This window comes from Panthera pardus, unplaced genomic scaffold, assembly GCF_024362965.1.
Source record: "Panthera pardus isolate Hobbes unplaced genomic scaffold, ASM2436296v1 HiC_scaffold_25, whole genome shotgun sequence".
NCBI classification, from domain to species: Eukaryota; Metazoa; Chordata; class Mammalia; order Carnivora; family Felidae; genus Panthera; species Panthera pardus.
This window is the reverse complement of record NW_026526821.1, coordinates 74,945,040-75,017,128: the sequence shown is the minus strand read 5'-3', so window position 1 is coordinate 75,017,128 and position 72,089 is coordinate 74,945,040. Positions and strand designations below refer to the sequence as shown.

Genomic DNA, 72,089 nt, shown 5'->3' with positions numbered 1-72,089 from the left:
GGAGGGAAGGTGTCCCTTGCCTTTCATAGATTCTAGAGGCTGGCTGCCTGCATTTCTTGGCATATAGTTGCATCATTCTCACTTCTGACTTTGTAGTCACATCTCTTTTTGTCCGTTTCAGTACAAACAGGTGGCATTTCTGTGGTAACACTTCAAGAATCTTGGTGGTTTCTACCATATGTCATGGGAGTTCACTTTATTAGACAAGAGACTTGTCCACAGATTTTTCTAGACAATCTTGTCACTACCCCTGATTTCTGATGGGATGACTGAGGAAATCCATGATTAACATGCCTAATCAATTCAAAAATCTCTCTGGGTGATTAAATACATGCTCTTTTAATCTCTTGCGGGCACTCACAAAGGTTGGCTAGTTATACCAGTGGCTTTCTCTCCAGAGCATGATTTCCTGACAGTGAATGTCTTAATAGTAGCATCTTTTGAAATCTAGATAATGTGAGAATTTTCCTAATCATCCAGCTTGGTTCCTTTTTGCTTAATAGTTTGTCCTTCAATTTATATCTTTTCTCTCACAACTTAGTACAAGTAACAAGGAGAAACCAAGCCACATCTTTAATACTTTACTTGGAAAGCTCCTCAGCTAAACACTCAAGTTCATCACTTACACCTTCTGCTTTCCATACAGCTGACACAATTCAGCTAAATTTCCTGCCATTTAATAGCAAGGATAGCCTTTTCCTTCCCTTTCCGGTAACATTTTCTTTATTCCTTCTGAACTTTTACCAGCGGTGGCTTTAATATCCCATATTTCTGCCAATAGTCTATTTATAATGCTTTAAATATCCTCCAAGACAATATAGGTTTTCTCCACTGTGCATTCTTACTTGCTCTGAGTCTCCATTACCTGCTCCTTTAATGCCCTAATTCTTCCTACGGTCTGTTCAAGGAAATCTAGGCTTTTCGCTATAATGCTCCTCAACCTTCTCCCAGCTTCTACCCATTACTGTTTTAAAGCCACTTCCACATTTTTTTTTTTTTTTGGTATTTGTTATAGCAGCATCACACTTCCAGGTACCAACATCTTATTAGTTTCCTATTGCTAATGTAACAGACTACCACAGAAAAAATGCTCATAGGGAAGCCCTGGGAGAGGGGTGGAGGAAGGTGCTGAGAGAGAGAAAATAAGATTGCCTGATATTTAACCATAAGGCAGATCTCAGTGCTACTGCAGAACCTTAGGAGTAATGACACTTAAACACAGACTGTACAATGAGTCACATGCATAATTTAAAAATGTATACCTAGAGGCATGTGAGATTGTGTATTACAAAGGAATCCCTCAGCCAGTCTCTTATATACCTTAATCAGTCTCATATCAACACTAGGGAAGCTTTAACACCCCAACTGAATGTGATTCCATAAACTAAAAGTTTCTTTTACATTTATTTCTTATATTTTATAAGCTCTTAAAATATCAAATGCATAATGAATCACTGGGAAATATTAACTTGTGAAACATTCAGTCATGATACATAATAAGAGAATTACTTTTGATTCAATGCAGGGAAAGTCGGTAGAATTTCACAGTGAACATTAAAGCAAATTAATTAAAACATAGTAATGAAATTCTGACTTTAAAATTTAAATAAAGGGGCTAATTGGAAAAGACAGCAAACAAAGAGGAATGTAACTGCATACTTATATATCTAGGTTAATTCTCTTACAAAGGACGAAGGCATGCAATTCAATATAGATAAAAATCTGGAACTATAACTCAGGGCTAAAGTGAAAAATTCATGCTAAAAGAAGATCTAGGGAAATGAGGAGATTAAGAGGTCATTACTGAAAAATCTCAATTCGCACTGAACTGTTGAAGAGTAGAGTGAGAGATATATTTAGCAGTTATCAATGCTAATTGACAATAAGTCATAGATTTTAGAGGTTAGAAGGCTACATTGTCCTGAAGTTAACTATAACTTATCACTTCCAAAGAATTTTTATTGTTTTATTTTTATCTTCAAAAAATTTTTTTTTAAATCTTTATTTATTTTTGAGAGAGAGAGAGACAGAGTGAGAGTGGGGGAGGAAAAGAGAGAGAAGGAGGCATAGAATCTGAAGCAGGGTCCAGGCTCTGAGCTGTCAGCACGAAGCCCGAAGTTGGGCTCAAACGCACCAACTATGAGATCATGACCCGAGCTGAAGTTGGAGGCTTAACTGACTGAGCCACCCAGGCGCCCCTCTTCCAAATAACTTTTAAATGATAGTACAAGCATTTGTCTAAAGTTGACTACCTCATTTATAATATCAAAAATTTACATAGCAACTAGAAGACATTTTTAAAAAGTCATTTTAAATTCAACCTTCAACAAATCCTATTTTGCAGACATGAGTGAGCAAAATACCTTATTTTCCTCTACCTTACCTCCCTGGGTCCTTTTCCACCTTGAGCATCCCTGGGTAGGAGCACCCAGCTCCTACCACTGAAGCCTAAAATCTTTTGCTGATGTTTTTACTGTTACTGAGCTGAAGGTGGGTTGGAATGTGGAAATGGAGGCTGGGCAAACCTTATATTATCACGGTATCAGATCCTGTCATGAAATGCTTTGTAGAAAGAAAGACGGTGCTTGATGCTTACTGAATGACAAATTTACCTTCTTTGGCTACAGTTTTTGAGTCCTCATTTACTACCTATGGTTTAAATAGGCATTCTGTGTTTTACATGAAATGAAAGAGGTCTCTCCATTTATATCTCATGCTCTGCATTCTCACACCTATTCCAACATTGCAGACCACCGTCTTCTCTTGACTGACCATAGCAATAACCTCCTAATAATTTACCCTGACACCAGCCACTAATGTCCTCAATATATCCTCTACATGTCAAAACAGCTACATTTCAAAAAAACATATAGCTGATAAAAATAGCTTCCTTACTATAAATATATGATGCACATAGAACCATGTTGAAATTCCTAATGATAACCTGACAAGGTCCTACAGCTAGCCCCAACCCATTTTTTTTTTCAGCCACACATTTATGTGTGTATATGTGTGTGCATATGTGTGTGTATGTGTATATGTATGTATGTATGTATGTATGTATGTATATGTGTATATATGTATGTATATGTGTATATATGTGTATATATATTTTTTTCTGTTTTTCTGGAGAATCCTGATACAATCGTTGAGAAAAATTTAAAAGAGGTGTTGTGAGTTGAACTGTGTCCCCCAAAAAGATATGTTCAAGCGCTAACCCCTGGTACCTGTGAATGTGACCTGATTTAAAAATGGGGTCTTTGCAGATGTAAATCAAGTTAAGATTAAGTCATATTGGATAGGGAGGTCCCTAAATCCAATGACTGGAGTCCTTATAATAAAAGGGAAAATTAGACACAGGCGCATACAGAAAGAAAGCCATTTGATGACAGAAGCAGAGATTGGAGACACTTAGAAGCCAGGAAACACCAAGATTTGATGGCAACCACTAGCAGCTAGGTGTGAGGCACAGAACAGACTTCCTCAGAGCCCTCAAGAAAGAACCAACCTTTCTGATACCTTGATTTCAGATTTCTAGCCACCAGAATTCTGTAAGAACAAATTTAAGTTTTTGTTTGTTTGTTTAAAGTCACTCAGTTTGTGACAGTTTGTTACGGCAGCCTAGGAAACTAAACTAAGGGTAATGACTTTAAGAAAACATTTAATGTTAACACTTCTTGAGTTTTCTTGAAAACAGTAATCTTATTTTTTTAGCTTTTGTGAGCTTAGTCTACTACACATTTAATCACAATTTTCATCAGAGTTAGGGTCAACAAAGAGTCTAAAAGTCAACAGAAATCTTTTAAACACATACATTTATGTATTAAAGGGAGTGTTTATTCTAAAGATGTATCACCCTTTGTATTTGTTACCAAAAAAGTAAAAGGGTAAAATATACAATAGAGCATAACTGTATCTTTTGCTTTCTATTTTTGATGGAGTTAGTCATTTGGATTCATCATTGGAAAAACTCAGTTTTAAAAATATTAGCAAATAGTATCTATATTTTATATTTATATTATATTATATTTATTATATTATATTTATTATATTTATTATAAATATAGGGGTGCCTGGGTGGCTGGGTCGGTTGGGCATTCAACTTCGGTTTGGGTCATGATCTCATGGCTTGTGGGTTCGAGACCCGTGTCGGGCTCTGTGCTGACAGCTCAGAGCCTGGAGCCTCTTCAGATTCTGTCTTTCTCTCTCTCTCTCTGCCCCTCCCTGCTCATACTCTGTCTCTCTCCATCTCTCAAAAATAAATAAACATTTAAAAACATTTTATATTATAAATGTAAATACTTTATATTTTGCTAGTTGCCAAGATAACGGAGCTATTCAAGACTGCACTGGTACAAATGTGATTCATACACAGAACTTATAGGGTGTAACTCAGAGGAAGTACTAAAATATTACTCCTACATCTACTATAGTGCCTGAAAGAAATTACCATTAAACATTTATTTTCACTGAGGCACTGCAAGTCTCTGTTAAAACATAACCAATTCTTCCTCCCTGGCTATCAGACGGTTTTGGTATTGTGTTCTTTCCATAATTAATTATTTCTAAGATGTTTTTCTTTTCCCTATAAGTTTTCTCAAATTTCTCTCTCTTTGTGCCTCTCACTTCTCATCCAGAAGTGTGCATGTCACTTTTGATATTTTAAATTCTTACATGATCTATATTCTCTCTTTGCTCCGGAACCACCCATAGAAAAAGCTGCTGCTTCTAGCCTTTAGAGCTTCCCATCATTTAATAGCTATAAAGCTAACTTCTCCTTCCAGGAATTTTTCAGGACACTATGATTCTTCAAATCCAAATTATTAATCCATATTCATGTGAAGATTCAGACAAAATGTGGACTCTGGGAAATCCTTCTCTGGGCCCCAGTTCTTCCTACACTAAGCTTCTCACATATCTTACCTATCTGCAGGCAACCGGTACTCTAAACCAGCCTACATTTCGTCCCTTTGAACATGTAAGGAATTTTCATCCAGCAAATTTTACTGATTGTATCAGTTGTCTACTGCTGCATTACAAATTATAGTAAACTTAGCAGCTTAAAACAACACCTATTTATTATCTCTAGCTTCAGTAGGTCAGAATTCCAGGGGGGTGTATGACTGGGTTCTTTGCTCAGGGTATCACAAATTGACATCCAGGTGTCAGCCAGTCTGAGTTCTCATCTTGAGGCCCTGGGAAATGTTTGCTTGCTGGTTCATTCTTCAGGTTGTTAGCTGGATTCATTACTTTATGGCTACAGGACTGAGGTCTTCATTTTCTTGTTGGTTGTCAGAGAGGAATTGTCCTTGCCTCTGAGGCTGCTTCAGGTCTTTGCTCTGTGTCTGCCTCCACCACAGCAATAGAGAACCTTCCTTGAATCTCTTGCATCCTTTGAATCTGTCTTGCTTCTATAAACAGCCAAAGACAACCTGCTTTTAAAGGGCTCAGGTGATTAAGTTAGGCTTGCCTGGATAATCTCCCTTTTGATTAACTCAAAGTCAACTGATTAAAAACCTTAATTACATCTGCAAGATCCCTTTGTCAGGTAATATAACATAATCAGTGGCTTAACTTGAGGGAACTAAAACAGAGGATCTTAGTATTCTGCCTATCACACTAATTAACTTAATTATTGTAGCTTTAATTAAATGGAAATCATAGAAATTTTTTTGTTGATGTAAATATGCACAGAAAATAAACTTCACTAAACAACAACCAAAGGGTCTAAAAGAAGAAATCAAGTTAAAGCATAATGTTCACAGACCGTGAATTATGAATTTTAAAAATTTCCACAGCACTAATAAATGTGTAATAGATATTTATACTTTATAACCTTACAGATTTTAGAAAACATTACTATTCATATATTCTTTTTTTTTTTTTCAACGTTTTTTTATTTATTTTTGGGACAGAGAGAGACAGAGCATGAACGGGGGAGGGGCAGAGAGAGAGGGAGACACAGAATCGGAAACAGGCTCCAGGCTCCGAGCTGTCAGCACAGAGCCTGACGCGGGGCTTGAACTCACGGACCGCGAGATCGTGACCTGGCTGAAGTCGGACGCTTAACCGACTGCGCCACCCAGGCGCCCCACTATTCATATATTCTTAATTATTTACATAGCATAATCAGGCCTCAACTTAAGTCAGTTTGAAATATAAGTTTATTATCCAAAATCCTATGGTAGCTGCTTTTTTAAAGCATAGTTAATTACTTCTAATTCAATAACATGCTTGGTGACTTTAATACTATCTGCTTGTCCATTTCAATTTTCTCTATAAATTTCACCAATTGTTGTAAAATGTAGAACCATATGTTATTTTAACATGAAGGGAGTTATTTTAATATATTTGTTCTGTGGAGCTAAAGATACTGCATTAAATTCTTGATTATGTAAAAAATTTTACCTGAGCTTATTTCATGCCAGAATAAGTCACTACTACCTTAACAGAATGCATGGTCATTTTATGAATGCATAGTTACTTTATAAAAGATGATATATTCTATACCTAGACTTGTAAGGAAAAACACAACTGATGTTACGCTTGCTTTTAAGAAGTTAATTATTCTGTTTGTACTTACATGTAATCTCAAACTTAAAATTACAACTCAAATTTGAATTAAACATATTTAATACAATTGTCCATCGCTGGGGGGCCTGGGTGGCTGAGTCAGTTAAGTATCCCACTCTTAATTTCAGCTCAGGTCACGATTTCTTGGTTTGTGGGATACAGCCCGTTTCGGGCTCTGTATTGACATGGTGGAACCTGCTTGGGATTCTCTCTCCCCCTCTCTCTGCCCCTTCCCACTCACTCTCTCTCTCAAATAAATAAACATTTTTTGTTTTCAATTTCCACTCTGGGGGCATCTGGGCGGCTTAGTCAGTTAGGTGCCTGACTTTGGCTTAGGTCATGATCTCATGGTTTGTGAGTTTGAGCCCCATATCTGGCTCTGTGCTGACAGCTGAGAGCCTGGAGCCTGCTTCAGATTCCGTGTCTCCCTCTCTCTGCCATCCCTCCATTGCTCACAGTCTGTCTCTCTCTCTCTCAAAAATAAATAAACGTTAAAATTTTTAAAAATAAAATAAAATTGCCCACTATGGAAACAAGTGTTTATTTGAGTGATTATAAAAAAAAAAAAATGAACTCTGAAGCCAATGAAATTTAATACAGGGAAAATGAAATTTAATTTTAAGTGTCATGATATTACAGTAAAAAATGAAAGAAGGAATAAAAGAGCAATGTATAGATATAGTGCTGATTTCTATAGTCTCAGAACAATGCATTTTATTTAATACATCTTTACCTCAGTTGCATATTCTAATTTCTTTCATTTGATATTTACTCTCTCTTTATATACTATACATTACATCTGTGGAGTAGAACTAACATAAATGAACCTTTCATCCTGTTTCTGTCCATAGCTAGAGTAGAATCTTGGACTCATCACTTAAGATCATCTTTGTACTACACTTGAGTATCTTCAGCTACAACATGATAGAAATTTACTAAATGATTTCAACCCCAAGCTTTTATGGAGGGAGATAATATTATCCCAAGTCTTAGGTTGTCTATACAACTTTTCATACACAATAGTTAGCTTAAAACAAACAAAACAGATGGTCATTGTTATTGAGTCTGTACCCATTAGCAATGGTTTCTTTTGTGGAGTGATGAAATTGTTCTAAAATTATATATGTGATGGTTGTACAGCTCTGTGAATATGATAAAAACCAGTGAATTATATGCTTTAAGTGGATGAATTGTATGGTATATAAATTATATCTCAATAACTCCAAAAAAAATCAGTCATACATAAAGACAAAAGTTTATTGAAAAGAAGAGACAAAAGAAACCATAGGAGATCCAGATCTTGATTGATGTTATTAGCACAATCTATAATGACAGGATGGAAAATTAAGTGGAAAACTGAAAGCTATAACAAGAATTAAATGGAAATTCTATAAATTATTTAGATTGGTTTAGGTCTAGATTGGACACAGAGTAAGCGAGAATAAATAAACTGAAATGTGTGTAAAACAAAAAAAAATGTTGATATTAAAATTTCAGGGAGAAAAGAATGAGAAATGCAAAAAACTAGGTAAAAGACAAGAGATACCTGAAAAGTTGTCTCAGGAGAGGAAGTAGAAAAAAGGACCAAAAGGCTTATTCAAACAGATAATGGCTGACAGTTTTTCAAATCCAATAAAAAATAACAAGCATATATTCAAGAAGTACCATGAACACAAAGTCAGATAAAAAGCAAATAAATCATACCAAATCATGGCATAGAAATTACAAAAAAATAAAGACAAAAAATCGAAAGTCACTAGGGAAATAAAGAGAAGTTACCTTTAAGATAGCAACAATAAGTCTAAGTATTGACATATTAACAGAAAACAATGGAAGACAAAAAAAAAATGAAAGAACATCATGAAGTGCAAGAAGAAATTAACAACAAAAATGTTGTATGTTTGGAAAATATTATTAAAGAAAGAAAAATAAAACACTTCCAGAACAACAAAAAATGAGCAAAATAATGACTATCAGACTCTCACTAAGAAATGTGAAATGAAATAGTTCAGAAAAAGAAAAATGATACCAGAAGGAAAAAAAAAAACAAACAAACAGAGATGCAAAGAGATATGAACAGTAATACAAAGCTCAAATATGTGGGTTTATTTAAATGAATAGTGACTGTATAAAATAATAATAACTTTTTATGCTACTTAAAATATAGAGGAAATGAAAAGACGATACTAACACAAAAGTTAGGGTAATAAAAGGTGTTCCCATTTTAAACATCTTTATATTGTCTAGAATCTGATAAAATTCTAATTTATATTGTACTTGAATAAAGCAAAGATAAATACTGTAGTCTCTAGGACAATCTCTAAAAGAATATTGGTAGAATGTCTAACTAACAAATTAACTGGGATGGAAATGTAATAATAAACAGTCATGTATATTTCAAAAGAGAGAAAACAGTGGGAGAAAGATAAAAGAAATAAAACAAGATGAAAGCCTATATCAAAAAATATAGATTTAGGTAAAAATGTACTGATATAAATACATGAACTAATTTTAAGTCAATTAAAAATAAAGATTGTCAAACAAGACATCCAGTAGAAACCCAGCTATGCTGCATAAGAATGATACACCTTGAATAAATGGATATAGAAAGTTGACAGTAAGAACATGAAACACTTATCAAAAGAAGGATAGCTCCACTAACAGGAGATAAGCACATAAAAGAGTGACATGTCCTAATGATAAATGTCAATACACCAGGATGTTATAATATACTAACTTGACAAAAAAGCAATAAAGGAATATAATATTTGGAAAACATAAGAAACAAACTTTACCCATTTAACATATATGTAACTCTGCAACTACAAATACAAAATACACATTCTTTGCAACTATAAGAAAAAGATTCATGAAAATTGATTATATCCTGAAATATACCACAAATTTAAATAATTTTTTAAGGATTAGATTCTACATGTTCTCACACCACAGCTGAACTATGTTAGAAATCCATAATACAGAGGTAACTTACTTTCTTTTCAAAATTAAAAAATGCATTTTAAAATAACTCATGCTTTAAAAAATAATTATAATAAAAATTTTTAAGTATTTTAACTGAGTAATAATAACATAAAAGGTATATATGTGCATCATTCAGCCACAAATGGGCTTAGAGGGAAATTGCTAGCATTAAGCACACATATTGGAAAAGAAGAAAATCTGAAAATCAGATTTTAATATCCATCTGAAGAAGTTAGTAAAAAAAAAAAAAAAAAAAAAGCAATTAAAGCCAGAGGAAGTGGAAGTAAATAGTACAGATAACCAAGTGTACATGAAAGAACCAACAAAATCAGAATGGTTCTATAAAAAGACTAATGAAATTGAGAAACGTCAGGCAAAATGGATTAAGGATAGAACTGAGAAGGTACATATTACTAAGATCTTATAATCATTACTAATCCTCCAGAGACTGAAAATAAAATGAAAGGATATTTTGCATCACTTTATGAAAATAAAGTTAAATATTTAAATAAAATGGACAAATTCTTATAAAAACACAATCAACCTAATGCAAAAAATATAGAAAAATTCAGAATATATTCAGGGGCACCTGGGTGGCCAGTCAGATAAGCATTCGACTCTTGATTTCGGCTCAGGTCATGATCTCATGGTTTGTGAGATTGAGCCCCGCATTCGGCTCTGTGCTGACAGTGTGAAGCCTACATGGGATTCTCTCTCTCCCTCTCTCTCTGCCCCTCCCCCACGTACACTCTCTCTCTCTCAAAATAAATAAACATTTAAAAGCATATATGCACACGTGTAAATGTGAAATAAAATTTTATGAAAATTTTATGAAATAAAATTCATAATTAAAAACCTGTCTACACACATGCAAACACACACATCTTTAGACCAGGATAGCTTTGCAAATGTGTCCTCTGCATTTAAAGAAGAAATAATAATAATCTTTCCAGTGAACACAGAATGGCATTATACTTCCTGTCTTATTTTATGAGAACTGTATAAACTTAAGTAACAAAATATGACAATAGTTGCATATATTTCTGGAATGTAATTCACCATATGAACTGAATAAAATAAAAATACTAACCTAAATATCTCAATTGGAAAGGAAAAATAATTTGATAAAATAATATTCATTAAATGCTCTTACTAAAACGGACATAAAAGATACCTTTTTTTAGTCTAACAAAATGTAAATACATTTACAAAAACTAAGATATATGGGCAACATCATAATTAAGAGTGAAAGATCTAAGCTATAGAACTTCTAAATCAATGTATACACATTTACATGGACTGGAAGATGTAACAGCATAAGGCTCTAAGGATAAAGTAAATATTTTCATTCTTTAGAATGTCTCTTTTTCCCAGGACCCATTTGCTCCTCACCTTCCCAATGTGTTAGATAGGTGGTCTCCTTTATGATGGAGACGTCTGTTTTCATTCAAAGAACAGGGGAACTTATTTTTCTTGGAGTCAAATCCTTGTATCCTAGCACAAGCCTCTCCACCTTTCTCTGACTATATAGAATTTATTTACACTAAAAATATAAGGTTTCTCTCCCTTTCTCAGGAAGTGAAGTAAATTGTGTTACTGTCAAGTTTTTATAGAAGATTCCAGATTCATAATTTTGGGATTCCTCTTCGGTGGTACACAGCATGGTATACACAGCTGACATCTGCTCTTGACACATCTCTTGAGCAGAATTAGAGAAAGGAAAAATTGCTGTTATTGCTGTAAATAATAAGTTGGATCTCTCATTCAGAAATCCTGTCTTTGCTTTCCCAGCAAAAATAAATACCTGTCTTTCTGAGAAGTTGGTAATTTTTTTTAAATGGCATACTTTTTTTGGGGGGGGGTATTAAGATGCCCTGATTTTTATTTATTTTTAAAATGTTTAGTTTTTTTTTTTTTTTCAACGTTTTTTATTTTTTTTGGGACAGAGAGAGACAGAGCATGAACGGGGGAGGGGCAGAGAGAGAGAGGGAGACACAGAATCGGAAACAGGCTCCAGGCTCCGAGCCATCAGCCCAGAGCCCGACGCGGGGCTCGAACTCACGGACCGCGAGATCGTGACCTGGCTGAAGTCGGACGCTTAACCGACTGCGCCACCCAGGCGCCCCTAAAATGTTTAGTTTTGAGAGAGAGAGAGAGAGAGAGAGAGAGAGAGAGAGAGAGCGCACACATAGGGGAGGGGCAAAGAGAAGGAGAGACAGACAATCCAAAGCAGTCTCTGGCTTGGCATTACAGAGCCTGACATGGGGCTTAAACCCATGAACCATGAGATCAAGACCTGAGCCAAAGTCTGACGCTTAAGCGACTGAGCCACCCCTGAGATGCCCTCATTTTAAACTATGTCTTATGTGGTACTTTCTATTTAATTTATTTTTTATTATTTTTAAATATTTTAATTCCAGAATACTTAACATAAAGTGCTATCTTAGTTTCAGGTGTATATATAGTGATTCAGTAATTCTGTACATTTCTCAGTATTTATCTTGGTAAGTGTACTCTCAATCCCCTTCACCTATTTCACCCATCCCCGCAACTACCTCCCCTCTGACTACCGCCAGTTTGTTCTCTATAATCGTGTCTGTTTTTTGTTTTGTTTCTTTTTTTCTTTTATTTTGTTTCTTAAATTACACATATGAGTGAAATCATATGGTATTTGTCTTTCTCTGACTTATTTCACTTAGCATAATATTCTCTAGATCCATCCATGTTGTTGCAAATGGCAAGATTTCATTCCTTTTCAAAATGGCATAATTTTTAACATACATAGTACTGGTCATAAGATTTAACGTACCCTTAAGGGTTTTTCATTCAAAGCCTTCTATTTTTAAAGAGAACATAGATTTCATAGTTCTCTAAGTTTTATACTTTAAGTAGCACTGTCAGGATACTATCAAAAACATTTCTTTTGCATTGTTGGTGGCAATGCAAGCTGGTGCAGCCACTCTGGAAAACAGTATGGAGGTTCCTCAAAAAACTAACAATTGAACTACCCTACGACCCAGCAAGTGCACTACTAGACATTTATCCAGGGGATACAGGTGTGCTGTTTCAAAGGGACACATGCACCCCCATGTTTATAGCAGTACTATCAGCAATAGCCAAAGTATGGAAAGAGCCCAAATGTCAATCGATGGATGAATGGGTAAAGAAAAGTGGTATATATATATACAGTGGAGTATTACTCGGCAATCAAAGAGAATGAAATCTTGCCATTTGCAACTATGTGGATGGAACTGGAGGGTATTATGCTAAGTGAAATTTGTCAGTCAGAGAAAGACAAAAATCATATGACTTCACTCACAGGAGGACTTTAAGAGACAAAGCAGATGAACATAAGGGAAGGGAAACAAAAATAATATAGAAACAGGGAGGGGGACAAAACAGAAGAGACTCATAAATATGGAGAACAAACTGAGGGTTGCTGGAGGGGTTGTGGGATGGGGGATGGGCTAAATGGGTAAGGGACATTAAGGAATCTACTCCTGAATTCATTGTTTCACTATATGCTAACTAATTTGGATGTAAATTTAAAAAATAAAAAATAAAATTTAAAAAAATATAAAAGAAGAAACTTAACAATATCCATAAGAATTAATCATTTTTCATTTTGCAGATGAATACAATAATCTGAGAAATTAATTTTCATTTCCAAATAAACTGCATGACTATTGGTATTCACAGCTATAACATTTGATACACTTTATTAAAAGTATGCATCTTTAAAAGTAAAAAAAAAAACATTTTTAAAATGCTTTAAATTTTAATATTACAGAAACTCTGAGACATTGTTTTAAAAAAAAATTCGGCATTTGGCCTCAGTTTTCCACTGAGAATGTTAGAGACTATGTTGCAATGTGCCTTAATACTACAAGTAGTATTGGAGAATTCATTTCTATTTTTTATTTTTTTTAATGTTTGTTCATTTTTTGAGAGAGAAAGAGCATGACTAGGGGAGGTGCAGAGAGAGAGGGAGACACAGAATCCGAAGCAGCTTCAGGCTCTGAGCTGTCAGCACAGAGCCCGATGCAAGGCTTGAACCCATGAACCACGGGATCATGACCTGGCCGAAGTTGGACAGTTAACCGACTGAGCCACCCTGTCACCTCTCATTTCTATTTTTTTTTTTAAGCTTCCAAATCATGGAAACTTAAGTTTGGAAAATACTTTAGAGTTTTTATAAATATCTGTGACTTACCCTTAATAATAAAACCAAAAACCAAAACAAATAAAAAACAAATAACAAAGCAAAACAAAAGTAAATGAAGGCAACATGAACTCACTGCTATTTGTTTTATTTTAGCACTCAGTATTGAAAAGCAAATTAAAATTTCATGGTCTTGCGTATTTTCAATACAGTTATGTATAGAGAAATAGAGTGGACCAGATTCTTTTTCACTCCTAAAGCCAAAAGGTAGTTTTAAACTTTCTCTTTAAGGACAGGAGAAATACATCCACTATACATCCATTTACTCATTCTATATTCACTTTTTTTTCAGACCTCTGAAGACATGATTATATATTTTTCAAAATACATGTATGGATGATGCATATAGAACCTGAGTAGACATCTCTCCAAAGAAGACACATCAATGGTCACCTGGTATATGAAAAGTTGCTCAACATCACTAATTAGCAGGAAATGCAAATCAAAATCACAATGAGATACCACTTCACACCTGTTAGGATGGCTGTTACCAAAAAGGTAAGAGGTAAGAAGTGTTGGCAAGGGATATAAGGACAGGGAACACTTGTATGTTGTTGATGGGAATGTAAACTAGTGTAGCCACTGTAGAAAGCAACACGGACATTCCTCAAAAAATTATAAATTGAACTAATATATGATCCAACAATTCTACCCTGGGTATTTATCCAAGGAGAATGAAAGTAAAACGAATTTAAAAAGATACATGCATCCCTATGTCCACTACAGCATTATATACAATAGCCAAGATGTGGAAATTAAGTGTCCATCAATGAATGAATGAATAAAGAAGATGTGGTATACACACACAAACACACACACAATGAAATGCCACTCAGCCATAAAAAAGAATGAAATCCTGCCATTCTCAATATCATGGATAAACTTAGAGGGTATGATGCTAAGTGAAATAAGCCAGAAAAAGACAAATAGTATGATCTCTCTTATATTCAGGATAAAAAAAATAAACAGAGCAAAACAAAACTCATGGATAGGGAGAACAGAGTGGTGGCTGCTGGGTGGCGAGGAGTTGGAGAGTGGGCAAAATGGGTAAAAGGGGTTCAGAAGTATAGACACCTAGCACGAAATGAATAGGTCATGGGATGTGGTGTACCGCATGGTGACTAGAGTCAGTGGTATTGTAGTGCATATTTATTTGAAGGTTGCCAGGAGAGTAGATCTCGAAGATTCTCATCATAAGACAAAAAACCTTTTTTGGAACTTTTTATGGTAATGGATGGTCACTAGACATATTGTGGCAATCATTTATTTCATAGTATGTACAAGTGTTGAATCACTATTTTGTACACCTGAAACTAATATAATGTTGTATGTGAATTATACTTTAATTTTTTTTTTAATCTGTAACCAAAGGGCTGAGAAAGGGGCAACCAAGTAAGACAGAAAACTTTTAAATGGTAACTACTTTACCCCAAATAGCAGAGAAAAAATTGTGGGCCCATTCCACCCACACCAACAATAGCTGAATGGGAAATTTGGACTTCACCCTTCCTACACTATGACATAGTGCCCAAGCTTCCCAGTCCCTACTCACCTCAAGATAGTGTCAGAGAAGGCTGAATACGTCTACAGTGGCCAAGGAGGAAAACTAGACCTCTGCTCCTATCTGGCAGTAATAAGATAGCATCCTACCCTTTCCCTGTTATGGCAGTGTCAGAGAAAATAAAGTAAAAGGAAAGCTAGTAGGATCCAGAGTCTCAAACAATACTCAAAATGTCCAGGTTTCAATAAAAGATCACTGATTATACCAAGATCCAGGAATATTGCACTGATTGAAAAAGGATAATCAACATATGCCAACATTGAGATGTTACAAATAGCCAACAAAATTTTAAAGCAGTGACCATAAAAATGTGTTAATGAGCATTTAAAAAACACATGTGAAACAAAATTAGAGATTGCCAGCAAAGAATAGAAAATATAAAGAAAAGCTAAACTGAAAATTTATAAATAAAAATGTAATGACCCAGATATAATTCAATATATAGGCTAAACAGCATATTGAAAAGAACAATGGAATTGAAAACTGGGCAAAGTACCTAAACAGACATTTTTTTTTTCCCCAAAGACATACAAATGGACAACAGGTACATGAAAAAGTGCTAAACATCACTAATCATCAGGGAAATCCAAACCAAAACCATAATGAGATATCACCTCATATCTGTCAGTGTGGCTGGTATCAAAAAGACAAAAGATAACAAATGTTGGCAAGGATTAGAGAAAAGAGAGTCCTTGGGCACTGCTAATGGGAATGTAAATTGGTACAGCCACCATGGAAAAGAGTATGGACTTTTCTCAAGAAATTAAATACAGAACTACCATATGATCTAGCAATCCCACTGATGGGTATATACCCGAAAGAAAAAAAAAAAAAACATCATCTCAAAGAGGTATCTGTACTCCCATGTTCACTGCACCATAATTCACAACAGCCAAGGTATGGAAACAACTTAAATGTATGTGTAAGAATGAGCGGATAATGAAAATGTGATATAAAATGTGACACTAAAACTAGGTTCTGTGGAAGAAAGCAAAGCTAAAGGTGAAGTGACTAACAGTGTCTACTCCACTAGGCTCCAATCTCCTTATTGAAGAAATGACACAATCTCTGATGATTTAGAGATGTTCTAGCCAAAATACCTAAATAGATGCAAACAATCATTCTTTCATCCCTTCTTTCCTTCCTTCCTTTTTGGGTAGGTACCAGATTACACACAGATAAGTGCTTCTTCATTAGCTTTTGACAAGGTGTTCAAGTCACAGCCTGAACCAGGCTTGCATGTGGTTGTCCAGTACTCCCCTTCCAGTACCCTGCTTACCTCTCAGCTCCGTTTCTTGCCAGGTGCTACAACAGTGACATTTGACTTCAGAATTCACTCACACTAGGATGAAGTACATAGATATTTCCACTTCATTCACCAGTAGAGCTGTATTTAAATTATGTTAGCAACAGATACAAGAGATCACACATACAGGAATAGTTCGATTTCTGGTTATAATATTGGCTAAGAGGAGCCTAAGGTAACTCTAATCTCAGATGGGTCGTTTTTAAAGTGCTTTTGGACCTTACACCTTTTACTGTAATGTGAGATACAAGAAAAACTGAGTAATTAGAGTTTCATATCTCACTTTATTCTTTCTTACCTGCAATAGTAGTGCTAATGACGTAGAGGAAAGAGTTAAAAACCTAGAGCTTCTCTATTTTCCAAATATACAACCTATCCTCTGAACTTTCGAGCTTACATTACATCAAAGTAAGCACTTATTTTTTACTTTTCTTGAGTATGCTGACACATAAAAATTAATTCCATTATTTACCTGTGCAGGCAATACATGAATACTAATTGAATACTTATTTTGTATTTTCTGAAAACAAAAACAAAAAAAAGTTTTAATCTTCCAAATGGCCTGATATGGGAATACCAATGTTTCCTCAAAGCTACAGTTATCTACCTACTTGCAAAGCAGTAATTTTTTCCACTTTGAATATTTTCTGTTGTTGCAACATATTCTATGCAATTCACAAGAGATAAATCTGAAATAATACAAGAACACTGCAGATGTGCAAATAATGTTCACAGGACATTTTTTTGTTGTTAAGAAAAATGTAGGAAATGATCAGATGTGTACAGATGGCTTGTTTATTATATAAAGAAATCATGCCAGAAACAATACAAAATCTTGGATTCAAAAGACTTCCCTTATTTATAAAACATTTTACTCCCTTTACTATCACAAACATACTCTGTAATAAAATCTTCTTTGTTCACTTTAGTTACACAAAAAACACAGCCTGAGGAAAATACAGGAGAGTTTACATCCAATGAATTCATGTTGTGCAGAAAATTTAATATTACTTAATTACTCTGGTTTTTCATTGCATGGTTTACTTGTTCTAGGATCATCACAGTTGCTGATATACACATGTATGTGTTTGTATTGCATATGTATGTATGTATATATATTTACAGATTTAGTAAACACATTCCTCCAAAGAAAGTATTTTCTGATTGGTCAGCAAAATCATATTCCTGGATTTAATTAAATCTACAGAATTCTGTGAAGTGGAAAGTTAAATATTTATCTGGAATATCCAATCAGCCCACATCTATAAGGTTCCTAAATCTCTGCCCAATATCCAGGTAGCCTTATTTCTGGCTACATTAATTTAGCTAATAATCTACTTGGTCAGGTTCCCTATTTCACCTTTGGGCCATAGATTTGCCATACTCCAGACGATTCTCTGATCCACCAGAAAGAGAAGGAACAGTGTTGAGACCACATAAAGTTACCCAGTCTTTCTGTTTGCTGAGCTATGACTCACTGGTTTGCCTAATCTTTTGCTTCTTCACAATGCTCTCCAACTTTTACTTGACTTCTGACTTCTATGTATGTCCAAACTCTTCCTAAGAACCGATTTTCTGCTAAGCCTGACACCAGACTCCGTTGTACCCCTCTTTTTATGCTCTGGGCAGCAAGTCTACCATTACAGTCCCTGTGACCCATAGTTTGCCAATGACTTGTTTTACTCATTGGGAGTCTGACTTATTTGTCACAATACATTTGACTCAAAACTTCTACTTCCGGCTGCTTCTGCCTATTTGATCTCCATACTTGAATATCCAATGGCCATTAAATACCTTTGGTTGGATTTCTAACAGGAATTACAGTTTGACACTGGCAAAACAAAATTCCATTCCCGATTTCATCTTCTTCACATAATGCTCTTCCCTTTAGTCTTCTGTATCTTCTTGCCTACCCTGTTGCTAAAGCCAAAAACCTAGAAGTGATTCTTTATTCTTTTCTTTCCCTGCATGAAATTCTTCAGCAATTCTTATCAGCACAAACTCCAAAATATTCTGTGTCATCTACTTCTTTTTCTCACTAATGCTTTCATCCGAACACAAGTCAAAACCCCCTATCATGTGAGCACATAAATACTGGTCTCCTTGCCTTCTCTCTGATTCCTCTTCAATTTAGTCTTCATATTATACCCAGGATGGCCCCATTTTTTAAAACAAACTTTTATTTCCCTGGGTTACAAGCTCCGAATGAAATCTAATCATGCTGGCTTCAACTTCAAGGCCTGCTATGAGGTGACTTCTACCTACCATTATGCCATCTTTCCTTGCTACAATCCCATCACAATCTTCTCCTTCCCATTCCTTAAACATAAGTTCTTAATTGCCAGAAAGGACTGCCCTGATATTCCATCTATAGTATCCACCCCCTTACCCAAAAAACACTTACCAGCTCTGAACTTTCTTGTTTCTTTGTGGCTCCTCTTTTGCCACAACCCAAAAGCATACTCCGTAAGACCAGGGAGTTAGACTACTTGTTTACTAATTTATTCCTCATGTCTTGAATAGGCTCAGGTAATAGTAGGTGTTAAGTTATTGTTAAGTAACCTATTAATGAGGGGCACCTGGGTGGCTCAGTCAGTTAAGCGTCCAACTTCGACTCAAGTCATGATCTTGAGGTTTGTGAGTTTGAGCCCTGTGTCGGGCTCTGTGCTGACAGCTCAGAGCCTGGAGCCTGCTTCGGATTATGTGTCTCCCTCTCTCTCTGCTCCTCCCCTGCTCATACTTTGTCTCTCTCTCGAAAATAAACAAACATTAAAAAAAAACATTTAAAAAATAAAAAAGTAACGGTATTAATGAAACATAATAATTGTATTTCAATCCCATATTTTACTTTGAATTTGTCATAGTCAAGTAATATAAATATGGTACTTCAAACCTATGCACTTTTTCTGACAGCAATTGTTTATCAGTCCAAGTTCTTAGACTTGGCTTTGTCTTATTATCACTTGGAGCTTGTACAAAAACGGATGGCAGACCTCAACTCCAAGCTCCTCATTTACTTGATTTGGACCGTGTGTCAATATTTTTTAAAAACACTCACAGGTGACTCTAATGTTCAACTATGGATGAGAACATATGATCCAAACACAGTTACCATTTATAAAGAGTTACGTTAAATGCCTAAAGCATAGGGGTTGTAAAAAATCATGTAACCTAACTCCAACTTATCTCTATATGGCTGCCTTCCTTCTATATTGTTATTTTAGGCCTTCTTTTTGCTTACACGTATCTTTAAATACTACACAGTCCTGACTTAAGATAATAATTCCTAGTTGGCACTGAGAATAGTGTCTCACAATTTAATTGGTCATAGTTGCTAGTTGGAACTCTTATTCACAATAAAATATTTTCTTGATGTAAGATCAATTTAATTAATTTCATTATTAATTTTTTTAAATCAGTCCAATGGAAGTACACTTTAAAAATTCAACAAAAGTGGGAAACTTAAATTATCTTATAACAATTAAGGAAATCAAATCTTTAATCCAAACAAAGAAACCAATCAATCAGACAAACAATACTATCCACAAAGAAAACTCCAGAGGAGGTGGTTTTACAGGAATATTTTATCCAACATTTATGAAGAAATTAATAGCAATCATATACAAAATCTTCCAGAGAAGAGAAAGGGAAAAGTCATCAACTTGTCTTACAATTTATCTTGCTTACAAAATTGGATAAGGAGATCATAGAAAAGGACAATAACAGATCATTTTTACTCAAAATCATAGAGGAAAAATCCCATGTAAAATACTAATCAAGGTTGGCAAAAGCCTAGGGCTCTACTTTTGCACCAAAAACTTGAGATATCAACGTGAATATTTTTCTTCTCTCAACATATTAGCTTTACATGGGTAGACCTAGATATGGGTCTAGTGAGAAGGTTCAGAAGTCTGTTTGGATCAGGTACTGTACTGATATGTGTTAACATTAAATCTGTGGAGCCAAAGGGAGTGGAGGTGGGGGGGAATAATGAAAAGGGAGAAATAAAGTGAGGAGATGCTTCAGTGACTGAAAGTTCTGGAGCAGAGATTGTATTTAGTGCCTCAAGGTAATGATCTAGTAGCAGAGGCTGTCCAAGTCAAATTAAATTCAGTACAAGCCATGTGTCAGACCAGGTAACAGAAAACTGTATGTAGGGGGATGGTACAGGAAGTGTAAGAAAAGCAGTGTCAGCCAAAGTATTATGTAATATATAATTATATATAGTGTTGTCTGGTGAATGATTCTACTGAAATTGGTACTGAATTACATGGCTTGAGTAACATTAAACATTAAATTGAATTTAAATTATCTTCACGAAAAAAACCCTGAAAATGTATGTAAATGTGCATTTTGCATTTCTTAGGTTTTTCACCAACCTTATGCGTTCGAAGTTATTTTAACAGGAAAATTATTATCTACCTGATACACTGACAAAGGCTACACAGGGAACTGCTAATCCTAAAAGTCAGTAAATAAATAAATGCCTACAAGGAGAAACTAGGAGTTATTTTTCATCTAAGTGTGTCCCACTGTTTCTTGCCTATTCAACAAATTTTAATCTCTCTCCCTTAAACAATAACATCATATCAGCAACTAACAATCTGGAAAAAAAAACCCTGTATTTTAGAAATTAATTTCCTAGTTACAGAAATGCAGAAACAGACATGCTGTATTCTCACATTTATTTTGTTTTTACAACACTCCTGTCACTTAGAAACAGGTGAACCAATTTAAACTAAATGTGAATGAAAAAATAAAGCACTCCTGAGCTGAATCCCCGTGTGTTGAGTTTCTGTCTCAGAGTCTGTTTTACAGCTGAGTTACAAACACTGAAGGAAATGTATAACGGAACCTGGGACAACCTCATTTTGTAATGGGATGTAGTGGTCACCAGAAATGAGGGAATATATTATGCTTAGATGTCAACCTCTTTACCTTTCTAAAATGGTGAGTTTGGAGTTTAAAAATCAATATCCATATATTTTGTTTCACACACCACTTTGTCATAACACAATATCTTTCCCTGCTGAAGTGGAAGAGGGTCTAGTTTAGTAATAAAAAAGATGTGGGCAGGAGCTGTTAGACAATTTATAACTCTTCCTAAAAATAAATTGAATGCTATTACCTATAAAGTATATAGAAATAAGAGGAAAGAGAAAAGAGACTAAGATATTTGAGTATTTGCAAACTCAAAAGGTAAGAAATGAAAAAATCCAAAGTTTTGAATCTTTATATAGGCCAAGTATATCCCAGGCAAAGTATAATTTAAGTATCTTTAAATCATCAGGATATCCCAGGTACAAGTATTTTGGTCAGATGATAAATGATATGTTATCACAAATTATATTGACACTTATATCTGTAAGAAATTATTTTTCTTTATAAAACACAAGAATGCTATGACATAGACTAGGCAGGATTAATATAGTTTTAACATTAAAAGATACGATTATTACAACATCTGTAATGTTCATTTAACTCATCTGTTATTAAATACCTGCTATAACACAGGCATCATCTTAAATCTATTAAACCAAGTTGTATATCTGAATCTAGATGCTTTCTCTCACATTATACTATCACCAAATAACTCTTCATATTTGGTATAACATTCAACTTCATGTTCATTTTATATCTTTTTAGGTTTAATTTATTGGCATAGTTGTGCCTTGGTTTTTAAATTTTCTATAATCCAGTAAATTACCATACTTTTCTCCTCTTCCTAATGCTAATTATGGGAAATAAATGAAAAACTCTTTCCAATATTCCACAAAACAATATTTCATAAAAATTAATTTCTAAGCCCCCAAGCAATCAAAACTAATGTTGTTTGATGTTGGTGATTGAATTTACGTCTAATATAATAATAGTTGTTGCATGTTCTCATTAAGATTTGCCATCTCATGTAATCAGGTTTAAAACATGTCTTTAACTTGACCAGGTCATTGATTTGCATTGGACAAAATCTCTGACATTAAGTTTTACCTCAGAATCCATTCAAGCATTTGGTTATGTGGTGAAATAGGGTTCAACTGTATTGTGAAAGGAATCCTGCTTCACATAAAACAGAAACAAAGGGAAAAACATGCTATTTGTCAAAATCTCTTGACTTCAGTGATCATAAAACTGAAGTTGTCTAGATGGATTAGCTTTTCATAGCCTTACATATATTTACTTAGTTTTTTACTCTTTGGAAGAAAGATAAATAATGTTCAAATCTGTCCTTTATAAAAAGCACAGTTTTTTCTTCACCCTGATGTGTAAACTAGGCTGTTTATAGGGAGTAGTATGTGTCCCTCTAACATGAATGCATGCATCTTTTAAAACAATTTTTCTTAGAATATTTTAAAATGTGAAGATAGATCCTGACTGGTGTTCTCTATCAATTTACTTGAAATGACAGAAATGTCTTTACTTGCTTCAGTCTTTGGTGAAATTGTGAAATGGAGACTTATTGGTATCACATACATTTTGAAAAGAGTGAATTTTGTTTAATTCTTACAATGTATTTCACTTCATTCCAGACATGGAAATAGTTAAGATTAACTCTACAGATTAAAATTGATATGAGGGCACAATTATTTATTTGCACATTCTGATAGTTCCAATTTTTTTCTTATATTCTAATAAATTTTGTTTTTTTAATTTCATTATATCTGACACACAGTGTTACATTCATTACAAATATATCACATAGTGATTCAATGTCTCTCTACATTATGCTCTGCTCACTATTAAGTTTTTTTTTTAAAAAAATATTTAACAAAGGCATTTATTTTTCTGGACTCTAAATGCCTGTACCCAATACCTGAGTGGAGATTATATTTTTGCATTTGATATTATGTTTAAATATTTATAGGATCCAGTTATTTTTTTGTACTCTTGTTTAAATTAATTGACCCATTTAGCAAATATTCATCGAACACTACCTCTTGTAACAAATATTCATTGTGCAAGCCACTACACCTACAATATATGCAGTCTGTGGATTCATTAAACTTACATTCGAATGGTAGAGATGGGCATCAATTCAATAATCACATGTATAAACATAGCACTAAATTATTTACAGAAGAGTACAGTAGAAGAGTACACATGTAATATGGAAATATGACCTCATCTTGGATGGGGAAATGACATAAAAGCTGAGACCGGAAGATAACGCGAACTAGATGCAGGCAGAGGGAAAAATATATCAAGCAAAGTATAATGGCATTTGCAAAGGCTTGAGGCTAAAAGAAGCATGAAACTGTTTAGAAACTTAAAAAGGCCAGAGGCATTATATGTCATGGTAGGATTTTTTTTTTCCTTGTCCCAAAAGTAATGAAGTATTGAGTATGACACACGCAGTGGAGTAAAGACAAGTACCAGCTTGTTCTTTATTTGTTTACATCAGGTAAAAAGATCCTTAAACTGATCTATTAACAGACTTAACAGTTAATCCTTAAACAGACTACTAACTAATTAATAGAAGACTCCGCATATAAAATTGAGTTAGTATTATGACTAATACTCATAACGAAAATTATAGTCAACAAGCTGAGAATATCCAGTAAAAAGTGCCTGAACTTCAGCCATAGCAAATTAACCTCTTATACGAAGAAACACTATGCCTTGCTTGGGGTGCCTGGGTGGCTCATCAGTTAAGTGTCTGACTCTTGAGCTCAGCTCAGGTCTTGATGTCAGGGTCTTGAGTTCAAGACCATGCTGGGCTCCAGACTTGGCTACCACTACCACCACCACCAACAACAACATCAAGAAAACCCCAAAAACAAGAAACAAACAAAGAAACACACTGTGTCTCAACTATGGATAACCTTGTCCCAATGGGAATATGCACCCTGGTCTCTTCTGATACCACTGAAATCAGCTTACGGGAAGTCTATCTCTCCCTTGGCTGGAAGATGGTCTTAAGGTACCATCAAGCTATGAGACTAGCTTTTATTTTCCTTATCCTAAGATGTACCAGCCTCTGCCAGAAGAAAAACATTATGAGGCCCGTCCTCATCTAAGAGCAAGGTCTTTCCCATCCATTACTGATTCTCCTTTAAAGCCAAAGGATGAAGAAAGAAATGGAATAAAAGGTAAGGTTGCTTTCCTGAGCTTGAAGATATGTGTTCTTTATCTTCAGACACCAATCAAAAGTAAAAGAACCTAAGATTAATCAAGAAACAGCTCTAAAACCTGACTGACAGTTTTCAGAACCAATTGCAAATCATATCTGTATCTTTAAAAGATGGCTCAGACAGTAGTAAGTAGAAAAATTGGAAGAGAGCATGAGTATATGCAGTGAGAATACTTCAGAGGCCAGAGTTGTCTGACAGCTTTGATTAGAGATAGAAGCAGACAGGAAAAGCACATGTTTTATTTCGGATGTTCTGAATCTGAAATAGCTTGAAGCACATAAGTGGAAATGCCAAATGAGTAGTTGCATGTATGAAGTTCAGAGAACCATTTGGAACAAATGTGAATTTGCAGGTCATTAACATCTAAATGACCCCATTTTTTCAATACCACAGATTCATTCTCAATGCAATACAAGTGTTAGAATGAAAAAAATGTCTCACTTTTATGTGAGAAACTATGAGCATAAAACCACATACAGACACCTATAAACACAGAAAGTGTCTTAAAACACTATAACAGACCTCAAAAACCCTCTGAAACAGACTTATACTTGCCTTCATCTGTAGGCATTTGTTGTTAAACTATGGGGGAAAAAGTATAATAATATTAATAATAAAGAATGCTGAGAAGTGACTGACCAATTTAGAAAGTAATGGCAACTTTTAACTTAGAAGCATTAAACCTAATTCATTCACTGTTCAAAGCAAGGAGAGTCTGGGAAGTGCAGGCTTATTTGTATTTTTCTTTAAAAAAGGCATCCATTCTACGTTTAGCCAAATGTTTATCCATGTCATACTCAGTTAATTGACTGGAGAGGAATTTTTATACACCTCAAGCCAGTGAGTCTGAAATACTCTGAAAATAATTTCAATGTAATTTTCTGTCTTCTATTATTCTTTCAGAATAAGTGACCTACTTCTCCAACACTGATTTTAGATACCATGTAAAACAGAAGAAAAATAAAACCTGATACTTGTTATTCCTACTTTGACCTCAGATGAGCTAATGTAGGATAATTGCAGTGTCTGGTATGCAGGCCATCATCTTTCATAGTCTTTTAAAACTAGAAGGCTGGAGCAATCTGTGGTTAGTCTCCTCTTCTCCTTAACCAATCTTTAGGCTCTCTAAAAATTATTGTCTGCAAAAATCACCAAAGTCTTAGGCCCCCCTGGATCAGTCTTTGAGTATCCTGATACATGGGCTGATTTGCAAATATGGCCAGAGGCTTCTGGTATCAGCTTCTCTCAGAAGTCTTTATTGCAACATTAGCTGCCTGTGACTGAAGGTTACTGCAGCTGAAATGATTACTGAGTTAATGAAATAAATCACTGGCGGAATGTTTGCATTCAACACACAAATCAACCATTAACCGGAACACAAACTTTATTTCCTCAGTTTAAGTTAGGAAACCTGTAATTACTCAGGAGGAGAAGAAGATGTTAGCTTATAAATCCAAGTATTTAATCAATTAGATCAAACAGATCTTAAGACCCAGTCTTGTAATTGGCAGTAATGACCCAACCTGAAATACATGGCCAAATAACCCCTTAATCTACTCAGGACAAAGTAACTTACAAAAACTACAGCATGGAGTTTGTCAGATCTTATTTTTTCTATCATTTTAAATAGAGTAAGTTTTCAATTTATTTTGAACTTTGCATTTATTTATCTGCCTTCTCATTAGAATATCAAGCAAAATAATTTGTCTGATCACATGTTTGGCAAATGTGGAGGCTAACTGGGATGGTTCCATTTCCTGGTGCAGTTGTTTCAAATGCATACACCATGCTTCATACACCATGGTGCCTGGCAAGAGACGTGTATGTAGTGTTCCAGGGTGAGAAACAAAACAGATTCATTAATAGTTCACACCAATACTGCTAGATAGCCCAGCTAGGTGTGTGTGTGTTTATATATATATATATATATATATATATATATATATATATAGTTCTGCTTCTAATGTATTTCCTTTTTTAAAATGTTTATTTATTTATTTTGAGAGAGAGAGAGAGAAAAGGAGAGCTCATGTGGAAGCAGGGGCGGGGCAGAGAGAGAGAGGGAGAGAGAGAATCTCCAGCAGACCCTACACTGACAATGCAGAGCTCAACATGGGGCTCAATCCCACAAACTGTGAGAGCATGACCTGAGTCGAAATCAAGAGTCAGACGCTTAAAAGTTTGAGCCACCCAGGTGCCCCTTTAATGCATTTCTTTTTAAAATGTGGACTGGCTAAGGGGACTCATTTAAATGAATTCTTGAATCACATGTCTAGAGCTAAGGAACTGTATCAAAAAAAGAAGAGTGGTAGGGAGACACAAACAAGAAATAGACAAGTTTTGGGGCGCCTGGGTGGCTTGGTCGGTTAAGCGTCCGACTTCAGCTCAGGTCATGATCTCACGGTCCGTGAGTTCGAGCCCCGCATCGGGCTCTGTGCTGACAGCTCAGAGCCTGGAGCCTGCTTCCGATTCTGTGTCTCCCTCTCTCTCTGACCCTCCCCCGCTCATGCTCTGTCTCTCTCTGTCTCAAAAATAAATAAACGTTAAAAAAAAAAAAATTAAAAAAAAAAAAAGAAAAGAAATAGACAAGTTTTGTCAGCATGAACTGAGGTCTTGAGCAGGGAGACATGGAAACTGGGGTTGTGACTGTTAAAAGACCTTGAGTCTGGAAAATATTCTTTGCAGATGTTCAATTTCTTTTGCTCTAACCTGTGCTTATGGTGAGTCTTCTTTTACTCTAAAAATATTTTTCTTCATGTTTGGATCTCATGGTACCTACAGTATGGTAATTTAGATGCATATCTGGCTGACATATATTAAGTAACAACCAGATACCAGAAACTGCAATGACTGCTGACACAACAGGAATAAAAAAGAAAATCCCTACCCTCAAGAAATCACATTCTAGAAATGTAGATAAAGAATAACTGCAGGGGGTGCCTGGGTGGCTCAGTCAGTTAAGCCTCCGACTTCGGCCCAGGTCATGATCTCGTGGTCTGTGAGTTTGAGCCCCACATTGGGCTCTGTGCTGACAGCTCAGAGCCTGGAGCCTGCTTCCAATTCTGTGTCTCCCTCTCTCTCTGCCCCTCCACCCACTCACACTCAGACTCTCTCTCAAAAACATAAAAATAAACATTAAAAAAATTAAAAAACAAAACCTCAAAATAAATGCTTGCCATAAATGCAAGCCCAATTGAAAACATGGAAACCTGTCATCTGAAAGATTCAGAGTAAGTCAATTCAGTTTAGTTAGTTGCACTCTACGGAATTTTTAGACATCTCTCAGGGTTTTATTGGTGTGACCCATAAGAATATTTCTGGAGATTGACAAAAAATACTGTTAACAAAGTACTTAAGAGAAATAGAGACTATAGACACAGAGTATGGTCTCAGGGTTATATTAAATAAATTGATAATGCAATTCATTATATTTCTGAATATTTTTAATAGAAGTAAATATAAAGAAAGTTAAATTGGAACATTGTTATCATTAGCTCCAGTGGAATCAGATATAATTATATTTCAAAGGACTCTACCTAAAATAACAGTGCTCTGAATTATTTCAAAATTGGCTATTAATTACAAATGTCTAGTTCTATTTGTTATTCTAAATGCTGGGCAATTTTAACAGTAGTTTCCTAGCAAAAGAAATTTACTGAAACTTCTGCTTCACTAAGTCATTTTAAAACATTACATTTTTTAACCTATTTCCTCCTACAGCTTTTTGAGATTTGTGGAAAATGTTCAGTCTTGTGTACTATTTTATAGCTGCAATCTATGAAGCCAGCAATAATATGGGATTTCAAATATGGATAGCAAATGTCAGTAGGACACTATATAAAATCATGAAATGAAGTGTAAAAAGTTATTTAAGTTGCATATAAAACACCACTTTATGTTAAATTGCAAATGTTACTTAAACACCATGCAGTCTTCAGGAACAGAAAAAAGTAGTGTTTTTTAAAAGAATAAATACTTTATATAAATATTAACATGTAAGGAAGCTTTTACTATTGTGTTAAATTTATTTCTAGGATGTCAGGCATGTTAAACAAATATTTTTTAAGGAAGAAAAGCCACTCCATTCAACTGTATAGAGACACAAAGAGATAATGTTTCCTGCCTCCAAACTATGGGAAGGGGGCAGTAGTGATTGTTGTAACAACTATGGTAGAAGAGCACATGGTGAGGAGAGGACTAGGTCCCCTCTTTTGCAAACTGTTCAAAGTCAAGGACACCTTGAGGGATAGCAGTTTTTTAAAGCTAGGTTCAACCATTTTTCATTTCGTCCTAATGTGAAGTTGCAGCTCACCACGTTGGTCTTAAAAATAAACAGTGGTGAAAGCAGAATGGACCTTTACTTTTTAAATGTTTTAGAGGTGCGGAGGGGAAGAGGGAGAGGGAGACAGAGAATCGTCAGCAGGCCCCACACCCAGCGCAGTGCTCGACACAGAGCTTGACCCTACCACCAGATTATGACCTGAGCTGAAATCAAGAGTCAGGGGCTTAACCACCCAGGAACCCCCACAGCATTGACCTTAAATACACCTATCTGTTCTGGTTCATTTTTTTATTTTATTTTATGCAAATCAATACACATATATAATAAAAAAAAAGTAAAAAGTGTTCATTAAGTAAATTCATGCTTTTACTCACATTCTAAAACAGTTCATCCTAGTAATGAATAGCTATATTAGCAGTTTATGACACATATCCATGTATATATTATTTGATTTTTTTCAGTAGTAATTTAACACGTACTGAGAAATTACTATGTGCTAGGTAGACCCTGCTGTCAGTGCTTTGTATGAGTTGGCCGCCTTTATCCTCACATCAACCCTCCATTAGAGAGGAGGAAACAGAAAAACTGAGAGTGGATAAGTCGGTGAGGTCACGCTGCTAGTGATTGTGGAACTGGGAGCTGGAGTTCAAACCCAGGAAGACTGACACTTCCATGCTCCTACCATTTTACCATATAACAATGTAAGACTAACCAACAGAAATTTTAGTTATATTGTTATTCCCACTTGAAAAATAAGGAATATGGGAATTTAATGGGTAAAATGTAAGCTACTAAGTGGAGGAATGCAGACTTTAATCCTGATTTCCTGCCACTGAGTCTACTATAACATTTTCCCCTCATATCATAAAGAGCTAATCATCAGGGGAAATATATACAAAAGCAACTAACTATAATGCAATGCGAATAGTGATATAAAAGAAGTATGTCTGATGTGCTACTAGATTTTACAGAAAAGGGATTACCTCTTCTGGGAGTCAGGAATATTTGACAAAGTTTACTTATATGGCCGACTGCAAGTTCAAAGAAAGTAGATTTGGGATAAAACATGAGACAATTTGAGGGCCTCTGAAAAAAACATCTTTCACACTGTCATATTGTGGTGCTTCAAAATGCCTTTAAATAACCATTCTTTTTAATAGCAAACAGCAAAGACTCCATAAAATACACACATGACACACTTCTTGGGGACAGGGTTTATAAAAACTTGTATTTAATAATAATGACAACAAGCATCCTTAAGCTCTTACTATGAACCAGGTACTATTTTATGTACTTCATAGGTATTACATTTTTCTTAATCCTCAAAACAATTTTTTTTTTAATTTTTTTCAACGTTTTTTATTTATTTTTGGGACAGAGAGAGACAGAGCATGAACGGGGGAGGGGCAGAGAGAGAGGGAGACACAGAATCGGAAGCAGGCTCCAGGCTCCGAGCTATCAGCCCGGAGCCTGACGCGGGCTCGAACTCACAGACCGCGAGATCGTGACCTGGCTGAAGTCGGACGCTTAACCGACTGCGCCACCCAGGCGCCCCTCAAAACAATTTTTATGACAGCTACATAATTACTTCATTTTACAGACAAAGAAACTAAGGCACATCCTTCCCAGGGCCAAGTTGCCCAGGTGGATGGTTCTAGCCTCCTTTGAGGAAGACTAGGGAGAAATTCACTACATGTATCTAGAGTGTTCTAGTGAGGTCCAACATCCAAAATAGGTGACTCTGTCTTCATTCAAGGTCATGGGTTGATAAATTGCCTCAAGTCTAAGAAACAATTGAAAGCCCTTAATTCTCAGGTTTGCAGTTTCAGGTCTGTTAATTTGCCATGTGTGGAGTGGAGAATAAATCTGACTTTATTCTGAAGAATCCCACAAACAATTAACTCTACACAAGGGTCTTTATTGGTCCAAGAGTTTTAATTACCCTGAACCCCATGACCTACTATAGTAGGCACTTCCATTTTATAGCCACCTCTTTGTGTTAGCCCCAGATGAGCCTTTCACTTTATTTCAGGCCAGTATTTGATTCAACATTTTCTTGAAGATTTCTTACCCACCCCAGGACCAATTTTGTTTGGAAGACATATGCAATGGCACTTGTGATGAAACAAGCCAGAAGCATGGGACAATTAACAGATTCAAAGGGAAAAAAATGACATCAAAAACAAGTAGCTCGAGGGTCCAAGTAGTAGGATCCAATCAGTAACATAGTTTACACTCTGACATTGAGTGAATCTAGGCCAACCACTTTGTCTTTATCACTTCCCTAAAGATTGAGGTTGATTGATCAAACTCAGGTCAAAGTTTACTCTTTGATCAAGAGAGTACAGAGCTACTTAAGTGACTATAATATCAGTCAATGAGGATTGGGTTAAGACGGTCAATGAGATAATTGCTGAAACAAAATCTGAGAATCTGTAACTAAAAGAAGTAGAGATGGAAGATGTGCAGGCAAACTAAGGATGGCTTCTCTTGAGTCAATGACATTGGCATGACAATGACATTGTCCAGTGGGACACTGAATAGTAAGAAGCAATTGCTATCTCAGGTCTGTTTGCTGACCAAAAGTCTTAGGGACCCAAACTACTTATTTTCTTGTAAAGAAAAGAAAGAAATAAAGAAGAAGCCCTAATTAAGAAGCCCTTAATATACCAAACATTAACTCCTGTTTTCTAAGTGGTGTTTCTATAGATATTTTGAATCATATACTTGCATTTTTCTATATTTTCTAATAATTCTACAATAAATATTTACTACTTATATAATAAGTAAAACATTTTTTTAAAGATTAGGAGACTTCCATTTCTGCTCAGGACAGATAAACTGCTACTGGGTTTACCTTTCTGCCATTAACGACCATGAAATACATGAGGCAAGAATTTTTAGGAATTGGTCAATATGTAGTGCCAAACTGTTACTCTTTTTATTGAAGTACTATTGGCACACAATGTTAGATTAGTTTCAGGTGTAAAACATAGTTATTCAACAACTGTATACATTATGCTATGTCCAAGGGAACACATGAATTACACATTTCCTCTGGTATTCTGTTTTGAGATAATTTATTAAACTGCAGTGCAGGAATATTCACCCCAAGTAGAGCATGATGATCTCACTGAGCCAAGGAAGCAGATATTGGATTTGGGGACTGCTGAAGTGAAGGAAAGGTATAGATCAGGGTACTGGTCATTAAGGAATCTGTATGGGGGTTCCACACGGTCTTGTTGGAAGGTTAGACCATGTGACAAGTCTTTGTAGGGAGTAAGTACCATAGGTATGAGAGCTAACAAAGATTCCAGAAATCATTCTTGTGCTTGGAGAGTGTGGAGTTCAAGATGTTACTAAACACCTTGAACAATTGGTTGAAAACTCAGAAAAATCACAATGTAGGAGTAAGTATAATACTCTAGATTCAGGATCAAGCCCTAAAACTGGAAAAACTAAAGTATATGATCTAAAACCAACCCTGACAAGATCAACCAGATCCACTAGAAATTTAACTGCTTGCCAGAACAAATCTCAACACCATTTAGGGAAAGACAGTATAGTCCAGATTACTACAAAGTAATATCCACAACTTCACAGCACACAACAAAAATTACTAGTCATAAGAAACAACAGTAAAAATGTAATGCATATTTAATAGAAAACAGTTAATATAAATAGAAAAAGACCTCAAGATGACTGAAATGTTGGAATTATGGGAGAAAGTCTTTAAAACATATATAAGTATATTCAAGGATGTGACGGAAAATATGGACATAATGGTGATATGGGAAACTCAGCAGAGAACTAAAAATGATAAAAAGAAGAAACCAAAAGGAAATTCTGAAATGGAAAAGTAAAATATCTGAGATAAGAAAATTACTGAATGGGCTTAACAGCAGCTAGGAATCAAATGGAGAATCCAGAAAAAAAGATGGACATAAAGAGTTTAATATTTTCTACAAAGGCATCAAATTCAAATGAGGAATATGAATGTCTTTCAATAAGTGTTGCTGAAACAACTTGACATGTATAAGGGCAAAAATGAACCTCTACCTTTACTTTATAACAAACACAAAGATTAATTTGTGATGGGTCATAGATCATAACATTTGACCTAAAACTGTAAAGTTTCTAGAAGAAAATTTAGGGGGATGAATTTGGGGACTTAGGCAGGCCAAATTTCTTAGCAAGAACACAAAAAGTACTGGTCATAAAAGAAAAAAATACAATTGACTTCATCAAACTTAGAATGGTCTTCACATCCAATGACACCTAAGAAATTGAGAATGGTAGCCATATATTGGAAGAAAATAGTTGATTGACATATATATATATATAATCTTGATATCAATCAAGATATATATATATATATATATAATTACATTATATTTAAGAATAGATAAAAATAAATTCTGCAGCAGAAAGTAGAAAATGGTTACCTATAAAAAGTAGAGATGGACTAGAACGGAAATGAGGGTAGTACTCTTTGTGGCACTGAAAATGCTTTTATGTCTTAACTGAGATCTTAGCTATACTGCTGTAAAATTTGTCAAAAACTCCTTTAATTATATTCTTAAGATATGCATGTCACTGTATACAAACTTAGTCCAATAAAATTTAAAAATTATTTAAAAAATAGCTAATTACTTCAAGTTGTTTGCTATATGCCATTTTCTATACCAATATTTCTCAACTGGAGACAATTTTCCCCAGGGACCATTTAACAATCTGGAGACATGTTTTATCATTATTACCAGGTGGGGTGCTACTGGCAACTAGTGGGTGAAAACCAGAGATAATGCTAAATACAGGGAAGTCTTCCACATCAAAAGATTGTGTGGCCCAAAATGTCCATAATGCTGAGATTGAGAAATCTTGCTCTACACCAAGCAATTTATATGCATTACATCATTTATAGTGTTCTTTAAAAATTATAGGTTAAGGTTAATTGGTTATTTTTGGTCAATCACATGTAGATATTCTAAGAAGAGAGTATATTCTTAGAGAAGATATTTTTGCCCACAGAGTAGTCAAGGGAGACCTAGAATTCAGAAGAATGAGTCATTTTTGGTTATTCTACTCTCTGTCTCAGCATAGGACAGATCTGTCAAACTCAATGTTAGGATAGGACTCCTATTATCCATAAGTGATCCAATAAATAGGTTTCAAAGAAAGAAGTATTCAAGGTGTGGGACCAATATATTTTTTAAATTTATTTGAGTATAGTTGGCATGCAATGTTACATTAATTTCAGGTGTACAACAGTGATTCAACAAGTTTATACATTATGCTATGTTCACCAACAGTGTAGTGGCCATCTGTCCCCTTATAGTACTATTACAATATCATTGACTATATTCTTTATGCTGTCCCTTTTATTCTGGTGACTTATTCATTCCATAACTGGAATCCTGTTTCTCCCACTCCCCTTCACCCATTTTACCCAACTGCCACACCCCTCTGGCAACCATCAGTTTGTCTTCTATATTTATAGGTATGATTCTGCTTTTCCTTTGCTTCTTCATTTGTTTGTTCTTGTTTTTGTTTTGTTGGATTCCATTTTGAGTTAAATCATGGTATTTGTCTTTCTCAGTCTCACTTATTTCCTCTAGGTCCATCTATATTTGTCTCAAATGACATGATCTCATCCCTTTTTACGCTGTGTAATATTCCTCTGTGTGTGTGTGTGTGTGTGTGTGTGTGTGTACACCATATCTTCCTTCTCTATTCATCTACTGATGGGCACATAGGTTGCTTCCATATCTTGGCTATTTCAATCATGCAATAAACACAGAGATGCATATACCTTTTCAAATGAGTGTTTTTGTTTTCTTTGGGTAAATATCCAATAGTGGTATTATTGGATCATATGGTATTTCTATTTTTAATTTTCTGAGGAAGCTCCATACTGTCTTCCATGGTGGTTGTACAAATTTACACTCCAGCCAACAGTGCACTAGGGTTCTTTTTTCTCCACATCCTTGTGAACACTTGTTATTTCTTGTCTTTTTGATCTTAGCTATTTTAACAGATGTAAGGTGATATCTCACTGTGGTTTTGACTTGCATTTTCCTGATGATAAGTGATTGTGAGCATCTATTCATGTATCTGTTGGTCATCTGTATATCTTCTTTGGAGAAATGCCTATTCAAGTCCTCTACACACTTTTTAATCAGATTGTTTGTTTTTCTGGTATTGAGTTGTATAAATTCTCTATGTATATTATATCTTAACCCCCTTTCAGATATATAGCCCATTCCATAGGCTGCCTTTTAGTGTTGTTGATTATTTCCTTCACTGTGCAGAAGCTTTTTATCTTGATGACATCCTAATAGTTTATTTTTGCTTTTGTTTCCTTTGCCTCAAGAGACATATCTAGAAAAATGTTGGCATGGCCAATGTAAGATAAATTATTGCCTCTGTTCTCTTCTAGAATTTTTATGGTTTCAGGTCTTGCATTTAGATCTTTAATCCATTTTGAGTTTATCTTTGTGTATGGTATTTAAACGCGGGTGTGGGACCAATTTTATATAAAAAGTTCTGGATTCCACTTATGAGTGAAATCACATAGTATTTGTCTTTCTCAGTCTTACTTATTTCCTCTAGGTCCATGTGAAGGGTGAGCTGAGAAGAGCCAAGAACAGAGTGACCATATTTGAAATGATGACAACAAAACTAGGTAACAGTGGGGTCAGAAAGGAAAGCAAAATCACAGTTCAAAGCCAGAGACAGATAAATAATGAGGGAGACCAGTGAATTAAGGCAGGAAGGGGACTGGGTTTTGTGAAATTACAAACAAAAAGACAGCAACCACTCTAACGGTTTCTCTATAACCTGTAAAAATGGCACTCAACACTTGAAATGTGAGAAAACCAAGAGAAGAATCCCCTGAGTAATTGGACAGAGATGTTATATCTACTAGCAAAAAGAATACTGCACTCTGAGACAGGTGGCTGGACATTAAGCAGTTTAATCTGACTCAGGAGTCCTTAGTCTCTTTATCTGTAAAATGAGAGAAGCAGCTGGATTTATGAGGTCTTTCTACTAATTCACCTATGATTTCATCTCTCCTGGCTTGATAGTATCATGGAGTACAGAAGAGACACCAATAATAAAAGGAGCCATGCCTAGAGAAAGGATTCTCATCAGCCCTTTTTATTATCTTGCTTTACATTGTTAGCATTTGGTATGTATGTATGCATGCATGTATGTCACAATCACTCCTCTTTGCGCAACTATATTTATACAGAGAAAGCTTCCATTCACACCATATTCCTTCTATAATTACAAACAGCCTCTTTGTCCTTTCGAATCCAGTGTGCTCTTTTCTTGCCTCAGGACACCAAAAAGACAAACTCCTTCTGACTATCCACCTTTCTTATTAATCCTCTGAATCTTTATCCATTCAGGGCACTTGCCCACTGTATGCAAAATCTGTGATTTTAACCAGGCAAGTAAGTGAAAAATCTAATTTTTAGGTTCAGCAACTCAGAAAATCTGAACTAAAAATATAGACACTTTATTCCAGTGCATTGAATCCAGCTATCACCCATGTCTCTTGTTTTCATTGATGCTTTACTTTTCATAATATTTAATCCTCTTTCCCTGCCTTCCCAATGACATGTTCAGTGGTGGAGCCATGAAACCATCATAGGGTCACTAGGCCCAGTCCTGGCACAAATCCTAAACATGTATTTCCAAGAATTCAGACTTGCCAGCCACAGCACCTCAAAATTAGTCTTGCTGCTCCAAGGCAGGTATCCAAACTAGCTGCTGTGTGCCTTGAGTATGTGTGTGCCAAAGAATTTGTTGTCTTGTTTCCTAATCTTCAACATACTTTCCCAATCCATACAATAATCTTTTGTTCTTCCTTCTTTATTAGAATCTTAATTTCCAGAATCTTTTATCTGTTCTAAACTCCAGCTTCTTTACCAGCACCCACTGCATAGTATTAGCTTATTATTCTCTCCTATAAATCTTGATTCTGTTATTACCCAGGTATCAGCTAAAATACAATCCCAAATCCTTAACACCATCTAAAATCATGGATCTGTATTGCATCGCTGTGATGGTTCTGACACCACTAAAGAGTAAAATGTTTTTACTGTGTCTCAAGTCCTTTCCGTGTCACTGAAACTACTTAGGATATGATGAGCTTTCTAGAAATACTCTGGGTAGTGATTTGGATTGCTTGTACTCACAACAACAACAAAAAATCAATTCTTTCATCAGGTATAGAGGGTCTTTCAGGATATCTATTCAATGTTTTACTCTGAGAAGCTCCCCTACACTGTAGAGTGGACCAGTTGTTTGGTTTATTCTATGAAATCCTAAACCAAGAGTTGACATACTTTTTCTAAAAATGTCCAGTTACTAGTTTAGGTTTTGTGGGCCATATCTGATACAGCTACTCAACTCTTCCACAGCAGCATGCTGGAGCTATATATAATGTGAAAATAAGTAGGTTTGGTTGTTTTTCAGTAAAACTTTATTTATAAAACTCAGCAGCAAACTGGGTTTGGCCTATTTGCAGTAGTTTTCAGACCCCGCTCCTCAGTTAGTAGTAGTTTGGATTCTCTCCCAGGAATTTTGAAATGGAATGAAAAGAAATATGAAATGGGTCTTTCTTTGTCTTTTGAACTCAAAGGACAAGTAAATGTGATGCCTCTTCTATAAGAGCTGCACAGAAAGATCTGGTCTGCTGGAGTGCACATTTTTTTACTAAAGTTCTGATCTAATGGTCTCCAGCTACTTTTCACTCACCACTCAGTTGCCACAGAAATCCTAGCATGTCTCACAATTCAGTTCACACAGAAAATGAAAATATAGGAGTCGAAAAGTTTCAGGTCGGAAGTGATAACTCATTCACTCAAATAAACAAAGGAAATATATAGACCTACAAAATTGGCTGAAACCATAGTAAAATAATGTCATTGGACTCTTCACATTTGGCTCAGTTTTTCTTGCTTGGTTTCATTCTCAAACTTTCTAAATGCAATGGTGAAAGCGATCATTGCCAGCTCTAGGTTTACATTTAGTGATTCCAGTAAAGCAGGGCCATATCTTTCCTGGTCATTCAGAAAACGTTCAGAGAAAGGTATGATTGAAATAATTTGGAATGTTTTTTTGCTTTGCCACTGTAAGTGGTCAACACCGTTTGTCTCCAGCCAAACTTCACATAATGGATTCCCCACTAGAAAGAAGGATTCTGATAACAAACAAGAGAAAGAGAAAGGAAGCCAGGTCAATGAAAACTATAACAAATCACTAAAAAATAGCAATATTTTTTTCTGTAGTGTTACCTAATCTTTTACATTAAATTATATTATTTTTCAATTCCTAACAAACAGCACAAAAGCAGCTTCTATATTGTTATCAATCAGATGAAAAGTCACCGTGAAGCTAATTAAGCTTTTACACTAAGGCCTCTTTCAAGGTCCTGGGAGAGGCCTCAACAATGCTTTCATGTGGAACTCTGCCAAAATTTGCAAAATAAGACAGTTTAGTGCTATTGGTTAAGAACACAGTCTCTATTTACTCTAATTTTCCTTTCATTATGCTTCGTCTCATATGGGATGGTACTGAAGCAACAAAGTGCATGGGATGGAGCTCAGAGAAGCATGAATTTAGATATATTTTATTAGGATTCAATGGTATATAATATGTGATGTGAGGTCACTTCCACGTATTGTTAAGCTAGTACTTGCTACCCTAGAAATTCCCTTATTGCCCATTGTGCCAGAGCACTTTACCTTGTTACATGGAGTTGTGTATCCAAATTCTGTTACAGACAGAATTTTAAGATGGTTCTCCAAGATTCCTGGCCCCAAAGGCACATACTTTCTCATACGTACTTAATGAAACACTAATCTAGGTACTGTTTTATAGGGATTTTCCAGATGTAACTAAGTTCCCAAATCAGTTGACCTTAAAACAAGGAGATTGGTTTGGCCTGAACTAGTCTCATAAGTCCTTAAAAATAAAAAGCAATTTTTTTTTCCTCAGGTCACAGAAGAATAAGTCAAAAAACCCCACATTCTGGCTGGCTTAGAAGAAAGCAAACGTCCATGTTATGAAGTGTCCGTGGGGATCATGAGGCAAGGAGCTCCAGGGAGCCTCTAAGAGCCAAGAGCAGTACCGTTTCAGCAGTGGCAGAAAAACAGGGACCTCAGTCCTCACAAGAAACTGAATTCTGCCAACAATCACTGAACTGGAAGAGGACCCTGTGCCCAGATTAGAGCTGCAGTCCTGGCTGATAACTTTGACTTTAGCTCAGTAAAACTCTGAGCAGACATGCCAGTTATGTCATTCCTGAATGAATGTCTTATCTACCGAAAATATGTGATTTTTTTTTCTTTTTTCTTAAACAGATTCCTCCTGGTGCAAATATGGTGATTTAAGCCACAAAGTTTGCAGTAAATTATCATGTAGCAATAAAAAACAAATACAGTCATATATCAGTAAGAATGTGCTTTGGAGTTCAACATTAGAAGTATGTGGTAGCGGAGGAGAAACAATATTTGAGATGTTTGGTACCAAAAAGTACTCTATGGTGAATACTTCCAATCATCAAACAATTAAATTGTACAGCCTTCATCAACATCTATTCAAAATGGAAGTCCTCTGGTCATAGACCTGACCATGCAGCATATACAATTATAAATGCACCATACTTTTTCTTTTTTTGATAATAATGAGAAATAGAGGCGCCTCGGTGGCTCAGTCAGTTAAGCGTCCGAATTAGGCTCAGGTCATGATCTCGCAGTCCACGAGTTCCAGCCCCGCGTCGGGCTCTGTGCTGACAGCTCAGAGCCTGGAGCCTGTTTCAGATTCTGTGTCTCCCTCTCTCTGACCCTCCCCCGTTCATGCTCTGTCTCTCTCTGTCTCAAAAATAAATAAACGTTAAAAAAAAAAAGAATAATGAGAAATTTAATTTATCATATTTCTGTGTGTATAGAGCACTACACCATGAGAATATTTGTTTATAAAGTTGTATGTTTGAGGCATTCTAATATGTAACATCACATTCTTAGCGTAATATTAGAAATAATGGGTTGTGAAGTGGAAACAAAATATTCCAAACTATCAATATTTTTTAAAAAATTGTTTAACTTTGGTAGAGAAAAGACTAAGCATTTCCATTCTCTCTATATAAGAGATTTCAAGAAATCGTTGGGATGAGAAGACACAACTAAAAATGTAGGAGAAAAAGGTATGATAAATGCATGCCAAGTAGTTAATAAAAACATTTTTTTTCTTGAGGTTGTGATGTTTATGGCATTTATTCTGTATCTATAATATTTGGGTTTTTTTTCCAAAATAGTTACTTTTTAACTACTATTTTTTAATTTTAAGAAAGTGTTCATAAACTTTAGGTCCCACAAAGCCAGGATCTGACCTGCTGTCAGTGTGACAGTGAACCACAGTACGGCATACCTATAGAAGGACTATGCCACTAAATCCTGTGCTTAACAGTCATGATGTAGATTAAAAAAAAAAAATCCTACTGCATAGGATCAAAACCACAATGAGGTGTCACTTCACACCTGTTAGAATGGCTGTTAACAAAAAGACAAATAACAAATGTTGACAAGGACGTGGGGAAAAGGGCACCCTTGTGTACTGTTGGTGGAAATGTGAATTGGTGCAGCCACTATGGAAAGTTGTACGGAGATTCCTCAAAAAATTAAAAATGGAACATATGATCCAGCAATTCAACTTCCAGGTATTTGTCCAGAGAAAAAGAAAATACTAATCCAAAAAGGTATATGTATGCCCATCTTCACTGCAGCATTATTTACAATAGCTAAGGTATAGAAACAACCTAAATGTCACTCAGTGGATGAATGGATGAAAAAGATGTGGTATACACACACACACACACACACACACACACACACACACACACTGGAATACAGCCAAAGATGCTGTTTTCAGAAAGTGAGACACATGTAGTCCAATAATTTGCTTCTTACAAGATCTAACGAAAAGTCTTTAAAATATTTTCATTCTAAAAACATACTTTTAGGACTTTTAAAGGGTTTGCCAATGTAACAAACTACTAACAAGGTTGCTTTTTCTATGATTCATTAACATTCTGATAGGATGATAATACTTATCATCCTAAGATGATAATACTGCTAAGATTATCATGTTGGAAATAAAAAAGACTCCTTACACTTGCCACATAAACCATTTCATTTTATATATGAGAGTCTAACTAATATTGGAGAAATCATAACTTAGTTCTTACCTATGCATATATGTCTCTGTATTTTCTCTTGCAGATATTAAAAATATAATTATGCTGAATAATGTGCTTTTAGATATTGACAAAGGGATAATGGTATTTCATCTCACTATGAAAAGTATCACTACCTTTTGTTTCAGTTTTAGAGAGTACACACTCATCACAAGGAAACTTCTCTGGAGTTAATAGAGAATGCAAAGATACTCCACCATCTCATCTAATAGAGACCAGTTAAACTTTTACTGACACTTAAAGAAAAAGGTGCATTTTAAATTTCCATCAATTCACTTTCAAATGTGTCTCCTAAAGACATGCCTCATAACAGTACTACTCTAGCACAAGTAAGTACTCATGATGAAGACAATGTTTTACTCTGGGACCATGGTGTTTTTACCATTGACCTAACAACTGAATATTGCTTAGGTGCTTGGATGTGTCTTATCCAAAACTCTGTGCGTCTCCAATCTTGTTCAGAAAAAGTGAACTATACCATAAAAAGGACAACATATAGGACTTTTACATGTATAAATTTCTCATGAAATGTCAATGCCTAAACTAAATGCTTTGTATACATTACTCACTTATTAGTTGTAATTCCCTCGGGTATTAAAGAGAATAATAATAATAATAATAATAATAATAATAATAATAATAATAGTATTTACCTCACAGGGTTATCCTGAGGATTAAATAAGATTATTAAATAACTTATATTTGGAGTTAGAAAAACCCTAACTGCATTTTAGTAAAAAGTGGCAGATAAACTGTTTTGTGTATTTACTAGCCACTAATATAAAATATAAATGTACACAAATGATATCAGCAGAGGTAAGCAGGCACCCTCTTATTGCTTCAACATAGCCCACTGCCTCAGAGGAACAACATCCTTGCATCTATTATACCTGTGTTATCCTTCTAAGCATTTGAGTAGGCCATCTCTGGCTTAGCCATCACTTCTGGGAATTTAAAAGTAAGCAAGCTATTTTGTACATCAATGAGATCGTCAGGTTACAGTCCTGAAATGAGGTTAGCAAACAACATATCATTGGACGGTGAGGGAGGCTAATAACCACCAACTTACTTTAGCCAGAAGAAAATACTGAGCCTAAATATACCTTCAAAAGCAGGGATGAGTAACTAGAAAAGCATAGTGATATAAAACAGATTAAAGATGCACCACACACACCAAATAAAAATTTGACCCCGAATTAGTAATTCTGAAAAAAAGAATTACCTCAAAAACCAGAGGAAAACTTTTTGCTTTATTTGCTTAGCGTTCTCAGAATACAAAAAAAAAAAAAAAAAAAAAAAGTATGATCACCATGAAACTGAAAAAAACACTGAAATAAAAATGGAGAAACTTCTATTTAGAGCTGTAGCAGATTAGTTTTTATAAAACAAACTCTCTGGCCAGGAGCAATTAGGAAAACTTTATATATTAAAAAAAAAAGTACTTGAAGGCATTGAAAACCACCAAGACAATGAGAATTTGAGGTGGGGGTTACATATTGCTGAAAAAAAGAAAAGGAACAAACTGATATTGCATACCACAGTATCCTTAAAGTATTTGCTAAATCTAAAATAGTAGCCTCAGCCAAAATGCTGATAAGCTGAGAAAAGGTCCTGAAAATATCCCAGAGGCTGAGGAAACAAAAATCTGAAATTTGAAATTTGAAATTTGAAAGTCAGTTTCAAGTGAACCCATGTCCCATTTGGATTTATGGTCATTTGGAGCCTCAAATTACATATGTAATTTTTCATAAATAATCAAAAATGACCAGATGCGCACAAGCCTTTAGAAAATAGCAACAATAGGTAAAGGCCCAAGAGAGATCATGAAGTTTGACACCAAAATGAAGAATTTCACAGAACAAGAAACTATAAGATATAATAAAATGAAAATTCTAGACTGGGAAAACAAAACACATAATATTAAACATAATAATATGTTTAATAAAAATAATGTTTAATAATAAACACATAATATTAAAAACACATAATATTAATATAAACACATAAAATTAAACACATAATATTAACACTATAATATACTAAGACTAAGAACTCAATGGATGTATTTAACAACAGAATAGACACAGCTAAAGAAATGAACAAATCAGGAGACTATAGATGCTGGAGAGAATGTGGAGACACGGGAACCCTCTTGCACTGTTGGTGGAAATGCAAATTGGTGCAGCCGCTCTGGAAAGCAGTGTGGAGGTTCCTCAGAAAATTAAAAATAGACCTACCCTATGACCCAGCAATAGCACTGCTAGGAATCTATCTAAGGGATACAGGAGTACTGATGCATAGGGGCACTTGTACCCCAATGTTTATAGCAGCACTCTCAACAATAGCCAAATTATGGAAAGAGCCTAAATGTCCATCAACTGATGAATGGATAAAGAAGTTGTGGTTTATATACACAATGGAATACTACATGGCAATGAGAAAGAATGAAATATGGCCCTTTGTAGCAACGTGGATGGAACTGGAGAGTGTGATGCTAAGTGAAATAAGCCATATAGAGAAAGACAGATACCATATGTTTTCACTCTTATGTGGATCCTGAGAAACTTAACAGAAACCCATGGGGGAGGGGAAGGAAAAAAAAAAAAAAAAGAGGTTAGAGTGGGAGAGAGCCAAAGCATAAGAGACTGTTAAAAACTGAGAACAAACTGAGGGTTGATGGGGGGTGGGAGGAGGGGAGGGCGGGGGGTGGGTATTGAGGAGGGCACCTTTTGGGATGAGCACTGGGTGTTGCATGGAAACCAATTTGACAATAAATTTCATATATTGGAAAAAAAAAGAATGGATCAGTGAAATAGGTAAGAATAAAATAATCATATGGAAACATGGAAAAAACACAGACTGGGTGAAGGGAGGGATAAGAAGCATTTCAGACATAGTGAAAATAGAGGGTACAAACTTTCAGGTATTAAATGGGTAAGTTCTGACAACCTAGTATGTAGCATGGTAACTATAGTTAACAATAATGTATTATATACCTGAAAGTAGCTAAGAGAATACATCTTAAGTGTTCTCACTAGACATACAGAATTGTCATCGTGAGGTGATCAATGTGTTAACTAATCTTATTGGGGTAATCGTTTCACAGTATATAAACGTATCACATCATCATGTTATATACCTTAAACTTACACAACGTTATATGTCAGCAATATCTCAATAAAGCTAGATTTTTTTTAAGGTGAAGAATGAGAGCTGTGTTCCTAGAAACCATTGTGACCTTAGAGTCCTTATTGAAAATTATGTCATATGTTTCAAGGACATACCAGGTCTTCTACTTGTTAAGTACTGGATACTATTTTTTTTTTCTTTAAAAAAAAGTTTTTTAATGTTTATTTATTTTTTGAGAGAGAGAGACAGAGTGCAAGTGGGGGGGGGGGGGCAGAGAGAGAGAGAGAGAGAGAGGGAGAGAGACGGAGACACAGAATCCAAAGCAGGCTCCAGGCTCTGAGCTGTCAGCACAGAGCCGGATGTGGGGCTTGACCCACAAGCTGTGAGATCATGACCTGAGCCACGTCAGACACCCAACTGACTGAGCCACCCAGGCGCCCTTGGATACTATTTTTAAAATACCATATGGGCAGACATTTAGATGCTGTGATAATAAAAAGGTAATGATAAAGTCAGTTTTAAGTTTGGGAAAATGTTAATTCAAAATTGTAGCGGCACTTAGGTGCCTCAGTAGGTTGAACGCCCAACTCTTGATTTCAACTCAAGTCATGATCTCACGGTTCCTGGGTTCGAGCCCTGTGTCTGGGTCTGAGCTGATAGTGTGGAGACTGCTTGGGATTCTCTGTCTCCCTCTCTCTCTCTGCCCCTCCCGACCGGCATGCATGCTCTCTCTAAGAATAAACATAAAAAACAATTTAAACTTGTAACACAGAGTAACACATGAAATTTTAAAACCAATCAGGCATTTTTGTTGCTGTCGTTTGTTTCATTGTAAAGGGTAAGTAAAATAAGCCAGGAAGGCAGAAACCAAAAATAAAATCAATAGTTGATTAAAATGATATTAATAGTTGCTGCATCAAGTCTTTAAGTACAACTATCAAGAGTTAACACAACTGAGGAGCCTGGTTGGCTTAGTCTGTTAAGTGTTTGAATTCGACTCTGATCATGATCTCACTGTTCATGGGTTCCAGCCCTGCATGCGGCTCTGTGCTGACAGCTCAGAGCCTGGAGCTTGCTTCGGATTCTGTCTCCTTCTCTCTCTGCCCTTCCCCCAGCTCACGCTCTGTGTCTCTTTCTCTCTCTCTCAAAAATAAACATTAAAAAAAAATCAAAAATAAAGTAACACAACTGATACCATGAAAAATGACTTTCTTTGAAAAGAAAAGAGAATGTCTCTATTGTCTACAACCTTATACCACCCAAAAATGTGCAGTGCAGGTTTTAAGGACAGGTTTTAAGGATAGGTGCTGAACCCACTTTTCAGTCCAGTCATGCCTCCTTATCCTCAAGTTCTTCTCCCTTATCTAGAACAAACCTAGGAGATGAAAATAGGGTCAGCATTTCAAAACTCTGCTTAAGTCCACTTTCTCCATAAAGCCTTCCTTACATGATCATTCTATGCAACACAGTCTATTTTCTCTTGGTATTTCTAAACCATTTGAGTTATTAATCAAATATTTTATTATGTGGTTCATTTTCTAATGTACTTCTTTCTTTTCTATTTCTTTTCTATTATTTTCCCTCACATTTGGAGACAAACATGTAGAACACAGTAAAAAGATGTGGTTGTTTCTCTGGTTGATGGGGTTCTAATGATGAAAGACAGAAATTAGGAAAAAGAATTGAATGGGGATAAATGATCTTCTGAAATTATGTTTTGATAATATTATGAGGGCTTCATTAAACCTGTCTAGGAAATAATCTTTTCCTGACTTTGATATATCAACCTATATAAAATTTTTTCCAAGTGAAACACTTTTTTCAAAATCTCTCTCAGAATTTGTGCTCAAAGCAAGGTACATGTCCACTATCCATTAATGAAATGATTATTGTTCTCGAAAGAAGCCAGAAATTATAACAGCCTGTGTTTCACAAAAACAAATCTTTGTGAAGAAAATACGTGTAATTTTCTCCATTCCATGAAACTATGAACAACCAATGATATGGAAAATGAGATTTAGGAAAAATCGTTATTCTCCCTTTAATATAAAACACCAGCCACATCCTACCAAATCCTCCAATTTCTAGTCAGAAATTTTCTGTGCTGTTTCTCCTGAATCAAGAGAAGTCTTTCTTTCTTGTTCCACATGAATTTCTTTGTTTTCTTCAAAATTTCTTTCTTTTTATTGGACTCTGCTAAAAAATGTTCTAATATCTATCTGGGGAGAAGTAGGAGAGGCCAACTTTCCAAGGATTCTGATGTCATTCAAAATCATCTTAGTGACAAAAGCGCTCTGTGCCAAATAAAATGAACACATGAGTGAGCAGTCATTAGGCAAGTAGCTCAAAGGCCATACCTCACATTTTTTAAGCTTATTTATTTGTTTAGAGAGAGAGAGAGAGAGAGGAGAGATGGAACAGATAAGGTGGGGGGGGGGGGCAGACAGAGAAGGAGAGAGAAAGAATTCCAAGCAGGCTCTGTGCTGTCAGCTCAGAACAGACATGGGTCTCAATCTCACAAACTGTGAGATCATAACCTGAGCCAAAATCAAGAGCCAGACATTTAACCGACTGAGGCACCCAGATTCCCCAAACCTCACATTTCTTGATGGAAGATAGCTAACGAGCAGCTTCATTCAGCCATAGAGTAAAACTACAGGAACAGAATGTTTAAATGCTTGTTTGAAAATTGCTCCATAGAGTATGGAAAATATTCCTTCTCTCTACACTTTTTCTCCCAATCATATCAGCTCTGAAATTCTATTTTCTCTCCTGCAATCATGGAGTTTAAACTTACTTCTTGGGATATTCTTGCACAGGAGAGTTGAAACAACTAATTTCTGCTATCCTCTAGTCCAAATTATAAGAATGCTCCTTTAAGTGGACCTTGGCAAATTACTAGCTGTCCAGTGGAATTATAAACTTTATTTTAAATTTTATTTGAATTTACTTAATTATTCATATAGTTTGCTCTTGAGCACTATGCTGATTATAGAAAACACATATGCACACAAAGACACGTACACAGACGTACACATAGAACAATGAACAGAAGGTCCATGTCCTTAAAGAACTAAGAATCTACTAAAGGTGAGAAGTCAGGGAAGCAAGAATCTTATAATAGGAATCTTCTCTAACAGCTTTTCTTTTTGTTTCATTCCACCCATGATAGATGTTGTCCATGCACTTTCCAGAGCCCCTTTATTGGACCAGTGTACCCATCTCTAAGAAGCTGATGAAGACTCAGCTTCAAATTAGCCTACCTTTACCAACTTTCTTTGAGAAAAATGTCCTCTGAGAATTTCCATATCCAGTTACTTGAAAGTTCATGCTCCCTCTACCTCTACCGGGATGGCCTTCAGCCAATGTGTGACTAATGTGAGGCAATAAAATCAGGCTCATATAACCAGAGAGATTAGGGCTGGTGGCATATGTAATTATTTGACATGCAGCATCTAACATTTCCTCTAAATGACAAACTTATTTTCAGTTAGTATGAATGTAGTAACCAGTAATAATAAGTAGTTCATGATATGTTCTTCGCAAAAAAAATTAACAGTTAAAGTGGATGCTTTCTTAATTTTAAAGGTACTATTAAAATATTTTAGACAAGAACTAAAATGTTCAATTGACAAACAAAATATACCTCATGGATATCATTTTGTTTCAATCTTTTAAGTTTTAAACAAAAATAAAAAGTCCATGTGCTCGCATAAAATGGCATAATTTCAAGAATGTGTCTTCTTTTTCTTCATCTCAATCACTGTAGTATCATTGTTTATTTCAAATTAACTATCTCAATAGAAGGATATGTAGTTCCACAAGACTTGAGAAAAGAACTTTGCTCAAAGCCTAATCCTAATTTCTAAAGGAATGTGCACAGCAAAGTCTTTGTATGGCATGGACCAACTGTATAACTGGAAATTCTTCAATTGAACTTCCATGTAGAACAAAATGTTTATTAAAGAAGAACTTCAAAATGTGCCTTTTTTAAAAAAAAATGGTGTGTGTGTGTGTGTTTGTGTGTGTGTGTGTTCAACAGTAACCACGATTATTTAAAATTTAGGCCCCAATTTGTTTGGAGCATGAAATATTTTATTACTAATATAGCTTAAAATTGCAGACTCATGGTTATAAAAGGGTAATTGAGCTTAATCAATTCCTTTCTGTGTTATTTGCTTCAGATTTGAATTATTGCCTGCACACTGGAAGGGTCATTCCCACTGCTCTGTCCTTGGGTTGCCATGAAGCTAGCCCTTTCAATATGTGCTATTTTCATCATCCAGGAAAACTGCTGATGAGTTCTTGAGATTCAGAATATAATACTTTAAGGCACACTTGGGAAACAATTGTACTTTTACCTCTCTGACATGTTTATAAACATGATCTATCTCACAGTTGTCTGTGGTGCCATTTCTGAGCTGACAGAGTGTGTGTAAGCTGTGATTTAAGAATGAAACCTAAGAAACATGCATGTGGAAAAACAAAAAACTATAGGAATAAATATAAAAATACATACATAAATAGAAGGTGCTATGAAAAATAGCTATTTGCTGACAAGATGTCAGAATGAGGAAGCAGGCATTTAGGGAAGAAGGAAGGAGTCTCCTTATCAATTGAACGAATCACCAATATCATAGAACTCTAGGTAAAATGAAGAAAAATAATTGAATGGTTAGAACATAGACAAAGGCATAATTCATGATTTGATCTGTCGTTGGTACATAGGTGGTAAGGTAGTACTAACTTAAAAAAATACAATTTTTGGGGCACCTGGGTGGCTCAGTCAGTTAAGCGACCAACTTCAGCTCAGGTCATGATCTTATGGTCCATGAGTTCAAGCCCTGCGTCGGGCTCTGTGCTGACAGCTCAGAGCCTGGAGCTTGCTTTGGATTCTGTGTCTCCCTCTCTCTCCACCCCTCCCTTACTCATGCTCTGTCTTTCTCTGTCTCTCAAAAAATGAATAAACATTAAAAAAATAATTTAAAAAAATTTTAAAAATACCATTTCTAACAAAATAGCAGTTCTTTAAAAAATGCCTTTGAAGTATCTAGAACACTATTTGGGGCATACTTCTTGTTTAATAATTTACTGATAAAAATAACATTGCAGATTTTCTCTGTGCTTTCTCAAGGAAAAACATAACTACCCATGACCATGTGAAATGTCATTAGCATAAAATAGGTGTAAACTTGCTTTATGAAACAGAGTGCTTCCTGAAATTATCTGTGTAAACAAATATATAAGCCGAGGTACTACCCACTGTGGTTTACTTTTGATATCCACTTTAATGGTAGAGATGCTTTATCTTAATTTGTTATTTTTGATTGTCAGATACTCTTTAATCTTTCATGGAAACATCCCCCCACTGCCCTCTCCTCAAGAACATTTTCTTTTAAGAAATTAAAGAACTAAAAGCATCACAGAAAATCGTTTTTTAAGAAAATCCCAAGTGATTTTGAAAATATTTTAAAAAGAAAGAAATCATCAATAAAAGTGATTTTACAAATGTAGGTTCAAAGTATATACTGTGGTGTGGTTTATTACTTAAATTGCAGTATTTAATTTTGTTTTACTCTTTCTTCTCAGTAGCCAGTGTTGAGTTGGACATATGATAACAGTTATCTGGAAGGTTGCATTTAAAAAATGCTCAGTTTTTTTAATGGCTCAGTTGGTTAAGCCTCCGACTTTGGCTCAGGTCATCTCACGCTTTGTGAGTTCGAGCCCTTCATTGGGCTCTATGCTGACAGTTCAGAGCCTGGAGACTGCTTTGGATTCTGTGTCTCTCTCTCAATCTGCCTCTCCCCAACTCATGTTTTTTGTCTCTCTCTCAAAAATAAATAAACATTAAATTTTTTTTAATCTATAAAAAATCATTGTCGAAGTATAACATTGTTTTAGTTCCGTAGGGCTGTCATAACAAAGCAACACAAAGTGGGTGGCTTAAAACAACAGAAATTTATTGTCTCACAGTTCTGAAGGCTTGGTCTGAAATCAAGGTGTCATAGGGCTCCTTTGAAACATAAAAGGAGTCCTTCCTTGCCTCCTCCTAGCTTCTGGGTGTTTGCCAGCAAACTCTGGCTTACCTTGGCTTCGAGACAGATTGATCCAATCCCCCATCTTCACATGGTATTCTCCATGTGTGTTTTCACATCATTTTCTTTCTGTGCATGTCTGTGTCTATGTCCAAATTCCCCTTTATATAATAAGGGCACCCAGTAATATGGGATTAGGGTCCACCTTAATGACCTAATTTTAACTTGAACATGTATATCTATTTTAGGTATGACTCATGCACATAAATACATAAATATGGGTCAGGAAGAAAGTATATCTTACTCATTATACCTATTGTTACATCTGTGGAGAATAATGAGAATGACACAGGATGAAGGAGAACTTTGATACTTTATACTCTTTTGTATTCTTTGAGCTATTTATAATAAGAATGTTTTAAAATAAAAAAAATTTAAAAAGAAAACAGGAAAAGGAAATGTTTTTTTTTTCTTCTTTGAAATGCACTGTAAATAAAAAGTCATTTGGGAGAAAGAAGGAGAGAAGAGAGGACAGGAGAGGAGAGAAGAGGAGAGGGGAGGGGAGGGGAGGGGAGGGGAGGGGAGGGAAAAAGAACAAGAGAGAAGGGAGGAAGGAAAGAAGGAAATAGGGGTAGATGGATGGATGAAGGGAGGGAGGGAAACATACAACATATATGATTTTAGATTCAGAGAGGAAAATGTAAGAGGTAGTTGAGATTCATAATCCACGAAGAGAATCATGGTAGGCAGCTTGGGCTGCCATAACCAAATACATAGGCTGGGTGGTTTAAACAACAAATATTAATTTCCTTCCAGCTCTGGAGGCTGCAAAGCCCAAGATCAGGGTTCCAGTAGGGTTCAGTTTCTGGTGAGGATGCTCTTCCTGGATTCCAGAGGACCATTTCGTCTTCACATAGCCCTTCCTCTAAGTGTGCATTCAAAGAGAAAGGCTGGTGTATCTTCTTCTAAATGCATCAGACCTATCATATTAGGACCCTACCCTTGTGACCTCATTTCCCATTTATTATCTTTTCACAGGCCCTATCTCCAAATACAGTTACACTGGTTATGTGTGTGTGTGTGTGTGTCAGGGGGGAGGTGTTCAACATATGAATTCGAGGAGGACACAAACATTCGGTCTATAACAGGTCATGACAAATGAGTTACTCCCATAACTTTAAGGCCAATCTTTTCTATTCCCAAGGTGCTTCCTAATTGGCACCCAGAAAAAGGATGTGCATGGAAGTTCCTATTAATGACTGGAGCTGGTCCTGGGCCAAGAGAGGTTATGGGTAACTAGTATTTACCACACTAAAAATGGCTTTAACTCAAAGACTTTGATTGTTCTTTTATTCTTACTGTAAGCTGAACACAGGAAGATGAACACTGGTACATTAAACCACAAGAAAGCCAGGTACTGCAACATAAGAGAGATATTTTTAATGCCCCTCTTATAGAGCCTGCATATATCAGCAGCAACTGGGCTTCCAACTGTTTCAAAAGAGACTTTTGTTGTAGGAGACCCAGCAGCATAAAGGAAACATGAAAATTTGATTATTCCCCAGTTCATTGTTCTTGTATACAAGATAGCAATATCCTTGTTTCTCAGAAAACAACTGAGGATTGAGACTGATATGCTACTGACAGACACCTGCCACTGTCCCCAAAAGCTCCAGCTGATCTACGGCAGACAGTTACATTTTAATACAATTAGTCTTGGTTTCATGTCAATTAATGCCACGTGCCACCATCTACCCAAAAATTCTCTCTCCCAATTCTCAGTGTTGAAAATTACCTATAGCATATTGTTAAGATTAATTTTTAAAAAAATAAATAAAAGAAAATTCCCATTATTTTTTATAGGAAAGCAGAGTACTTCTTTAAAACCAAAATGTTCCACAACAGTATTTTTAAAAGCAATTTGAAAAGATTCTAAGTGATCTCTGCACATATGTCTTATGCTTCATCTTCACTGGCTAACATTTCTCTGATTTTGTATAGACTGTAATTTCCTTAGAGTATGTTTTAACATCAAAAGATAAGTTTTGACATAGCTGAAATTACACTTGAAATTTATAATTAACTGGTATTTTAATAATGTGCTGAGTATATAAATTTTTAAAAGATAATAATTGAGGGCAGGTGTTATGAATTACATTTGAGACTGTATATTAAAGATTCTAGGAGAAATTTCTAAAGCAGCAGGTGCAGAGAGAATTCTTTTAAAGGGGGGAATCCATTGAGGAAAGAAATAATATTTCTTAGAGCATTTTAGCAGTTTCTATATGTAGCCAAAATCACAAGATAATTTAGCTAAATCAATCAAATATTAGGTAATATATAGTACTAATAACACCACCAATGTTTGATTCTCATATTATTAACACCAAATATCTGAGTTGAGACACATTATTCTAGAATGCAGGAGTAGCTAATTATTACACATCCACATAAAAATAAGTAGTCTATTGTTATTATGAATGGATTCTGTATTTACAGGTTCTTTAATTGTGAATTCTCTTTCCCACTAAAACATCTGTAACCTGAAAACCCATACTACTATTGTGCTTTGGCAGTCATTCACGAGCATGCACAGATCTATAAACAATTTGCGTTCCAGCTGCATGTTCCCACCTGAGATGGAAGAGGGCAATGCGAGGCCTTCCTGTGTCAGTGCTCACACGGAGATGAGGAGAGGATGAAGATTGTAGGGGGCAGCACAGTGCACTGTAAGAAGCTCTGATCCTGGGGTTTGCTGCACCGGGTTTAAATCCCAACTCTGGCACCTATGAGTAGAGTGGTCTCAGGCAAGTCACTGAGTTATCAGTTCTAACTTTTCTCTTTTGTGAAGGAAAGAAAATAGAATCTACCGGGATAAGATGTGCTTGGGATTTAAGGTTATAGTTTATGTGAGATACATATACATATTTCCCCTAGGAGCATTAGATCAATATTCACTCATTCAGTATTCATAGTGACTTTATAGATCATACTACAAAATAATGATAACGATAACTGCAGTTAAAAGAGTAATATTTAAAAGTTACTATTTTTCAAACTACAAAAGTATCTCCAGAAAGAATTAGCCTAGCAACAATGTCAGTTGTTTCTTAATTTTCAGAGATTGTGGAGTTATGCTATATAGGTGATAAAATTCAAAGGTCTTTAGTTCTCTGTCACTGATACTTTTTTCTCATTCAATCAACAAATATGCATTAGGTACTGTTCTCGAGATAAAATACTAGGCAAAAAAAAAGATAAATGATTTGTATATTCCAGTTATAGAGAGAAACAATAAGCAAAATAATCTATATAGTATATAAGGTAGTCATAAGTGAAAAACTAAACAAGAAACAAAAACAGCCTCTTTTTGCATCGAGTATCTCTTAGTCATTCTCTCCTCTATATACATACTGACTAACAAACTTCAGCCACATGCTTCAACCTACTGTAAATGACTCCTAATCAGTTTCCCATCTCCACTTTCACTACCTTTCTAATCAATCCCACATTGATTTTTTCCAGAGATATTTCTCTAAATAAGAACTAGTAATTAATACCATTTATCCCCCACTCCCAAGCCTTCAATGATTCTTCCATGCCATATAAAATATAAATCCATGTCCCACATTTTTCGTTCAATATACCCAGATCAGGTGGACTTGTCTGAACCCGATGCTGCTATCAAACTCAAATATCCAATGGTCTCTATATATGCCCTACAATTTTTTCATTTTCCATGCATCTTTTATAGGGTTAGATCTATCCTACTAGAATGAAATTCTATCATATCACTTTCATGTATAAAACATCTCAATAATTCTGCATTTTCTAAAAATTGTAGAGCTGACTAGTTAACATGACATGAAGCCTGATTTCCTGCCATATTCCCACATCATGGTATGGCCATTTATGCTGAACTGTATGGCTCTACCTGGAGTGGTCAGCATCTGTATGTAGTCTGCCTGAAAAACAACTCATCTTTCAGAATTTAGTTCCAGTTCCCTTTCCTGTCTTGGACCCTATCCCTGCTAATCACCCTGAGTTAGGTGCTCACCTAGCACTTTAGTTCACATCTGTTGTAACATACTAACGCCTTCTATTATACTTTATTTTTCCTTCTCTCCATGTTACAAGCTTCACATTTCCATTTCTTGTGTATTTCCAGGTACACAGAAGATATTCCCAAAGTGTTTGCTTCCCCTAACATAATACATTTCATAGATACTGTATGTATACATATACATAGATACTATATGCATATCTGTTGACTAAACGACTAGAAGCAGAAATTCCAGGGAGAGAGAACATCATCTTATGAAGTTAAGTATGGTGCAATCATCTAAACAGAAAAAGGAATTCTTGAGTGAGGGGATATGAAGATCAAGGTACTGCTGGTCTTTCTGGAAACAAACAAAAATGCTGAAAAGGATCTGGAGATGTATATACGAGAAGCCTGACTGGTAGGGGACATACAACACAAAGCCATATTTAGAGGCCTCCTTCCTTTTTATTCTTTTTTGACTTGCCTTGACTTGGCCCAGTTGTTATTAGGTTACCATCATAGTGAACATACTCTTCATGTCATGTGATTCATTCCTTATCTCTGTTGTACAAACTTCTGTACATGAGTGTGTGTGTGTGTGTGTGTGTGTGTGTGTTTGTGTGTGTGTGTGTGTCTGTGTTGGTTCTTAATGATTGCAAAAACGTGATAGGTTTATAAAATAACTTTCAAGCTGCTTCTGAAAGTTCCTGGAGAGAGGTATTAATTGAAAATTAAAATCTTTATGCCAAAAATGTCCTCTCAACAGAGAGATATTTACACAAATAACTGAAAATCAGTACTGCTAAATAGCTCTGCTCTTTTAATACCATATTCTATAACTTTTCATATATTTTTTACATAATTTGGTATATTTCCACTCTCTTCAATGAACCAATAAATTACCAAGAACCAGTTTCACTTCTCTTATTTTCCCCCATAGGACTTAGCCCAGTTCTCATCATTAGGTAGGTATTTAATTGAATTTATCTAACATTATTCAGTTTGTTTAGATGTGAAGTCATGCTTAATTATATGAGTTCACTTTGATAATCCTTCTTAAACTCAGTTAAACTACCGTGTATTTGGAATAAGAAAAACAATGTGTTAATCAATTAAACCATACACTTATCTAAAAATACTTTATACGATAACAAGTATACATAGGAGATTATAATTTAGTTAGAAGTGAGCTACTCTGTTGGATGAATATGTGGAACTCCAAAGATATCATACTGATTTGTAGGGCTGTTTTTATTCACCAAGTGAATCCATGAGACTTCTCTATGTTGTTATCAAAAGCATGCAATTAAAATGGTTTATTTTCATTATTTACAATAGCAATTAACATGATTTGTTAAAATAAATGTATATGTGTATATATATGTGTATATAAATATATATGTATATTTCTTTTTCAGCCTCTAACATTGACATAAATATGAACACTAGGAAGAGTAACATATATTACTAAAATATAATACTTTAATTCTTCCCCAGAATCTTTAATTAATTCCTTAAAGCCTGTTTGACCTAACATGGAATTCAGGTTTATTTTTGTGGCCAACACATGCCATCAAAAAAGGAGACTGGTAGTCAATAATATATTAGGGTTTGTTTTATGGTAATCCTGAAGAAGATGATTGCAAGGTAAAGACAACAGAGGGGCTTCTCTATGAGAGAAAAAGTATTTAAAACAATTAAGGCAAAGCAAACGAACAAAACTCCTCCCTTCAGTTATTTTTTATTTGATTATTATTGCCCAACAACTGGCCCAATACATCAGCCTCTGTTCAGCAAAGAAATATTTTAGGCATAAATGAACTGTGTTTGAGCTTCATAACTGAGCATGAATCATTGCCTTTGCAATAGCCACATCTTTGAAGACAGCTAATGAGACAGTCTCAACTAATGATAATTGTAAAGTCATAAATAGAAATTTACATTGTGTCTCAAACAGAGAATTGAAATACTTACTACATTCAGTAACATCCCTTTAGGGTGAGGAAGAAGCTATAATTGTTTCTAGTGAAAGTTATGGTGATTTTTTTAGAAAACATTAGAAATACCTAAGTGCTGTTCTTGACTTTAAATATTGGGAATAAAATATGTTTATTTGAACGGGCACATGCACCCTAATGTTTATAGCAGCACTATTGACAATAGCCAAATTATGGAAAGAGCCCAAATGTTTACTGACGGGCAAATAGATAAAGACGATGTGGTATATATACACAATGGAATATTACTCAGTAATTAAAAAGAATGAAATCTTGCCATTTGCAACAACACGATGGAATGAGTATATTACATATATCATATGATTTCACTCAAAGTGTAATTTAAGAAACAAAACAGATGAACATAGGGGAAGGGAAGCAAAAATAAGGCAAAAACAGAGAGGAAAATAAACCATAAGAGACTCTTATGACAGAGAACAAACTGAGGGTTGCTGGAGGGGTGTTAGTTGGGGGGATGGGCTAAATGGATGATGGGCATTAAGGAGGGCACTTATTGGGATGAGCACTGGGTATTATATGTAAGTGATGAATCACTGGATTGTACTCCTGAAGCCAAGACTACACTGTTAACTAACTTGGATTTAAACAAAAATATTTTTTAAAATATTGTGTATAAAGTTCTTTTGGAACCACTCCTCTTAGAGGGTATAAACAATGATTCACAGGATTTGGGCCAAGAATTCAACTTCCATTTAGTACTTTTTTTTTTCACTCAGTCATCTATAATTACACAGATTGTAAGTTAAAATAGGGATTGTGCATTAGAAGCTGTTCTTTTTTTCTCTGCTCATCATCAGGAGAGATGAAAAGATAGTTGGAAATTTTATAATCATCTTGATTTTGATGGTGTGAGGCCTATGTAAACATTTGTTTCCTAGCTGGATAGATGATTTACAGAAAAGAGGAACTGGATGGGCTAAAATGAACATGAACATATATAGGAAATGATATTTCCACATCTTCTTCAATTGGAAAAAATGCCCATACATACATTGCACAAGAATTATACACTAGACATAATTTTCATGCATGATATTTTCTTATGGATATAGTCAAGTACAGATCTTCCCTCCCTGTATATCCAAGGCAAGTGAGGTTATCTAATGATGTCTACAACTCAATACTACTTAAGTACACAAAAATTCTATAACTGTTATTTTTCTGTCTAAGAGTGATTCTTTAGTGGGCTAATTTTGTTCTTTCAGTAAAAACAAATGTTGGATTCTACATATACAGCTGAACAACTATTTACGTTTAGGAAGATGGACAGCTAAACAGTTATGCAAATATCACCTAGGCACCAATTATTGGGAATTTAGAGAAAAAGGACTTATTTCCAGAAATAGCACAAAACCCAAGATAACATTAAGCTGGAATATCCAGTCTAAATTAGTTTCATAGTCATTCAAATATCAATCAAAACCAAAAAAAATTATCAACATTAAAACCAAATTTATGACTTCCAGTTTCCAATCCATACACAAGGAGCTTGACATTGCCACTCCATTTTAACAAGCAGTAAAAAGCTGAACATACCTTCCAAAAAATAAAGTACAGGAAGCACAGATGAATTCACTGGTGAATTCTACCAAACATTTAAAGAAAAAATTATACCAACTGCCTACAATCTCTTCAAAAGACATAAAGAGAAGGAATAGTTCTTAAATCATCAAGGCTAGCATAATCCTGATATCAAAAACAGATGAAGACATTACAAGAAAAGAAAACTACACAGCAAACTCTTGTGAACTCAGGTACAAAATTCCTCAAGAAAATATTAGCAAACCAAATAAAAAGAAATATAAAAATAATTATACATCATGACCAAGTAGGATTTATCCGAGATATGCAAGGCTGGTTCATTATTTGAAAATAAGTTAATATAATCCACCACAGCAACAGACAAAACAAAACAAAACAAAAAAACCACATGATTATATCAATAGGCAGATAAAGCATTTGACAAAATCCAACACCGATTTATGTTAAAATCTTTCACTAAACTAGGAATAGAGGGAGAACTGTCTCAACTTGATAAAGACTGTCTACAACTAACATCATATTTTAATGATGAGAAACTTGAAGTGTTTCCACTAAGATCAGGTGCAAGGCAAGGATGTCCCGTGTCACCACTCATTTTCAACACTGTACTCAAAATTCTTGTAATGCAATACGGTAGGAAAGGAAATAAAATTTTATAGATTGGGAATAAAGACACAAAACTGCCTTTTTTTGCAGTAGATATGCTTTTATATCTGACAGAATCAACAGAAGAACTCCTAGAACTAATCAGCAATTATAGCAAGGTTGTAGAATATAAGGTAAATATACAAAAGTCAACCACTTTCCTATATACTAATAGTGAATAAATGGAATTTGAAATAAAAAACTTTTACATTAGTACACCCCCAGAAAACAAAATAATTACATAGAAATCTAACAAAATATGCACAAAACCAATATGAGAAAAACCATAAAACTCTAATGAACAAAATGAAAAAAAAAAACACTAAATAAAGATATTCCATTTCATACATAGGAGGACTCAATATTGTCAATATGTCAATTCTCCCCAATTTTATCTACAGATTCACTGCAATTCCAATCAAAATTCTAGCAACTTATTTTATTGATATTGAGAAACTGATTCTAGGGTCGCCTGGGTGACTCAGTCAGTTAAGCATCTGACTTCAGCTCAGGTCATGATCTCACAGTTTGTGAGTTTGAACCCCACGTCAGGCTCTGTGCTGACAGCTCAGAGCCTGGAGCCTGCTTCAGATTCTGTGTCTCCCTCTCTATCTGCCCCTTCCCCGCTCATAGTGTCTCTCTCTCTCTCTCTCTCTCTCTCTCAAAAATAAATAAAAGTGAAAAAAAAAAAAAAAAGAAAAACGTATTCTAAAGTTCACAGAAAGAGGCAAGGGCCCCAAAATACCTAACAATATAGAACAAAAAGAACAAAGTTGGAAGGCTAATGCTATCTAACTTCAAGATTCACTATAAAACTACAGTAAAAGACTATGGTATTGAACAAATAGCATAAAATGAAAGAATAGACAAATAGATCAATGGAACAGAGAGCCTAGAAATAGTTCTCCATAAGTATAGTGAACTCATCTTTGACAAGGAGCAAAACAATAAAATGGAGCAAAGGCAGTCTTTTCAACAAAAAAATGATGGAACAACTAGACATTCACATGTAAAAATAAATCTAGAAACAGACTTTATACCCTTCACAAAAATTAACTCAAAATGGATCACAGACCTAAACGTAAAATGCAAAACTATAAACTAAAGATAACATAGCAGAAAACCAAGATGACCTTGGGTTTGGTGATGACTTTTTAGATACAACACAAAGAAATGACCCCTTAAATAACTGATAAACTGAACTTCATTAAATTAAATACTTCTGAGACGCCTGGGTGGCTCAGTCGGTTAAGCATCCGACTTCAGCTCAGGATGTGATCTCATGGTCTGTGAGTTCAAGCCCTGTGTCAGGCTCTGTGCTGTCAGTTCAGAGCCTGGAGCTTGCTTCAGATTCTGTGTCTCCGTCTCTGTCTGCCCCTCCCCCACTCATGCTCTGTCTCTCTATCAAAAAATGAATAAGCGTTAAAAGATAAATAAATAAAAATAAATACTTCTGCTCCAAAAAAGATAGTATCAAGAGAATGAGAACACGAATCACAATGTGGAAAAAATATTTGCAAAAGACACATCTGATAAAATGATTTATCCAAAATATACAGAGAAATGTTATGCAGAATAAGAAAACAAAGTAAAAATTGTCCAAAGACCTTAACACACACATCACCTATGGCAAACAAACATATATTAAAAGATGCAATACATCATATCATCCAGAAAACGCAAATTAAGATAACAATGAGTTACCACTACATACCTACTGGGATCTCCAAAATCTGGAACACAGAACACATCAAATGCTGGTAAGGATGTAGAGCAACAGGAACTCTGTTACATTGCTAGTGGGAATGAAAAACTGTCACAGCTACTGTGTAAGATAAATGGAAAGTTTCTTACAACATCAAACTTACTCATACCATACAACCCAGCAATCACACTCTTTGGTAGTTACCAAAGTAGTTTTAAATTATATCCATACCAAAATCTGCCCACAGCCTTTATAACAGCTTTATTCATAATTGCTCAAACTTAGAATCACTCATGATGTCCTTCAGTAAATGAATGGATTAATAAATTGTGGTACATCTAAACAATGTAATATTATTCATCGTTGAAAACATTTGAGCTATCAAACCATGAAAAGACATGGAGAAAATGTAAATGTACATTACTAAGTGAAAAGAGCCAATCTGAAGAGGCTACATACTGTGTGATTTCAACTGTATGACATTCTGGAAAAGATAAAACTCTGGAGACAACAAAAAATATTAATGGGTTTTAGGACTTGAATTTGGGGAAGAGGGATGTATAAACAGAGTGTCAGGCTCTGCACTGAGTATGAAACCTGTTTGAGATTCTTTCTCTCCCTCTCTTTTTGCCCCTCCCCTCCTCACGCACACTCTCTCTCTCAAAATAAATAAATAGACATTTTTAAAATAAAATAAAAAATAAAAAAAGACTTCTTCCCGGAGTGTTTTATGTTACCTGTAGTTTATTAAGTATTGACATTATAGGATGTGTATATGTGTGTGCCTTTATGTATGAATCCGCTTGAATGGATGCCCTAGTGATTGTTAATTAACATTTGAGGTAATCTACTAAAAAAAATATACACTTCAAGGGTAAAAAGTAGTTTAAAGAACACAATTAGAAGTCCATGGCCAGTCAAAACAAACATGAACCATAAAAAAAAAAAAAAAAAACAAAAACTGAATAACAGAATGGTTAGTTAACTAGCATAAAGATGTTAAAAATGATTTTATTGAGGGAAATTAGAAGTGTTTAATATAGGAGGATTTTTCAGAAATATTATAGAGACACAAAGAAGGCATACAAATATGGCAGTTCCAATAGCCTAAAATTCTTTAAAGTTGGAAAATTAGCAAATGTATAAGAAATTTTTTAGTAAAATTTCTAGTAATTTGCTAGTAAATTTTTATATGTGTGTAGAATTCAGCCTGAGACATAATTTCATTTTTTATACTGTGGACAAGGCATTCTATTTCAAATCATGAGAAGATACCAGTATCTATAAAGAAGAACCAGATAACCCAGACTGCTCAAATTAGCCTAGGTCAATTCTCAACAGGACTTCTGCAAGAACCATTCACCAGAGTGCATTAACATACATTGGTTCCATAATTTGGCTATTGTTGAGAGTGCTGCTATAAACATTGGGGTACAAGTGCCCCTATGCATCAGTACTCCTGTATCCCTTGGGTAAATTCCTAGCAGTGCTATTGCTGGGTCATAGGATAGGTCTATTTTTAATTTTCTGAGCGGCTTTCCAGAGCGGCTGCACCAATTTGCATTCCCACCAACAGTGCAAGAGGGTTCCCGTTTCTCCACATACTCTCCAGCATCTATAGTCTCCTGATTTGTTCATTTTGGCCACTCTGACTGGCGTGAGGTGATATCTGAGTGTGGTTTTGATTTGTATTTCCCTGATAAGGAGTGACATTGAACATCTTTTCATGTGCCTGTTGGCCATCCGGATGTCTTCTTTAGAGAAGTGTCTATTCATGTTTTCTGCCCATTTCTTCACTGGGTTATTTGTTTTTCGGGTGTGGAGTTTGGTGAGCTCTTTATAGAGCCTAAATGTCCATCAACTGATGAATGGATAAAGAAATTGTGGTTTATATACACAATGGAATACTAAGTGGCAATGAGAAAGAATGAAATATGGCTTTTTGTAGCAACGTGGATGGAACTGGAGAGTGTGATGCTAAGTGAAATAAGCCATACAGAGAAAGACAAATACCATATGGTTTCACTCTTATGTGGATCCTGAGAAACTTAACAGAAACCCATGGGGGAGGGGAAGGAAAAAAAAAAAAAAAAAAGAGGTTAGAGTGGGAGAGAGCCAAAGCATAAGAGACTGTTAAAAACTGAGAACAAACTGAGGGTTGATATGGGGTGGGAGGGAGGGAAGGATGGGTGATGGTTATTGAGGAGGGCACTTTTTGGGATGAGCACTGGGTGTTGTATGGAAACCAATCTGACAATATCATATTGAAAAAAAAAAACATACACTGGTTCATGAGAATAAAAACTGGAAAATGTTAATACCATTAAAGCCCTTGAGAAGAGTTTTTGTAAATTGCAATTCATCCATAGTAGCAATGTAATCATTTTATGTTCCTTGATATGTTAACAATTGACAGTGTAAATAATTACACCATTAATGGGAATGTATACTGAAGATTAATATGCCTTCAAGGAAAAGTCTTTGGAAATAGTTCAATGACTCATTCATCAATTTTACATATTTACTTAATAAAATTTGTTATTTTTCAAACTTGTGCCAATTAGATGACATTATGAGTAACCCACAATGAAAACTCATGAAACCCTAACATTATTCTATTAAAATATGAATGCTCTAAATTAATTTTATTCAATTGCCTTAGAGTTTAGGCTTACTCCTGAGATGCAGGGGGATTCAAAGAATTCACAATCCTCTAAAACCATTACCTTCATCTATTATTTACAATTTTACATTATCCTTAGTTAACACAGCATTGTTTTTCTTTGAGGAAATCATAAGATAATGGTGTGAAATTAAAGTGCTCTCCCCTTTTAGTCACTATGTTTCTGAAATTTGTTCACATAAAAAAATTGCAAAATGAATGCCATAAACTGAAGATTTGACCAGTTATAAAACTTTTTCAGGGTCACAATGAAGTTTTTCTGGGTATGTCCTTGTGTAAAGAATAACTGTTCCTTAATGAAAATAAATACGATTTAAATTTGTGTTTCCATTCTTTGTAATTTTTGAGCAAGTCCTTTAAATTCCCCCACTCTTGGGTTTGTCATTTGCACACCTGGTACTATCATTTTTGCTCTTCCTATATAATAGTTTAAGGATTTACACGTTCATTGTTGTTTCTCCTCCAAAGATGTTCCTAGCCTAGGGAATGAGTTAATAAATACTGAATAAATGAACCTGAAATTGGAAAATGGAAGCAGTAAAGATCAATTGACACAACATTTAGGCTAGTGGCATGTGGAACTAGTGAGTACTAGTTCCTGGGGCTCTAGGACAGATTTAGATGCAGTGTCTACAGTGGGATGTAACGGTATGAAAAGTTGCATGCCTGGTATGGAATGATTCCCAATGAAGTCATCAAGGACCTTGGCCACTGCTGTGTTTTTATTTAAAAAGCAAAACGGTCTGTTGAGTACTTCTTGCCATCAGTAAAGAGATAAATTGGGCTTGTGATTATGTGTGTCCTTTATCCACTCTAATGTGCCTTAGTCCTCTCAAAAGAACCAAAACCTGTTGGATTATACCCTATTTGACATACTGTCCTGTTTGAACAGGAGAGACTACCATCATCATTTGCCTCTTTAGGCACCAAAATTTTCAGTTTTCTTCACAGAAAATTTAAGAGGGAGGTTCAAGCATCAATTTATTAAAATGTTTAGTCTTCTTTGACAAACATAATCTGTGTTGTCAAGAGGCAAATCCAGCCACTGTATCTGAAATGTATAGCTCTCACTTCTGGCTGTCTGTAATCTATGTACATTTATCAAAATAAATGATAATCAGCCTGCTTGAAAGCACTATTTTTTGGAAATCCTAACATATTGTGGAGACAAACATGATGGTTGTCACAACTTACAACTAAAACCTGTCTATCTCATAATGAGATGCAAAATACGTGTAAAATGTAAAAAGATTGGCACCTCTGGCTAAATGATGTTATTACCTCTCACATGGTTTTATGATACTGATATGGTTATCAATCTCTGTGAAAGAAAAATGTAAATTCACATTACCAAACATTCAAGTGAGTCCTCTGAAGTCTAATTTATATTCTAGAATATTAAAATCACACAGCACACAGCAACACTATTTACAGAATTATTCTGTGAAAAATGTCTTTACCCAAATTCTTCAAGTGAGCTCTGAATATTCCAGAATAAGGATGAAATTCAGTTGAAAGGTCTTACTATGATGCCAAAATAAAATTGGCAAACTGTTCAGCTTTAATTTTGAAGGAGGCAAAGCTGACTAGTAGAGTAGGCCTTATTTAAAAACTAAATAATGAGATGTTTAAAATATAAATTAAAAACTAGATAAGGAGACAAAAATGAGAAAAAAAAAACTATCAAGAATTGTCTCTAGAAAAGAATCCTGGCATAATCTTGCTTTTGCCGACATCTTTTTGTATCTAGTCATCACCCGAAAAAGAAATCTGCATCTGTAATCTATAGGGAATCTTAATTTCAATTCTGCTTTTATAATCTGTGGATTATAAATTCTTTTTCTGACTAGATACACATCTGTGTACTTTTTTCTCATTCATATAAAATGAAAAAAATAACTTGTATGTGGGAAGATGTGCCATAAACTGCCAAACGGACCCAGAAGTCACATATGGTAGTGGTAGGTCACTACAATAATCTTCTATGTGTCATCTTTTTTTCTAAAACCCTAAGATCAGGTATTTACTTTATATTAAAGTGGATATACTATAATTAAGAATCATAAGAAAATGTAAATAAAATGGCAGTGTAGTGTCAATATAAAGGAATATATTAAGTTGTACAAATTTAAAAATGGAGCTAAGATAAGTGTACCATATAAAAATCACCTATAGTGACTACAAGTAATTTTACATAAAATAATAGTGGACTAACTGTTGAAAACTAGATTTTATAATTGTTTCACATCCTCCACAAGCAGGACAGTTTTGAATACACATCAAAAATTATTTGCTTCCAAATTATTTCTTCATTTTTATATCATTTGCCATATGCCAGAAATGTGATCTTTATGGCTTTTTAAAAGGCTAAAGTTTCCAAATTTCTAATGATGCATTCATTTGTCATGTAAAGATATCTTATGACTTAGGATTATCTCTACCTCTAATAAAGAATTTCTATGCTCCTGAAACTAATATTACACTATATGTTACCCAACTGGAATTTAAATAAAAACTTGAAACTAAAAAACAAACAAACAAAACAACAATAACAACGAAAAAGAATTTCTATAACAAAGGACTGAAATAAGCTGAACTATAATTTTTTGTAGGAATTCATACATTTTCAATACTTCAGACTGTCATATTTTTTAGAACTACTTTCAAAATAATGGACTAAATTAACAACTATAAAGTAACATAATAACCTAGACTGTGTTATTTAATTGTTTTGCCTGAAGACTAATGGGAGAAATAACTAAAAAAGCAGGCAAAGAAGCTACTGTTGGCACCACAGTGTTGAAACAAATGGCATTTGGAGCAAAGGGTTAGATTTATGTGGCAATGTCAGTGATGGGGAATATGGTGGTAAGGGACAGAGTCACTCTTTTCCCACTAGTGGCATCATTTTTGATGCAGCAGGTGTCATTTTGAGTGAATTGATGTCACTGCTCCAATTAATCAAGTAAGAAGAACCACAGCTAACTTTTCTTATATCTTTGAAGGACAAGTAAGAGAAAAAAAGAAATAACATTCTTGTTATTTTCAGCAGATAACAGAGATATGAAGGAAAACTCAGTATATTCCAGCAAAATGTAAAGGAGGTAGAAGATAATGCTGTTTCTAGGTGGAAGGATGGGGAGGCTTACAGAAAGAAAGCAATATAAAAAGTCTTAAAAGAAATGGTTTGTGGAACTTGAAGAAATTTAATACTGGTTTATACCGAATAAACATTATAAAATATGTTTAGATTCATGCTAAATAAAGGGTACACTTTTTTCCTTTATTAGTTTTTTAAAAGGCACAGATTTGTGAATGATTTATAAAATAAAACAGACATGTAAGTTCAACAATAACCAAATAACCAAATAACCCTGTTACATTTTCCTTGAGTTTCACTGACCTTACCATCCTCACTGCTTTGTACATCTCAAGGGATTTCCTTCCCACTCCTAAGAAGGAACCTGAGTCCTGCCTGAGGCTTCCAACAGCAGCTGGGAGAAGAGGTTTAGAATGACCATTTATATTCTACATATGGATGTTTTCTCCCTCTGAGGGGATTTACATTTTCAAACTTCTCTGTCCTCACAGGTTTTGCTTTTTTCTGGCAAAAATTTCAAAGTTGGAAGACCTTAGCAGAGGCCTAATACCACAGCAGCAGCCATATTTTCCTACTGTATAAAGGATAGCCCTTCCCACAAAGACATACGTAAGTGATAAGATAGCCAATATACCCTTTTTTTTCACATATGTCTTGTACCAAGTCTAGTTTCATTTTATTGAAATACTTGCTGGAATTTAAATTCTTTAAGTGATTCATAAAATGAGCCAAATCAATCTCTGAATTATTTTCTTGTAATAGAGCCTAGTAATCATATCTATAGGCATTAAGAGTTAACCCAAAACATAGGTCCAAACCTGCTTCCATTGGGTAGTTACTATCCACATCACCGTTGAAAAGTAATTTGACTCTGTCTCAGTTTCCTCATCAATAAAGTGAGAAAAGTAACATCATCTACCTCATAAAAATATGAGGATTCAATTACATATGTAAAATACTCAGAACATTCCCTAACACACATATTAGTGAATGATACTATCATTAGGATTATCATCATTATCACTTCACAGAAGTTGTAAGTATTAAATTACAAAATGAATATAAACCACTTAATTCAGGGTCTGGTATGACAAACATGCTTAATAAATGATTTGGTATACTGGGGAAATTGTTTGTTTGGCTGACATGATAAGAGGGTGGGTTCTGAATCACATCTCTACCACTGTGTATAAAAAGGTTTAGCACAATTTAGCACATATTTTCATATATGTATGAATTTTGTTATTATGTTTATTTTATAATTGCATATGTTATCTCTAAGTAAAGTTAAACATCACATCTTACACATCTTTTATAGCTAGCAGGAAACAGTGGGGAAGCAAAATAACATTTGTGTTGTCTATATGTTCAATCTTGCCCTGGGTGATATACTTCTAGTAAACCACTCAATCCTCCCAGGAACTCTTAAGGGGTATGTTATCATCTCCATCTGATAGATAAGAATGCTAGAGTTAAAATATTTCCAAAACCAAAACTAAGGCTAGGTATATAAATATTCACATTCATTGCCATAAATACACAATGAGGAAATGATAGTCTCTCCAACAAACAGTGTTGGGAAAATGGATATCAACATGCAAGAATGAAATTGGGCCCTTATGTCATACCATACACAAAAATCAAATCAAAATGGGTTAAAAATTAAACAAAAGACTTGAAACTATAAAACTCCCAGAAAACATAGGGGAAAGGCTTCATGACATTGGTCTTGGCAATGATTTCATAAATATGACACTAAGTACAGGCAACAAAAACAAAGTAAACAAATAGGGCTATATCAACCTAAAAAGCTGCAGAACAAAGGTAAAATTCAAGAGAGTGAGAAAGAAACCTGTGGAAAAAATATTTGTGAACCATATATGTGATAAGGGTTAACCTCCAAAATATATAAGAAACTTATACAATGCAATATAAAAAAAAAAAACAACAACTCCCTGATATCCCAATTAAAAATGGAAGTTTGCCTAACATCACTGATCATCAAGGAAATCTATACCGCAATGAGATGAACCCTTCACACCTAATAGGAAGGATATTATAAAAAACTAAACTAAACTAAACTAAACTAATCTAAACAACTAAACTAAACTAAAGACAAGTGTTGGCAAGGAGCAAGGATATGGATATATTGAAACCCTTGCACATTGTTGGTGGGAATGTAAAATAGTGCTGTCACTATCGAAAACAGTATGAATTTCCCTCAAAAAAAATTAAAAATAGAACTACCATATGGTCCAGCAATCCTACTTCAGGGTATTTATCCAAAAGAAGTGAAATCAGGATCTCAAAGCTATATTAAGCACCTCCATGTTCATTGAAGCACTATGCATAATAGCCATGATGTGGAAACAACCTAAATGGATTAAAGAAAATGTGGTATATACATACAATAGGAACTAATCAGTTTTTTAAAAGAAGGTTCTCCAACATGCACATATGAATGAACCTCAGAGACATTGTGCTATGTGAAATAAGCCAATAACAGAAAGACCATACTGTGTAATTCCACTCATGTAAATTATCTAAAACAATAAAAGTTACAGAATCAGAATGGAATGGTGGCTGCCAGAGGCTGGGGGCAAGGGAGAAATGGGGAGTTACTAATTCATGGGCATAGAGTTTCAGTTAAGCAAGATAAATGAGTTCTAGAGATCTCCTGTAAAATACTGTTTCTTAGTTAACAATAATATATTGTATATATAAAAATATGGTAAGAGAGTAGATCCCCTGTTAAATGTTCTTACCATAATAAAATAAAATTTTAAAAATATTCATATTTGGGGCTATGTAATCGCAAACACATATAACACTTCTCCTCTCAATAAAGTGTGCATTAATTAAATAATGAATTCTCTATTTGACTAAAATTATATGCTCTAGAGTAAGGAAAAAAGAATCTTTTACCATTTAGCAATAATTTATCACAAACCTAGCATTGGGCACACAGGGATCTGATAGTATAAAGATGGATTGTTTAATGTCACCTTGAAGCAGCAGAATGGATGCTTATCTAAATCTTGGTTCAGATGTCAAGACTGATGATGCCACACATGTACTAAGAGTGTATGAAAAAGGTTTATTACTCACAAACAATGTTTTCTGAGGAGAGCAGTGCAGATTTCCCAAGCTTGTCTGAAAATGGCTTGGCTTTTTATGGCAGTTAAGGGATGAGACCTGGCTGAAGGTTAACACAAGCTGTTTGAACTTGCTGCTAATACCAAAGGAGACTACCCTAGCTTTCTAATCTGCTTGCTCATATGTGGATCAGAAGGGGAACAGAGAATAAGATAATGTTTAAAAGCTGTCATCAGTCAAAAAAATGGAGTCAGAGTGTTTATTACTGTTTAAAGACAAAATTATTCCAAAACGATAGAATGATTGTGAGAATATAAAAAGATGTAATATGCAAAGCTAAGGTAAAGTTTAAGTTTAAATTTGAAATTCAAATCAGAAGATAGCAAAGTCAGTTTGTTGTAGGGAGTATAATCTGAATAGTTGTGAAATTTTAAATTGTTGAAGTCTATTGCTTTGCTTTTAGAAATGGGAATTTATAAAAGAGATTCAAAAATGATACTTTTGAAATTATGAGTCTCAAAATTTGTTTTAATTGCAAAATTATCTTTTAACTTTAAAAAATGTAATCATAATGGGGGAAGATTTGGCTTTCAATTTTCCAAGTGAATATTTCACTTTGTGAATTCATTCTGTCAGAAGGATACCTTTACATTTCTTTATCATCTACTTTGATTTAATTAAAAAATAATCCACCAAGACAAATTGAGTTAAATATTTTAAAAACTGAGTATCTTGAATTTACTCAATTCTGTCCTCTAAAAGGTCAGTGTTGCTCTATACGTTGTTGGCAATGAGAGAAATGAATTGTATGGTCCTCACTTTTCTTCCTACTTACATCTGCTAATCAATGGGTGGAAAGAGGAGAAGCCCATCCATTAAGGTACTATGACCTCTTCTCCATGGTACAGGTGAGATGAACTTAAGAGGGAAAGATTTGCCTTCCATGCACATAGTATTTCTCCTTGACTGACTATTCCAGCAACATACAAACTAGAAATAAAATAACTTTGTCGTGACAATCTTTCTGTCCACTTTTCTGGACAGAGAGTCAGGCTGAACATACTGTCTTGTCCCATTTCATCAAGCCTCTCAATGATTAATTTCCTAAGAGCAGATTCTTTAGTTTGGGGAAAATCAAGTAAACATTTAGTTGAATTGTTTGCTACCCAGATTTAGTGTTTCCAGTTCAAAATTTAAACACTAACTAATTAAAATTAAAAACCAATAGATTGTTAAATTTACATGAAATACATATAAAAGTGTGCACACAGACATACACGAGCACACATGTTACTAAGCCAGCCATATAATATTCATCTGAAGTGGAAAGAAAATTTGACTATAGATGAGTACAGTTCATAATACAAATATGCATCCCACAAATAACATAAGAATAATCATATAGCTAGAAACACTGCATATCAATATAATTCAAGCATAAATACATAAAAGATGAGTTTATATTGTAATAAAAAGTGAAAATCCCAACATTTATGTTTCAATTTGTATCTTACCACTTTATTGCTTGACACTAATTAAGAAAAAAAATCAAATGACTAGAGAATTTAACTTTGAAAATCAGAATTCTGTTCATAAACATGAAATTATAAAGCTTCTCATTAATTTTGATGATTTATTTAGTTAAAAAGCACATTATGAGATGAATAAAATTAAGAGATCTATAGCTCAGGGCTAGATTCTAGAAATTCTACCCTCTCAGTGCATTTTAAAAAATAATGATAAAGATGAATATCATGTAGACATTTAAATCCTACTACAGAGTTAATTGCATAGGTTAGGAATAGAGTAGGGTGTATTTATCTTTTTACTATGATATTGGAACTTATCGTTTCCCAACTTTGCTTGTCGACCTCAAGGTCTTTTCTAACACAAGAGGGCAAAACTAAATATAGTTGAGCACATTTATTTAAATGTACAGAATATTAGCCTCTTAATTTATTGGGCAATTTCATTCATGAATTCTTTAGAGACATAGCAAGCTTAAGAGATGGAGGTATGATAACAATTATTTTTTAGTATCTTCTTTGCAACCTTATCCAACTGAGTGGCAGTAATTTACCATGGGTTGTCTTAGATGTAAAATATCCAATGATGCTCCCTGATTTCAAATTTTAATACAAAGCTTTAGTAATTAAAACAATATGATATTGGCATAGAAACAGACACATAGATCAATTGAACAGAATTGACCCGTGCATATATGATCAATTAATTTGCAATGAAGGAACCAAGAATATACAATGGGGAAAAGACATTTTCTTCAATAAATGCTATTAAACAAAACAAAACAAAAAAAACACACTAAACAGCCACATGGAAAAGAATGAAACTGGACCTCTTTATTACACCCATACACAAAAATAAACTCAAATTCTAGTAAAGAACTGAATCCATAAAGCTCCCAGGGGAAAACAAAAACAAAAACAAAAACAAAACATAGGCTATAAACTCTCTGACATAGGTCTTGGCAATGATTTTTTTAACATGCCACCCAAAGCAAAAGCAACAAAAGCAAAAAATAAACATAGTGGTACTATATACAACTAAAAAGTTTCTGCACAGCAAAGGAAACCATCAACAAAATGAAAGGCAACCTACTGAATGGAAAAAAATCTTTGCAAATCATATATCTGTTAAGGGGCTTATATACAAATTCAAAAAAGAATTCATACCACCCAACAGTAAAAAAATATAAGCAATTTGATTTAAAAATAAGCAGAGGATCTGAATAGATGTTTTTCCAAAGA

The 72,089-nt window shown here is 34.8% G+C and overlaps 1 long non-coding RNA gene across 1 annotated transcript; it reads left to right on the top strand.

The window, feature by feature from the left end:
• Positions 1 to 14,094: 14,094 nt before the first annotated feature.
• LOC128773422 (uncharacterized) lies at positions 14,095 to 39,913 on the top strand. The gene is made up of 3 exons (XR_008417647.1): positions 14,095 to 14,275; positions 35,668 to 35,740; positions 39,067 to 39,913. It is a non-coding gene; the product is annotated as an uncharacterized LOC128773422 (long non-coding RNA).
• Positions 39,914 to 72,089: the final 32,176 nt, after the last annotated feature.